The following is a 72,089-nucleotide window of genomic DNA, read 5'->3' as shown; positions in this document are numbered from 1 at the left end:
AAAAGTAAGAAGTTTTTAGGAATTTTTTATTCCCAGACATGACTTAGGAATCATATATAGTAAATTATACCACACAATATTACAAGCTACAAGCTCTTGAACCTTTGACCTGAGATGAGTTGAAAGCTACAAGCTCTTGAACAAATACTTGCACTGGAAACAAGTAACTCGAGCCAAAAATCTACAAGAGAAACTGACATTTACATACAACACATGATAAGTGTAAGACCCAGCCCACTGTCAGGCCCAAGCCTGTGGAAGCGTCTCCAGATTCACGTCACAAGGTTTCACATCCACCTTCCATTTTCATGCATGCCCGTTCACCCTTTTTCCTCTAGGTTTTATCTCCTTACTTTTTATAGCTTATATATATTTGTGTTAAGCATCATTGACCTAAATTCATTGCCTCTGCCATCTCTTCACGCTTCAGCCATCCAAACACTTTTGAACATCCACTCCCCTCTATGAACCTTAGTCCAAAACCACACCACCACGCAACCAGCCATCGTGTCTCCGTAAAACACCAAACTGAAGGGCTCAATTTGCACCAAGTAAACCGCCACCTCAAACCGTTCAGTCATCACTCTCCACAATGAAACTCAATCCAAACCTCACCACCATGCCCAGCCACACAGAGCTATCACCCAACGCCCGTAGCCTCTATTGCAAGCCCCGAAATACTCTATTTTAGTTGTCTAAAATAGAGCAGCGTCCAAGCCACTGCAGTCACCCTCCATCGAGAGCTCCACCCCGCTGTGCCCCCACAGAAACTGGCGGCGAGGACTTTCCATCACCCCAGTCCGCCGCACGCTACCTCAGTCCCCCGGTAAGCTCACACCATTTCTAGTTGGTTGGTTTTCTCTCTCGATCTTTCCCTCATTCTCTCACCATGTGCCTCTCTCGCTCGTCACTCTCTCTTTCTCTCATAGCCAGTGACCAAGCGCCACCCCCATCCGCCGTAGTCAACCACCAGCTCCACGCCATCGTGCCCCCATCTCTCCGTAAGTGCTGCAGCTGCACTGTTGTTGAGTTTTTCTGGTGTATACATATATATATAACTTACGTTAATCAAATAGTAGGAAGTATTATTACCTTTTTACCCCTTATAGTATTTCCTTCCAGATTTATTGTTTCGGGTGTGTAGTTTAATGAGTTTATATTATGTACCTTGGGTTTGAAATCATGAGTATATTACATGGGTTGTAGAGTATGTTTTTATTTGGACGTAGACGTATGGATTTATATTGTTAAGTTGGTTTATGTAAGGGACTAATATTTTAACGGAATATTTATTATGTAAATACTGGTGAATTTTTGAAGTGAGCAGTAAGTGTAAAATCTTATTTTGAATCCTTTTAAAAGAATATTTTTTTATTTAAACACAAGTATGATTTTCTACTTATGATGATTTCGATATAGTTATATTATTTAGTATTATAAATTATAGTAAGATCTCTATCGTAAATAAGTTAGAATTAAATGTTTTAGTCGAAGTTATTAAGTTGGATATTGATGAGTTTAGAAAGTGATGTTGGTATTTTAGGAACAATGAGAATTTTGGGTTCGAGAGAAATAAAAATGGATTATTTTAGAAGTTTTAGGCTTGAATATAGAAAATACGAGATTAATTAAAAATTTATGAAAATTTATGTGATTATCTTATAGGTGACGATTAATTTTGTTCGACATTGTTGAGAAAATTTTTGAAAAGCTAAAAAGTCTAGGTAAACAGGGTTCCTATGCTAGATTTGCATAAAAAGAAATGAACTGAGGTTGGTTTGTAAAAATGTGCATATTGTTTTAAAAGAAAAAGTGAAAAATAACCTCAGTATATGTTTTGCATTCACTCATGAGATACGTATGAAAGAGAAAAGAAATGTTTTTTACATGAAATGTGTAGACATGAGCAATATTTGACATGTTTCTGAAATGTACAAAAGAAGGAATATGATATCTATGAATTTTTGTACATATGATATGAAAATGATTTGGGTTTGTTTATAATCAAATGGAAATGATATGAATATGTTTCACACGAGTTTTGATATAATATGGATATGATAAACCTTTGGCATACTTATCTGTTCTGAATCTGATTCTAAATATGGTTCTGATATGATGATACTAGTTCACGTGAAATGGTTGGTACCAACATGATATGATATGATATGAGTGCACCTACTTTGGAAACAAAGTGGTCTTTTATGTGTTCTTTCCTGTGTGCACACTCAGGACTCCGAAATTGAAAAATTGGAAGTTTCATAACATGATACTGTCTGGTTTGGCCACCGGGGATAGCACAACCCTGCCACGGGAGTTAAATATGGTATATGACATAATATGATATTATATGACATGATAAGATGAAGATGTGATGTTATGTTATGCCAAAGTGGTTTTTGAATATGAAAATAGTTTATGAGTGTGAAAAGATTTAATAGTCACTCTGATTTTTCTGATAACACGTTTTGAGATATGCATATGAAAATGAAATGTTTTATTTCTGCATACCAAACTTTCTAAAAATAGCTCATGTTTACATACTAGTATATATTTTCTGTTTACGGAGTTGTGGATAACTCACCCCCTTATTTTCTTATATTTTCAGATGGCATTGATTGCCCAGCTGAGGGTCAGGATTAGAAATTGGAGCTTGTCTAGATATGGATAGAAAGTCGAGTTCCATTATTAGTAGAAGGGTATAACTTGAGTAATTGAAGTACTTTGAGTTGTTTGGATCCATTGAGATTTAAAGAAGTATCGTTCTGTTTTCGTTGAGATTATTGGAAAATTGTAAACCCCTTTGGTTTATGTTATTTTTGTAATGATGACTTATGGAGTTTGTATTGTGGTTATTTGGATAATATGAGATTGTGTACTATTTATGAAATCCTTGGGGTTTTAGGTGCTTGGAGAGACAGGTTGGTAAGTGACAGATAGTAATTCTCCGACCCTTTTGGGTATAGGGCATTACAACAAGACCTTTGTTACAAGAGAGCCTTGCTCTTTGAATATACATCATAAAATAAACACAATAATCAAACAATACCAGAAATAATAACATTAATAAAAGATCACTTTACTCAGGAATGAAACTAATTGGCTCTAGATGTTTCTTTTATATCATATTTGTGATATCCCATATGATAAGGATAAGGGTACGTAGGTGGTGTATGAGATCCCACATTATTTGAGAAGAAGAAGTTCTTGCCCTTCATAAAGTTTCAATAGGACTCCAGTTATATCATTGACTAATCTTTTTAAAATATAACTCATGTGGTTTGGGCCTTTCATTAAGGCGCTATAATATTAACGAGAACTCCAAGCTTTGATTCCGTAAAGACATGTATGATGATACTACCTGCAGCCATGGAATGACAAGAAGTCATGACACATTGCATTTAAGGCAATTTAACAGTAGAATGAATATAAAGAAAAACATTTAAATTGCAGTGTTAGTCATATATTCAATCACATTTTTAACCGGTAAAGCCTGGTCTGAATATTGAAAGCCTCATATTTCATCTTATTTTATCTCATCTTAACATTTAAATACCACGAATATAAATACTTTTAAATTTTTAATTTTTAATTCATCTAATCATTACTTAATTATTACAACTTTGTTAACCTTCCACACAAAACACAAAAAACAATTCAACTTTTTTAAATCTCAAAACTGAAATAATATTAAAAAGTTATATTCTAATAATATTTTTATTCAGCTTTTTCTCTCTCTTTTCCTATAATCTCATAATACATCTCAACTTAAATACTTCACTACTATTCACAAACTATTTTATTACTATTCATATATTATTTCATCTCATCTCACTATCCAAATCAAGCCTAAGAAATCATTTTTTTAAGACAATAAGGGCTCATTTGGGAAATGAGTTGAGATGAAAATTACGTAAATGGTGGTGAAATGGTTTTAGTTAAGATCTTGTATTGGGTTTTGGGAAATGAGAGAGAAAGAGTTGAATAAAAATATTATAAAATTAAAAAGTATTGTTAGAATGTAGTTTTTAATATAATTTTGTTTTTTTGTGTTTTGTTCGGGAGTTTGAGAAATTTATAATGATTAAATGAAAAATTTGAAGATTTGAAATTAAAAGGTTTTGTGTTTAAGTGATATTTGAAAAGAAAATTATGAAAAGTTTGGACGTGATATGATATGAGATGAGATTGTCTCACTTCTCGAACAAGCCCTAAATGAATCGCTTGAAGTCTCATTTATGGGCTAGTCTTGTTATAATATACCAAATTTGTTAATGATAAAAGTCTTGGTTGTTAGTATTAAAATAATATGTTGGCATGTTCTTATGATACAACTTAGTTCAATTGGGTTGTAAATATATTCGGTAGAGTCTAGGTTGCAAATGGAATAAAAAGTGCCGAGATTGCAAATTCAAAACCTTCCTGAGATCAATCTAGTTAGAGTAAATCAGTCATAGCTTTCGATTTCCATATCAGATTAACGTTATCTTAGTGACGTTGGAAAGCTAACTCATAGAAAAAATTTGTGTTTCAAAAGAATATTCAGATTCCAACAATTACTTGGTCAAAACAGTTCGACAATGTCATGACCGAAACACTAGACAAAAAATTCGTTCGATAGTTGACTCAACCTTTGTTAGTGCAAAATCCCAAGAATAGTTTTTTTTTTTTTTTTTTTTTTTTTTTTTTTTTTTTTTTTTGGTACTAAGGTTTGGACTCTCTAAATAGCGTAATCAAACCGTAAATATACATAAAATAATATGCACGATTTCTAAGGTGCAGAGAAAAGCCAAAACCGTCGTATTTATTGTATTATTGAGAGAAAACCTTGAGAAGATTCATTGAGCATTCAAGATTGATTCTCTCTTGATAAACAAACCTAGTCCATGATATTATGTTATGTTCACGTATTGTTAAGTCCATTTGTGTGAATTTTCATTTCTCTATAAAAATTGATATAATGGTTATATATCTCTATTTAATTGATTGATTGATTGATTGTTAATTTAAATAGTACTTTGGAAAACACCAATTCGCTCCTCCTCTAGGTGCATTTGGGATTTGAACCACTGATTTTTCAATATATAGTAAAATATGACATGATGCCTGAGATCATGACAAATTAAGAGAGAATTCACCTGCTAAGGAGCATATTCGTGTTAGAACCTCTAGTCAACGAGTTTGAGAAGAGAGGCCTGGGAACATGTAATTATATAAAGATTGAGAAATGTAACAAATAAATAAATATCAAATTAGATAGGGAATTGGTAAAATTGAGAAATTCACCTTCTACATTTCGAAATCCCCAGGAGATTCACCTGGCATGAAATGCATAAAACAAAACTCTAAATAATATATACTTGAAGAAAGAGCTTCGAAAGAGGGAAACTGAGGATAACTTTAAAATAAAATCTCGGTACGTACCGTCAGAATTTGATTCAGAGGACAATGAATAAGAGTTTTCATCCGAGTTCTGAAAACAACACAATCCATTGATTAATTAAAAGGGTAAAGAGAGATATAATTTGCAATAAGAGTTTCCTAACATTTACTCATGAGAAATTCCTATAGCAATAATAGTTTATAAACGGCCTTAACGTAATATTGAACTCATCATTGAATGCCTTGCAAGTGACAAAAAGTGACAATTGTTACCCAATCAGCAGGTTGACTTTCTAACGATCTTCCCTGAAGAAAATGAGAAACACATGAATTCTTAGTTATCGAAATCTAACATTCTCCCTTTTTGGAATGCTCGTTATAAAATCTAACATACCTCGCTTTTGATCATCATTTCTCGGATGGCGTCATTAAGGTCTCCAACCATGTATTGAAACTTCAACTCTCTGAGATCAGTATTTACTCTCACTAACTCAGGTGGCGTTTCCACTTTTCTTGGAACAAACATCTTTAACTTATCACATCCAACTACTTTTACTTTTGTTAGGGATGGCCACTTAAAAGCATTAGCTTCGACACAAAAGCACTCGAGTTTCCGTAAACGGACAAGTGAGAGGGTATGCACATTGGGAAATGTCACCTCGCTTTTCTCATTTTCTCTTGCTTCTGCGCCTAGAATTGCTTCCATTTCGTTGCAATCCTTAACTTCTATTTCTTCCAATTCCACAAGAAGTTTTGCAATGGATGGTGAGAACAAGTATTTCAAATTATGACATTCACTTACTACTAGCAGTCTCAACTCGTGGAAGCCTGTAATTTCTTGTGGACCATCCTTCCATATATGCTTCAGCTTTGGTAAAGTCCGTAACTTCAGTTCTCTCAAATTATTGCATGCAATGAAGGCAGAACTTTTCTCAAGATTTAGTCCTTCAAGCTCAAATATCGCTTCCAATGAATTACATTTCACAGCTTCAAGTAGTTGTAGATTTTGCATACTATTAATCAAACTTGATGGAATAAGAGACCGTATCTCTGTATGAATGTCTCTATCATTCCCATTTGGGTCCACCTATGCAAGTTAAAGCTAATGAAAAAATATCTTTCAAAAAAAAAAAAACTGAAAGCAAATTGCTAAATGTGAGAAAAACCCAACCACGTACCTCTTTGTTAACTGGAGGGTGCAGTATTTGCCCTTGAAATTCGGGTTCATTCCCTCCCAAGGAAGAGCTTCCTTGGAGTTTCTTGCGACGCAGGACACAGTCAAGGCATCTATCTAGAAAACCAGGGGCTTTCTTTACAGAGGAGGTCGTACCAGTGTGATCCTGGAGTTTCGAATCCAATCCCACGTTTATTTTCTTTGGCTTTGTTGTGCTTCTTCGAATTTCTGGACCAAATGTTATCAAGTTGGGACATTCGTACAGATAGATTTCATGCATGGACCTAAATTTGGGGAACACGATGATCTCTACTGCATCTTCTTCTTCTCCAACTTCAAGAATGTTTTCTATCTTGTTACAGGTTTGTATGGATACACTTTCAAGTCCCACGAGTAGTTTTGCAATAGAAAGAGAGAATAAATATAAATAGACAAGGACAACTCTTTATATCAATAAATCTTAGGTTTCGAAATCCTTGAAATCCTCGTGGGATATTCTTCCACACATGTCTTAACTCATGTAAATCTTCTAACTTCAAAGTTCTCAATTGAGAGTGTATGAATCCCTGACGGTTCTGCTCAACCATTAGTCCATCAAGATCAAATACGACTTGTAGTGATTTGCATAAACTCACGTGAAGTTCTTGTAGATTGGGTGCCCATAAAATGCTTATGGAAGAAAGTAATTTATGAGAGATGTGCTGCCCTTCAACCTGTTGATATGAGCGCACTAACAATTATTTTCTCAAACACCAAGTTTTCTTTCTCGAAAGAAAGTATGGCGATTCGTAGAGCAGTTAGTTAATGAAATCGTACCTCTTGATTCGAGGATCGTTTTTGCACCTTAACATTGCTAGATTCGAGAACCTCAGATACTGGATCGTTGCCTTTACAAAAAGCGATTAGGCTTGTTAGAAACTTCAGCTCCACATGGTACAACTTTGGAAACTCTATCATTTTTCCTACTTCTTTCTCATGTTTTTCTTCCTCAGAGAAGATCTCTTCCATAGCATAACAATGCTCTATTATCAACCGTTGGAGTTGAATCAAATCTCTCGCTATGGACAATGGAAAGGAATTTTTCAATGAGGTGCATCCATGTAGATTAAGATATCTTAAGTTGCCAAGCACACCCCTATTATGGCATATGTTCACTAGTTTATCCGTCCACCTGAGCACCAGCGACTCTAGTAGAGGGAAGGCATCATGTGGATCTGTCTGATCCGACGTGACATCGATTAGATATCTCATATTACATTTAGAAACCTCTAGAAACTTCAAGCGTGGAAAAGATTGAAAGCCTAATTCATACAGAATGTTTTTTAAGTCCTGTATTTCTATCAAGCACAAGATTTCAGCTTTCTGCAACATTAAACGAATACTTCGACTCTTTGCAATATCACTTGCTTTACATTCGAGAGCCAGAGTATTTTCAAACAGATACCTTGATTTCCAATGCATACTTGATTTAATGTATAATTCAAAAAGTCTATCCAATCTCTCGCTTGCATATATTCTAAAGTTTCTCAAGTATAAGCCTTTCTGCAAGAGCCTGATAGGTATACAAATGTCCAAAACCATTATATGCTGTGAAGAAAATAAATCAGCAGAGCTTGCATTGATTTTGTTTCCATTTTCTTCAGGAGATTCCCAACACGAAAAGCTTTGTCCCATGTACAACTCTTCCAGACGAGATAAACTCGAGAAAACACTTGGTGGAATTCGCTGAAGATCCAAACATTCTGACAGATCTAACAACCTTAACAAGCTCAAATTTTGTATTTCCCTCGGCAACTCCTTGATATAAGAACCACGAAAGCTAAGGATTTTTAGTTTCAGAAGTGATTCAATTGCCGACACATCTTTTAAGCTACAATTCTCAAGTTTCAACACTCGAAGGTTCTGAAGGACTCGGATCGATGATGGTAGTGACAGGGAGGAGATACAGTGAAAGGACAAAATCTTAAGTTCCTTCATCCCACTAAATAGATTGGTTGGGAAAGTCTGTGGACGTTCCAGTGATAATGACATATGCAAAAGCTCAAGTTTGGGACACTCCAACCCATCTAGATGCCTTTCCAATTCCTTAGATACAAGCGAAATTGCAGCATAATGTTCATATCTCTCATTCTGTGGCCATTCCTCCATTTTATAATCGCATCTTACCAGAAAACAATGTTCATCTTTAGACGCAATTGATATGGCAACATCTCGTACAACAACATGCATTTTGACATGTTCTTCATCCTCTCCGTCCAGCAATAGGTTTGATCTTCTCAGATTCCGAACCATTTGATGCACTTCTTCTCTTGTTTCTTTTATGGTATCAATATCTGCAAACAAGTTTCGCCCCACTCCATATCTGACCAAATCCTCGATAGGAATATTATGATCTTCTGGGAATAAACAACATAGTAAGAAGCACGACCTGGCTTCCGTACTTTTTAAATAATCGTAACTCGACTTAATGCTGGCATAGACCTTTGAATACACAGGAATATTTTCTAGGCCTGACCTTCGAAGTTGTTGAAGCACTGCAGTCCACTCCTCTTTGCTTTTGTTTGCTAGGGCATTACCAATGATAACAATAGCAACAGGTAAACCTCCACATTCCTTTAAAACATCTTTTGCTATTTGGAATAGACTGCCATTCTGAATACAATCACCGGCTGTTCTTTTAAAGAGATTCCATGCATCTACTTCAGATAGGGGTTTGATTGGAAAGATAATCTGAGTTTTCATTTGATTACAGGTTTCTTCACTTCGTGATGTAATCAAGATTTTGCAGCTCTTTTGTTTATCTCCATAAGGAATTCCTACTTTCTCTAGATCAAGTGGTTCCCAAATATCATCTAATATTACAAGGACATTCTCGGTCTTCGTTATTATTGAATTTAGTGCATTTGCTCTTCCAGCCAAACTCTCTTGATAGAATTTCAGACCTAGATTTTCTGCAATTTCCGATTGAATCACTCTCAAATTTGGACTTTGAGACACCTCTGCAATCACGACTTTATCAAATAAATGATCAACTTTCGCTCTTCTCCCTATCTCTGTGGCCATTTCTGTCTTTCCGACCCCAGCCATACCACATATTGCAATGATGTTGATCTTGTCATCCCTTAGAGCAATCAAAACTTCATTCAGAATTGATGTTCTCGATTTAAAATGCTTGACATCATCAGTGGATGATGATGATCCTGTTTCCGGTGGAGGAGCATCAATGTACACCCCACCATAGTTTCTACCTTCTTGTAGAAGCTCACCAATGTCTTGCGCTTTGTGTTTAGCTTTCCTACTTGAGGAATATCGTGCCTTCGGATTTGGACACCACCCATTCAAGCATTTCCTATTAGTTTTATCATTTTCCAGAGCACTAATGATATTTTCCACCTTTGTAAGCCAGCTTTTAACCTCAGGAGAGGTTACTTGTTGATTCAATTCAGCCGCATTGATGGATTGTTGTACCGCAACTCTCCTATCACGTAGTTTCTGCAAATGCTCTTTGAGTTTTTCCATGTTCCGTTTGTAGTAAATGAGATAACCCAGATGTTTTCCGATTAGAACCATCGAGTATTCTCCAACTTTTTCTATAGATGATGAAACAATATCCATTTTTCCTTCTTCCGGATTCTCACCCAGTACCTTTTTTTTTTTTTTTTTGTGCATACAAATATCGTATATATAAGATGTAGAACTACAGTCTACAAGTCTAGAACAAATGACTTTAAGCAGCAAAAGGAAAATAAAATAAAAGGATTGAGAAACTAACGTGCCAAGAAGACGTGAAAGGATCCGTTCGTTTTATCTTATATGGTTTTGGGATTTCTTTGTGACCCACAATTGAGAGTTGATTAATAAAATTGAGGTACAATCCTCTTCAAAAATATGAGCTCATGTTGGCTGAATTTGAGCAAGGATTGTTCTATTTGTGAATGTTTGTTGAAGATAATTGATTGCTATATACTAGATTATTTTCTCTAGTATACTTAGTTGTAGTTACTAAATGCTTCCACTACTACTTAAATTATATATAAAGATTAGATTTCGATTATTCTAAAACTTAATAGCATGAGAGAACTATAACCACAGGATCGACGTTTCACCGACCCAAATAGATAGGAACGGAAAGTTAGGGGCGTTACATTATCTCTAAGAAGGGCTTCGAATATTCTAATATGCACACCTGAGAGGAAATAGATTTTCACTTTTAAACCAACATGTAAAAATAGAAGGAATCAACGGCAACATGTGATGGATCTGGAACTGATGGGCCGATATCAATTTCTCTTTGGAGAGGTTTCCATAATAACCGGCCTATTGATGTTAATAATCCTAAATTGTTGTGTTCAGCTATTCGTTGATCAGTCATCGGATCAAGTTTTGTGCTATTTCATTGCAGTCAAAGACATGATGATGGGTAACAAGATGGATCTAGTCTTAAAGATCATTTGCAAGTTTCAGATGGGCCAATTATAATGTCAAGAGCCAAGAAGATCAAGGAAGCAATGTAAAGATTAGTGCAATCCACTTGGGACGAGCCTAGCAACAGCCTAAAATTCAAGATGGGCTTGAAGGATGAAGATCCAATTTTGATTTATTTGATACACAAGCTAAAAAAGAGAGCAACAATATGACTTAAAGGCTTTGGGCACTTGAAGGCTTTCAATTTGTTTAATTCATTTAAAGGACTTATTTTATTAGTTTAGAATAATTGAGTTTATTATGAGAAGGACTTAAGGGGGCCTATTCAAGGGCATATTGGAAAAGTTATTATTTTGTTGAACTAGGGTTTCAAGAAGGTACTGTAGCCGAGTACTGTAGCCTTACAGTAGACGTGACACTATTCACTCAAGGGCATTCTTGGAAGATGGGGATTTATTTTTGCTAGGTTTTAATCAGGTTTTGTTTTAAATACTCTTTGTAGCCTCATTTTAATTAGTTTATAAAATTTGATGAATTTATTCATTATGAGTTGAGTTTATCTCATCTTGTTCTTTAATAAACTTTTGAACTTATCAAAGATAAATCACAACCTTTGTAGCGTTCTTCCTTATAATTTAGGTTCTTGAGACAAGTTTTTCAACGGGTCTAGATTTTCATATAATTTAGGTTCTTGAAACGAGTTCCTCAACAGATCTAAATCATTGACTTGATTTTGGCTTTTTTAAGTGAGTTTTCAAATTGATTGTAGGTTTAAGGGATTCAATTCACACAGGTTCATATCACATGAGAAATTTGAAGCATCAATCTTGGTTTCAGAGGTTGAGTCAATGGCCTTACAAAGCTAAAAATAGCATGAATCTCGTGTTTATCATTAATTATGCATATTTTATCTCTATGCAAGTTGGTTGTTTAACTTACTGAAATTTCAAGTAAATCTCACCCTTATGAATTGTGATACCCCATATGATAAGGGTAGGTGGTGTATGGGATCCCACATTGGTTGGGAATGAGAAGTTCTTGCTCTTTATAAGGTTCCAATGGAGCTCCAATTGTATCATTGACTAGTCCTTTTGGATTATAGGTCATATGGTTTGAACCTTCCATTGGGGTGTTACATGGACCCACTTCCATTCCCCCCAGAATGGTAAAAGTTGTGTCAAGACCAGCATTTGACAAACAGGATGAACCGCTGGCTTCAGATGATTGTATCTAGAGAAGAGGTTGGACTTGATATTGACATTTATAACATTGACTCTATATACGATAGAGCATACGAGAGAATCGATCTAACTATTGAGACTCGGGTTTAAGTATCTTGTATTAAGAAAATGCTATCATTAAGTTTGAACTTATGGTTATTAATATTACTAGGATGTTAGTTCATTCTGACATAAATTTTTATAAGTCACACTATTTTCCGCTGTAATTATTGCTTACTGTTAATTGCATACTAGGATATATTGCATATTAACTGTTATGAACATGAGTATGTAACCTTGTATTGCATGTCCTGGCACTCCAAGTCTCCATTACATCACAAGCAGAGATTGAGGACGTAACATATAATCTCACCATGATAGTCCCACTACGGTGCCAATCATCAGACGAGTAGATTTTGCAAACGGTTTTAACGAGGGAGATGCTTATGGACGGGGGAGAACGATTATTTAAATCTCTGAATGATTTCATGAACATGTAATAATACAATGGTACCTATGGTTGTAATCGTGACATGTGGAGATGCTTATGAAACGGTATTATGAAGTTTAAAAATTTTCTCTAGTGCTAAATTTCTTAGACTAATTACTTATCCACTACAAACTATTCATATCCTTGCAACATTCATGGTGCATGCATATTACTATCATGAACGTATGGATGTTGTATGCAACATACTAATAAACACTCACATATATGTTCTTTCTATGAAATGAAGGAAAATGAAATGTTTTGTTACAAATGAAATTATGTTTTATAAAAAAATGCTAAGGTATTAATGTTTAAAAATATATGTATGTAATAACCTTGTGGCCATGGGTGGAATCCAAGTCCAAAAGACTGCTAATCCCAATACACGAGACGTAACAGTGTGTATCGGTTACTGGAAAGTCATAACAGTTAATTGAATGTATGAATGTATTAGTTTCTTTATGAATGAATGTACAAGGTGTGGAAATGATTTATGAGAAATGAAAATCTTTTCAAAGAAAAACCCACCTTGTAATGTTTTCAAAAAGATAAAAAATAAATACTTTATGTAATGTACAAGATGAATGATAAATGTATGAATGAAAACCTATGTTAGTATATTTTTATAATATGAAGTAATGTTTATTGAGGATTCGACTTATTTTATTTTTATGTATGCCCCTACCACTCCCACGAACAAAATGTGAACGAAGTGTCAAGACAAACATGGTCCAAGGGAAAGGTGACAGAAACTTAGGCACATTTTTGTGTTGTTTGCGTAGTCCATGATTTTTTTCAAGGTGTTGAATTGCCTCTTTTCTTATTGCGTCAACTCTTGTACTTATTCCAAAGCTTGAAAACACAGCATCCTTTGATAAGTTTAGGCTAATCAATTTATGCTCTGTGTTCTATAAAATGTGCTCCAAGATTCTTGTAGATTGTTTGGCTACTATTTTGCATTGTATTATATCTGGAACAAGGTGCTTTTATTAAAGGAATGAGTATATTTGAGAATATTAGTCTTACTCAGGAGATGGTTCATTGTATTAATAAACCTATGAGGGGTAGAAATGTTATCCTTAAAATTGATATGGCTAAAGCTTATGATAGTGTGGATTGGGAGTTTTTGTTCCATGTGTTGGCAGGTTTCGGTTTTTCTAAGGTGGTGTGTAAATTGCTTCAACAATGTGTTACAACACCTTGGTTTTCTGTTATGATGAATGGAGTATCCAAAGGTTTCTTTAAAGGGGGTTGTGGGTTGAGGCAAGTAGATCATCTTTCACCATATTTATTCATTTTGGTTGAAGAACTATTATCTCAATTGTTGAAGAAAGCGTTTGTGTATAATAAAATAAAGGCTTTTTTATCACCCTCGGAATACTCAACTTATTTCTCATTTACTCTATGCGAATGATATTGTCATTTTTTCTAGTGGTGGTAAATCTTCTCTTAAGTCCATTGTTGCTATTTTAAGAAAGTATGAGTTGTGGTCCGGACAATCTGTTAGCAAAGAAAAGTCTTTGATTACTTTTGCAAGACATATTCCTCCTGCTCGGCGACAAGTATTGTTGCAGATGATGGGCTTTGTGGAAGGATTTTTTCCGTTTAAATACCCTGTGGTTCCTATTATTTAGGACAGGTTAAAAGCTATTCATTTGGACAATTTGATTGGTAAAATAAAAAAGAGATTGGAAGGATGGAAAAACCAATTTCTATCTACTGGGCTCGGCTATTGTTGCTGAAACATGTGCTTTTGAATTTACCGATTCATTTCACGTCTATTGTGCAGGTGCCTTTAACATTTTTGAAGATTTTAAATCAATATTTCAGCAATTTTTTCTAGGGGATGATTGATGGTAAGCCAAAGAAACATTGGTTGGCATGGCAGATTTTATGTCAACCAATAGGAGAAAGAGGAGTGGGTTTGAGGAAGCTTCAAGATATTAGAAAATTCTTGCATATGAAATTTTCTTGGAAAATACTTGTGGATAATCCTTTGTGGAAGGAAGGAAATGTGTCTTTCTGGCGTGATAGGTGGCTTGTGGAGGAGGGGCCATTGATGCAGCTACAACCAATAAGTGAGAGACCAAATTTGGTAATAAAAGAGTGCAAACTGGATTCTAGTTGGGTTGTTGGTCTGCTTCAACGTATGGTTGGAGAGGATAGAATAGCTGAAATTATGAAGGTATTGAGTAAGTGTCGCACTGGGGTAGATTGTTTGGTATGGCAGGATAGTGTGGATGGTAAATTTTCTACCAAGAGTGCTTGTGATTGCATTCATATACGAACGCCAAAAAATAGATGGTCGGATTGGGTGGGCACTCTTATTTGCCAAAAAATATGTCAGTGACTATGTGGAAGGCTATGCTTAATGGTCTTAGTGTTGATGAGTAGATTAAATCTGTTGGGATTCCTCTAGCTTCAAATGTGATTGTTGTTTGAATGGGGACTATGAAACTCTGGAACATGCGCTAGCTAAGGGGGATCTTGCCAAAGAAATATGGAGAAGAAGCTATATGTTAGTGGGGTTGCTATTTTTGGAAGGGAGGAGTTGGAAAGATATGGTTGAAATCTGGTTCCATAGAGCATCTCGTACATCTCAAACAAGTCAGTTGATTGGCTTGTTACTGAAAAATTATTATTTGGTATCTTTGGATGAGGCGATGTAGAGCTCGTATGGAAGGTATAGTTGATAATGTTGCTATGGTTTGGAGGTGTGTACTGGGCTTCTCGAATTTGGGAGAAATTAAATGCAAGAAGGTGCCTATCTAAAAGAGATGAAGAAAACTTAATAGCCTTGAATGTTCCTATTAAACGGACCAAGAGAAGAGTGACAAAGTTGGTGTACAAGAAGAAGCTGGAGGCAAGTTGGTTAAAGCTCAATACAGATGGATGCAGTCGTGGGAATCCTGGTGCTACTGGTGAAGGTGGCGTGCTGAGAAGTCATGAGGGCAAGCTTTTATATGCTTTTGTAGTATCAGTGGGGTCTAGTTCGAACAATATCATAGAGATGATGGGTTTGTTGCATGGCCTTTTAGGCAAGTGAAAAGACTGGGAGCAACTCGTGTGGTGGTGGAGCTTCATTCTCTGCTTGTTGTTAATTGGATCATAGGAACATGTTGTAATCTCTGGTATTTGGAAGAACTATTGGAATGAAATTCTGGAATTGCTTCATCAGATTGATTTTCGAGTGCAGCATATTTACCGTCAAGGAAATAGTCCGGCAGATTACCTAGCACGTATGGGTGCGGATGGCATATCGAGTTCGTGGGATAGTTTAAAGGAGATGTCGAGGGAGGTGAGAGGTTTGTTTAGATTGGATTATTTGGGATTGCCATATCTGAGATTGTGAGGTTTTTTTGTATTGGGATATATTGGTGTTGTTGGTATGTTTTGGTTTGTTGAGTTTTTGTAAAGGTATTCATCCACCAAAAGTGAGGGTTTTTTAATAAAGAGGCAAGCTCTTTTAAAAAAAAAAAAAAAATTGTTAAAGGACTTTGCATTTTTTTTATTTAATGAATACTGTGAAAACTTTTTTTTAATTTACAAAGCAGGTTAAATTCTTAACCATGGAATCTTTTATATCTTGAGAAGGAAGGAAAAGTTTTAAAAAGTTCAGTAATTCTCGTCTCTTTTCTCAAACTATTTTCTAAAGTCACGCCACAAGGATAGGCATTACAAGTATCATGAACATATGGGGTGTGTAACCCAATGTTACATACCCCGACGTCTTGACAGCTCGTCTAAAACTTATTTAGTTTGAATTTTCTTTTCTGTTTTTTTTATAGTTTTTTTTTTTTTTTTCATCTTAGAAATGTCTTCAGTCAAGGACTAAACCTTATTTTCCAAAAAAAGAAATATTAGAAAAAAAATTTCATTCGTTCTATGAGTTTAATTAGGCCCTGGAAGTTTGTAGATGAGGAAAATCAATTATTTCATTTCTCAAGAGTGCATCAGTCTTTTTTATTGTCTCCGAAATTTGGAGAAATTGTAAAGTATGAAAAAAGGGATTTAATAAAGTAATGGTAAATGAAGCAAAAAAAATTTAAACTTACAATGATTGAGAAACCAATATGCTAAGAAACACAAATTTACACTACATTTAAAAATCAAAGAAGCATGTGATAGGAAAGATTCAGCAGCTAATAGGGCAAAAATATGTCAATGAAACACTATGAGAAAGGAAAAGTTTCTTAAACTTACCTCTGTATCCTGGTTAAAACAAAGTAATTGTACGATAGAAATTTGGCAGTAGGTTGAAGCAGATCTTGGCCGGATTGATGTTGGCAAGCACTAATAGATCACGAGTACTGAGCGATGTTGAGTAAGTGTAGTTATGATGGAATAACAAGGATATTGACAAAGAACAAGCAAGTAGATATCATTATATATGAGTTCGAGAAAATGATTGGAAAGAAAAAGGTTTGATTCTTTGTAGCATTCATTCTAATTACCTTCCTTGGAAATCAATCTCAAGCACAAATTCTTCTCTTCTTTTTTCTCTTTTTGTCTAGCTATGCAACCATAGACTCGCTTTCTTCACATACATTTAGGTTCGTTTCTTCACACATATGCGACGCCCCTAACCCCCGCTTGGAATTTGACGGTCACTGAATGCATCGGGACATGTTACACAAGCCTACATACCCTTCGTACATGACAATTAAGATACAATGAACCTAACATCTAGCAAAATGCAATAAAAATGGCAGCGAAAAAATTATTTTCTATCTACTTAAGCACGGTGGCAAAATAAATAAGACACAACGTACCAATAAGTGCAAATATCCCAAAAGCTCTTCATATAAGCATAAGCACTTCAGAATAAGAGTTTTTTTTTTTTTTTTTCAAACAGTGAGCAATCACCTGTCCAACAGTGACGCCCTCCTAAATTTATTAATAAATTAAAAAAAAAACCTTCCAAAAGACTTTATGTTTCCAAAAGACTTCAAAATAAGAGTTATGTTTCCAAAAGACGTCCAAAATATGTAGTGTATCATCAAGTTATTCCCAAAACACGGGACCTTTCAAAAATTGTCTAATCCTCAAAAAAATTCCATCTGAAGTCTTTAGGACTTTCCTGGCTTCGACCTCTTTTCTAGGAACTGGTCCTTGTCATAGTTCCTGAGTTGCTTAAACTCATTGTTCACAAAAAAATATATCTGCAAGTGTACAAAATCGTAACAAGTAGTAAAGTGTTTTAAAGAAAACGGTTATCGAACCCACAGGGAATAATTATGCTATTGAGTATTGAAATTGACTAAATTAATTACTGTTTGGAAAATCGAAATTTGAAGAATGGTTTATTTAAATTAAACTGAAGAAAAGAACATTAAAATTAAGATTTTAAAAATAATAAAAATAGATCTAGAGCATTTGACTTCACCTAGCAAATCTCACATAATTTATTCTTCCTTGTTATAGAATCTCAATTATCTCAAGTTGATGATAAAAATCGCTTAACTATTCAATATTTTCTCTCGACCAATACCAAAAATATCTCCAACTAATAACTCCATATCTCTATGTGAATTTAACTAATTGGAGACTCATTAAGTTCTTTGGATTCTTCTTGAAAATCACACTAGTCACAGTAAAGCATCTATACTTTCACTCAACTAATGGTGTTTAATCCTAGAGTTTTAATCACAAATCACATCTCGATCTCATTGCAATCCAAAAGATTGAACGGAAATAATAAAAATAAAATAGCTTGGAATATCAATTGTGTGTTCAATGCTAGGCTACATCAAAGCTCTAGAAATAAAATTAGTTCATAATGGAATTGAAAAGAAAAATAATAAAATTGGTGTTTTTCGTTGAAGTCGGTTGATGAAGAATGCGGCTCTCACCTCTGCCCTCCAGTTTCGCCTTCTCGAAAGAACACTTAAAGAAAAAATTCTGAAACTCTATACTCAGATTCAGACTCTAAAACATAAAAACTCTCAACTCCAATTCAGAACTTCCTTCTATTCATCCCACAAGTCGAGATTAAATAGATGTCAAAATTCAAATCTGGAAACAAGATAACTGCAGCTACAATCTAGCCTAAAGATCTGGAAAATAGTTTCTAAAGATAAATGTTAACATAGAAGAAATTATCCCAAAAATAACGGGATTATCTAAAATAGAAGATTCAGTGATATGTGGCTTGAATTGCGAAGTTCGGAAGGATTTGGTCACCAACAAATTGATCGTGAAACTCAAATTTGGTGGTCAACAGCAGATTGATCTCGGTCAGGATGAATTATCCTACCAAGTTGATGCCGTGTGCGCTAAATATAATTGGTGTGGAGGTCACAAATGAACGGACGTGGAGGTCACAAAGACCACACAACCCTCTCCTCGCCTACTGAGTGGAAAGACTCCTGATCGGGATGAAAGACTCCTCTCACCTTTTCTAGTTGTTGCCTACGATATCGTTTAAGTTGGTATTTTAAGTTGGTCATTTAGACTAGTCGCCCAATCTAACTACCTAGAGCCTTGTCGCCAAATCTTCATGCCTTCTGGTCGCACCTTCTGGTCGCGAGTTTTCTCGCCTACCGAAAGGTAATTCTCTCGCTTTCGGCTAGAGAAATATCTTTGCTACCCACGAGACAAGGCACCTCGCCCAAATCTCATCATTTCTTTTCGGATCTCGCTATCTTTCATCAGTCTGGATCTGTAGTCTCTTCTTTTGTACAAAAATGCTCTCATTTTGCACTAAATCTTCTCATTCCTTCAAATCCAAGAAAAAAAAATCAATAGTATTGAAGGGAAAATGACACTTTTCATAAATAAAAGAGTGATAAAAATCACATAAAAATAACATTTATCAAATACCCCTAAACTTAAGTTTTGCTCGCCCTCGATCAAAGAAGAAAGAAGAAAAGAAAAGACAATTAAAACAAGCGTTGGTTTGATTCATAAAATTTATTGCCTCAAAGATTGTCTAAATTCTATAATTCAAATAAATCATTCATGATCAATCAAGTCCAAAAATTAATTCAAAACTCAATTTCACCGCAGTATCCATCCCCACATTCATGCATACCCATCATTCTCACTCCATCATTAGCTCCCCAGATAGTTTTATACAAACAAGTAAATAAATAATGGATCTCTAAAAACTCCATAGACTTGTTTTTCAAATCACTCTCCACTAATGTAGAACAGAAACTGTCACCAAGAATCAATAGGTCTTTATTAAGCTTGTAATGTACGGCTAGGGTGAGTGCTACAAAGAAAATGCAGGATTCAAACAAAACAAGAGAACTTAAGTTTGAACATCAACAGAATAAATAGAGCATTCTCAATTCTAACACAAACATCTCTTCTCAATCATTGCAAATCTCTCAACATACCTCTATTTACGACACTTTCAACTATCTCTCTCTTGACCCCTCTATTTGGCAAATCGGATTTTTCTTCTTCTTATTTTTCTTTTTTTTTTTCTTTTTTGAAATATTCCATACTTTTTCAACTGCCTTTGTGGGTGACTCTCGTCGGCCTTTTCTTGTTGGCCACACAGTAGACAAGTTGACATTTCACACTCCCAAAGACATTTCACACTCCCAAACTAATGATGTTGATAATATTGTTATAATTACTTTACTTATAGACCTTCTACCTCTCTTGCCTTTCATGCTCTCTTGTAAGTCTGTGATTTTGTGTAAACTTAGTTCTCTTGAAAGGTAAGGATATCAATGTTTAAGCTTAAATAGGATAGGTAATATGAGGTTTACAAGAAAGAAAAATATAAGACCAAAATATATTTCAATAAAGCTCAAAGGGACAACAAGAGATAAAGAGAATAAACAGGTAAGATTGAAAGGCTCAATCGGTCCAAAGAATGCCTTAATCATTTTCCTAGTAATATTCTGTCTAGGATTTCGCCTTGAGTGTAATCAAACAAGTTGTAGAGTAAGTTGAGACCATACAAATTCACAAAATTCACATAAAATTTCTCTAGGTACTCAAAACACTTAATGATCATAAGAGGCATTTATTGAACATAGGAAATATCAAATTAAGTAGGATCAAGTAAAGAATTAACAACTAGACTTAAGCAAAGGGAATTTTTCCTAAAAATTATAATCAATTTCAATTATATTCTTATCATAGGCTTTGTTTTCTTCATCAAACCATATTGTTTTTATCATCATCATCATCATTATTATTATTAAATAAATAAATAAAATAATATCTTATATGAACCCGCGGGAATGGAATCCCTTGAACCCACAATAAATTTGAAAACTCACCCAAGAAAGCCAAAATCAAGCCAATGAAAAATTTAGACCTGTTGAGGAACTCGTTTCAAGAACCTAAATTATATGAAAATCTAAACCCATTGAAAAATCTAATTATAAGGAAGAACGCCACAAAGGTTATGATTTGCCTTTGATAATCAAAAGTTCATTCAAGAACAAGAGAACATAAACTCAACTCACAATGAATAAATTTATCAAATTTCATAAACTGATGAATAGTGTCACGGCTATAGTAACTTATATATCCCTTCCCCTAAACAAAATAACCCTAAGCCAAAATAAAGCCCCCTTGTTCCCAAAATACACTTGGGCGAAATCCAAAGGCCTTCCTAAAAGAAACCTTAGCTGAAAATTAAAACAATCCCTAAACTGTCCTTAAAAACTTCTCTTGAAACCCTAGTTCATAAAACATATGTGCATCAAGTATCTTCAAGCCCAATTATTCTAAACTAATAAGATAAATCATTTAAATGATTTAAACAAATTGAAAGCCTTCAATAACAATAGGCCCAAACAATAACTCTAAGTTATGTCTTCCACAACTTGTATCAAATGGATTAAAACTAATTCTTCTTCTTTAAAGCCCATCTTGTGTGTTAGGCTGTTACTAGCTTCATCCCAAGTGGATTATACCAATTCTTGCATTACTTCCTTGATCTTCTTAGCTCTTGATCTTATAATTGGTCTATCTAGAACTTGCAAAAGATCTTTAAGATTAGGTCCATGTTGGTGCTCATGGAGCAAGCTTATTTTTTTGCCCTCCTTTACAAAGCCATACATGTTCTTGAACTCATCATGAGTCACCCTCCTATCATACTACCACGACCTCTTTAACAAAATATGGCCAGCATGCATAGGCATAACATCACAAAGCACATCATCCTAATACTTCCCAATTGAAAAAGTAACTAACACTTGTCTATCTACCTTAACCTCCCCACAGTCATTCAACCACTGTAACTTGCATGGTCTAGAGTGTTTCAAGGTAGATAAATTCAATTTCTCAACTAAAGTAGTGCTAGCCACATTAGTACAACTTCCTCCATTAATGATCATACTACATACCTTGTTGTTGACGTGACATCTAGTATGAAAAATGTTCTCCCTCTGTTGCACTGCATCATCCATCTTAATGTGTGTATTGAGAGCACGCCTGGCAACGAGAGACTCACCTGTCACGGCCTATTCCACTCCATTATCATCACTAGCATCAACCAACTCAGGCATATCATCACTATCATCCTCACTCTTAGTCATCATCTCTCCATTGTCACGCATAATCATCACCCGCTTGTTTGACATTGAGATGTGATGTGCCCTAAACCCAAAAACTTAAAACATTTAATATCTCTATTCCTTGAAGGTTGGAATTCTACCTTGGGTTTGTCCTTGCTAGTTCCCTCATCTTTTCCCTTAGGTGGTTCAGTTTTTCTCTTTACTATAGCTTGATTATTCTTATCCCACTTTAATTTTCAAGGAGTGCTAGAAACCAAAGTGTACCTGTTGTCCCCTTTCTTTTTAACTACCTATATACCTTCATAGCCATGTGCACTATGTCCTCTATCTCCACATAATGCTACAATTCAACTATATTGACTATTTTCCTATTCAAACTATTTAAAAATTTAGCCATGGTGACCTCCCGATCCTCCTCTACATTAGCCCGACTCATTGCCACCTTCATCTCCTTATGGTAATCCTCCATACTCCTAGACTCCTGTGTAAGATTTTGTAATTTATGGTAAAGGACTCTATAGTAATAATGGCTAGGTACAAATCTCCGCTCATTAGAGCTTTCAACTCTCCCCATGTCTCTACAGGCCTCTCATAATTCCTCCTCCTATTGGTCACTAATTAATCCCATCAAATAATAGCATAATCAGTGAATTGAATTATTGCCAACTTCCATTTCTTCTCCTCTAAATAATTATGACAATCAAAGATCAACTCTATCTTTTTCTCTCACTCTAAATAAGCTTCAGGGTTTGTTCTACCTTGGAAAGATGGTATTTCATTTTGATTCTCCCAAGGTTCCTATCTACTTCTTCCCAACCCCCTGGGTTCCCCCTAAGTTATCTTTCACACCTAACTCCTCTATGTCTGCCCATTTCACCCATCCCAACTTCTGATGTTACATCTTCCTCATCATCACCATATTCTTCATTCTCATACCCATTTTCAACACAAGGCTCACGCCGCTTCCTATCTCTCATGCCCTGTAGATTTTTAATTACCGCTTCTTGATGATCCATCATATCCCTCACTTCACCCAACACCAAGTTCAACCACTCAAACTATTGTTGCATGGCTTACAACACAAATGATGAGTTATCTACCATCCCCTTTGGTGATGAGTCACTCCTATGAGACATCGTAATGTGCTGCACAAAAAGAATGTTAGAGGAAACCTCACACACTCCCTTACGTGTTTCCTCTCGAATAATGGCACTTCACTCGTATTTCACTCTTAATTGACTTTTTTTCGATAATAGTCTCACACTCTCTTGCATTTTACCTTAATAGTTTTCCCGCTCAAGTTCTTTAAGAACTAGTTGAACTAAATCAAGACAACATAACCTTGTATTATTCCAACCAGCAATAGATTCAAGAAATAAGAATAAGAAACAAGGAAGGAATAAAATGACACGAGACTCATGGAATTTATACAAGGGAAAGAGTAATTATAAAACAAGATACCAAATAGAAAGATGTATTCTACCCCTTTGATGATAAAGCTCAATCAATAAATATTTTTCTTTCTTTTTGTAGTAACTATGGTGCTACCTTTGAATATGCTACATTTTCTTTTCTTTTTCCTTTTCATTTTCGAATTTTCTTTTCTTTTCTTTTCTTTTCTTTTCCTTTCTCTAATTCAATCACAAACAGTAATATTCAATTGTGAAAATCAAGCAATTGAATTCAAACACACAAGAATTGACAATGAAGTATAAGAGAATCAATGGAATGGCATTCCAATCAATTGACAAACCTAGAGATACAAGAAACCCTAGAATTTTGAAACCCTAGGTGATGCAAATTTCAGTCAAACCAAAAACCTTAAGAATTTCAGCAGCCTACTGTTTCTTTCTTTTTTTTTTTTTTTTTTTTGGCAATCCTAGAACAATCAAGCCCTAGAATTAAATTTAAAGATGCAAGAATTAAAAGATAGAATCAGTCCTGATTGGAAACCTGGCTCTGGATACCAAATGATATGAACCCGTAGGAAATGAATCCTTTAAACCCCACAATCAATTTGAAAACTCACCCAAGAAAGTCAAAATCAAGCCAATGGAAAATTTAGACCCGTTGAGGAACTCGTTTCAGGAACCTACATTATATGTAAATCTAGACCCATTCAAGAATTTGTCTCAAAAACCTAAATTATAAGGAAGAACACCACAAAGGTTGTGATTTGCCTTTGATAAGTTCAAAAGTTCATTCAAGAACAAGAGGAGATAAACTCAACTCACAATGAAAAAATTCATCAAATTTCATAAAACTGATGAACAGTATCATGACTACAGTAACTTATATATCCCTTCTCCTAAACAAAATAAACCCTAGGCCAAAAGAAGGCCCCCTTGTTCCTAAAATACCCTTGGGCAAAATCCAAGGCCTTCCATAAAGAAACCCTAGCAGAAAATTAAAGCAATCCCTAAACTACCCTTAAAAACTTCTCTTGAAACCCTAGTTCATAAAACATAAAACATATGTGGGCCAAGCATCATCAAGCTCAATTATTCTAAACTAATAAAATAAAGTATTTAAATGATTTAAACAAATTGAAAGCCTTCAATAACAATAGGCCCAAGCAATAACTCTAAGTCATGTCTTCCACACCTTGTATCAAGTGGATTAAAACTGGTTCTTCTTCTTTAATGCCCATCTTGTGTGTTGGGCTCTTGCTAGCTTCATTCCAAGTGGATTGTACTAATCATTGCATTGCTTCCTTGATCTTCTTAGCTCTTGATCTTGTAATTGGCCTATCTGGAACTTGCAAATGATCTTTAAGACTAGGTCCATGTTGGTGCCCATCATACCCAAGGTCTCGAAATTTGTATATCTATTGGTGTGAGCTTCCGCGGTGCTCTTGGTTTCTGCCTCTAAATTATGCCCAAGCAATCGCAACCTTATAGCGTCATTCTATACTAACGGGTCGTGTGCAGGTTGCCACTCTTCATGCGGTAACACTTGTCGTAGAAAGATATTCCCTATATAATCCGCATCCACCACATGAGTGCAATGATGCTCAAGTTTCTCCATTTGCTTCCAATGGGCCGCCATCATTTGATCTCTTCTTCCCTGACGATTTCTGCAAGTACGCTCTCGCATTTCTCTAATTTTGGCTACCAAAAATGTGGACATACGTGCGGTTTTCCTAGTTCCTGCCATGCCCTATTATCATGGGTATGGTATGCAAATATGACGTCACTAACAAAGATTGAGAAAAAATCCACACAAGGTCTTTTTATTCAAACGTTCAAGAGTACATTTAGTCAAACATCGAGTTCCTAGCAAATAATTGGGTCTAAGATACAAACAAATGAAGGTATTTAGTCCTCATTGAATGCTCCCTTTCTAGGTTGCTTTTTGGAAGTCCAGATTATTCCAAAGTATTTTGACTAGAGGTATCCTTTGATTCTTCAATTCTTGTTCCTTACGATCTAGAATCTGCACAGGCCATTCTTCATACGATAGGTTAGGCTAGAGCTGAATACTACTACACTCCATAACAATTGGTCGTCTTTCTCCGAAACTCTTCTTCAGTGAAGATATGTGAAATATGTCATGTATACCTTGCATTTCCAGCAGCAAATCCAATCAACAGGCATTGATCGAATCCATTCTACGATTTCATAGGGTCCTACATATTGGGGACTCAACTTCACTCTTTTACTAAAACAAACCACTCCCTTCATTAGTGACACTTTAAAATATACTCAGTCTCCTACAGCAAACTCCAAGTTTCTCCTTTGATTTTCGGCATAACTTTTCTCCGATCAATGCTACTTGTTTCCGAACTATCTACATCCTTTCTCTGATCAACGCTACTTGTTTCCAAACTTCTTGCAAGTATTCGGGTCCAAGTATCAAATTTTCGCCAACTTCGTCCTACAATGGAGACCTACATTTTCTTCCCTACAGTGCCTTGTAAGGCGCCATTTGAATCATGGCCTGGAAACTGTTATTGTAAGAAAATTCTATTAAAGGTAGGTGTCCTTCCCAATCACCACTTAATTCCAGTATATGCCCGAAGCATATCTTCCAATGTCTATATCATATGTTCAGTCTGTTAAACCTCAAACTAGTGCCTTGGAACCTTCGCAAACCCTACCAGAAATGCGAAGTGAACTACGTAACCATGTCTGACAATATGGACATGGGAACTCCGTGCAATCGAACTATCTTCTTAACATATATCCTTGAGAGTTTATCCATAGAGTTTGTGTTGGCTATGGGCAAAAAGTGTGCATTCTTTGTCAATCTATCAACTACAACCCATATGGAGTTCTTCCCCATTAATGTCCTTGTCAAACCTATCACAAAATCCGTAGATATATCTGTCTACTTCTACTCTAGAATGGGTAACTGTTGCAACTCTCCTGCTGGCCTCTGGGTAATCAACCTTCACTAGTTGGCAAACCGGGCACTTTACCACAAATTCTACTACATCCTTCTTCATTTTGTCCCACTGGAAATGTCCTTTCAGATCTCGATTCATCTTTTTACTACCATGATGGGCAGTATAAGCGGTACAGTGTGCTTCCCTTAATATTTTCTCCTTTATCTCTAGAACTACAAGAATTGCCTTCCTTTCTTTATAACATAGCATCCCATCCTTACAAATGTTGAAGTGTTGCGGTCCTTCTGATTCCAAGACCTTCTACCTGAATCTATCAAGCTTATCATCTCTTTGTTGTCCTTCTAGGTTGTCCACATCGCTAAACGGTACAATCTCTTGTACTATTTCCAACATAATGTCTCTTGGTAGACTTTCGATTAATAAACTCCTCATGTTGATGTGGTGGGTCTTTTTTAGCTTTATGGCTATGGGCATCTACTACCACATCAGCCTTCTCGGGATGATACTTTATTTCACACTGATAGTCACTAGTCATCTCAACCCATCTTGATGGGCACCAACATGGACCTAATCTTAAAGATCCTTTACAAGTTCCAGATGGACCAATTACAAGGTCAAGAGCCAAGAAGATCAAGGAGGCAATGCAAGGATTGATGCAATCCACTCAAGACGAGTTTAGCAAGAGCCCAACATTCAAGATGGACTTGAAGGATGAAGATCCAGTTTTGATTTATTTGATAAGCTATGGAAGAGGGCAATAACATGACTTAAAGGCTTTGGGCACTTGAAGGCTTTCAACTTGTTTAATTCATTTAAAGGACTTATTTTATTAGTTTAGAATAATTGAATTTATTATGGGAAGGACATAAAGGGGGCCTATGTAAGGGCATGTTGGGAAAGTTATTATTTTATTGAACTAGGGTTTCTAGAGGTTTCTGTAGTGTTACTGTAGTCGTGACACTGTAGCTGCGGCACTATTCATCCAGAGGCATTTTGGGTAAAAGGGGCTTTATTTTAGCTAGAGTTTTAATTATGTTTAGGTTTAAATACTCTTTGTAGCCTCATTTTAAGAAGTTTATGAAATTCGATGAATTTATTCATTGTGAGTTGAGTTTTACTCCTCTTGTTCTTGATTGAACTTTTGAACTTATCAAAGGTAAATCACAACCTTTGTGGCGTTCCTCCCTTGTAATATGGGTTATTGAGACAGGTTCTTCAACGGATCTAGATTTTAATATAATCTAGGTTCTTGAAATGAGTTCTCATCGGGTCTAGATTCTCCATCCATTAACTTGATTTTGGCTTTCTTGGAAAGTTTTCAAATTGATTGTGAGTTCAAGAGATTTCATTCCCGCGGGTTCATATCAAACCCATCTTCTCTGCCTCATGTTCAAGTTCTTCTGACTAAACAAATACTTGAGACTCTTGTGATCAGTGAACACTTTGCACTTTTCTCTGTACAAATAGTGTCCCCAAATTTTTAGTGCGAAAACTACTGTGGCTAATTCCAGGTCATGGATGGGGTAGTTTTGCTGGTAATCCTTGAGTTGTCGTGAAGCATATGCTACGACTTGTCATTCCTGCATCAGCACACATCCTAATTCCATCTTGAACGCATCACTATAGACCACATAAGGTTTGTGAGGTTCGGGTAATGCTAACACTGGGGTTGTGGTCAATCTTTTCTTTAACTCTTGAAAACTTCTTTCACATTCCTCACTCCAAACATACTTAGTGTTTTTCTTAGTTAACGTTATAAGAGGATCGAAAAGTTTGGAAAATCCTTCCACAAACCTTCGGTAATATCCTGCCAAACCAAGAAAACTACGTATCTCATGGGCGTTAGTCGGCATCTATTATGGCTTCTATCTTGGCAAGGTCTACGGCTACTACCTTGCTAGATATTACATGTCTAGAAACTTCACATCTTGGAGCCAGAACTCACACCGAGTTTAGCATAGAGCTGGTGCTCCTGTAATGTTTCCAATGTCAGCCTCAAATGTTCCCTATGCTCTTCATCACTACAGGAATAAATCAAAATATCATCTATAAAGACCAACACGAAATTATCCAAGTACTGCTTGAAAATTCAATTCATCAAATCCATAAATGCTACCGGAGCATTAGTCAATCCAAAAGGCATCACCAAGAACTCGAAGTGCGCATAAGGAGATCAAAAAGCAGTTTTTGGGACATCATGTTCCCTAATCTTGAGCTAGTAATATCACAATCGTAAATCTATCCTAGAGAATATCAAAGTTACGTGTAACTGCTCCAATAGATCATCGATCCATGGTAGTGGGTATTTGTTCTTGATGGTTACTTTATTTAACTCCCGATAATTAATGCAGATTCTCATAAATTTGTCCTTCTTCTTCACAAACAGAAATGGCACACCCCAAAAGGATGAGCTAGGTCAAATAAATCCCTTATCCAAGAGTTCCTCAATTTGAACCTTCATTTCCTTTAGTTCCGCCGAGGCCATTCTATAAGGTGCCTTATGCACAAGGGCTGTTGCTGGTTCCAATTCTATAACAAACTCCGTCTCCCGATCCAGGGGTAATCCAGGCAACTCATCAGCAAATACTTTAGGGAAATCCTCTATCACAAGTATTCCCTATACTCCCCTTGGCTCCTCTGTCTTGTCCATCACAACCAAAAGATATGCGGTAGCACCTTCTAGCATGTTCTTCTTAATTTGGCAGGTCGTGGCTACCAACAAAGCTAACTTGATCACCTCCCCAACATAATAGATTTTATCTTTGGTGGGTGGGTCAAATACCACCTCCCTCCTTAGACAATCTATCTTGGCATAATGCCTAAACAGCCAATCCATTCCTAGGATCAAGTTGAGTTCCATCAAATAGAAAACGATCAGGTTGGCCTTCAATATTAGGCATGTGGCCTCCAAAGGACAATCCTTAACTATGCACATAATACCAACTATCTTTCCATCCGAAATAGTTACTAGAACCTTCTAGGGCAAAGGATCCACTAACTACTTCATCAAGGTAGGGTTCGAGATGATACCAGTAATTACTCCTGCGTCAGCTGCTTCGTCAAACTCTAGATCCACCTCTCCTAGAGTGATGGCATATACTTTTGGTCTTTACTGGGGTCCTTGGGTTGCCACCGGGTGATGCCCCTCCAAATATGCTATATGGACCATCTCAGATTAAGTGGCCAGTCTAACCACATCTAAAACATGCTCCGGTGATTAGGCAACATTCCCTGCTATGCCTTTGTCCACACCTTCAACAAGTTGGTGGGTAATGGGTGTCTGGTTCCCGACCATTACTCCTTTTCCTTTATCCATTGCAGCGGGATCTCTTTTCTTCTCCATACTCCCTCCAAGTGAGTAGGACATTCCCCCCCCCCCCCCCTCTTTCGCTTGGTTTTGACTTGTGTGATCAAGCTTCGTTGCTCCACCTCAACTATTGAAGCAACATTGACCAACTCTTGAAAGTTTTTAATCCTCAAACACGCAACCTGATTTTGAATCCATGGTTGCTGCTCTCCCTGAAACTTTTGGGCTTGCATCTTCTTAGTGTCAATTAGATGTGGGGCAAACCTCCTAACTCCATGAATAAAGCCCCATATTGTTCCACCGTTTGATTGCCTTGGGTCAGATTAGCAAACTCCAACACCTTCTATTGCTTAGTTTTTCTAGAAATAATCAATTATCAAACTCTCTTAAATATTTCCCAGGTAAGAGACACTATGTCTCCCAATTCTTAAACTAACAGTTGTTGTTTAGTGTCCCACCAAATGTCAGCCTCCCCTTGAAGCAAATGTCCAGCATACTAAACCTTCAGTTCTTCGGTACACCCATTAATATCAAAGGTCCTTTCCAAGTCAATAAGCCACTTATTGGCCCTCAGGGCTCCTTCCGTGCACATGAAGTTTGGGTACAAATATACTAAGAATCTCTCGAATGGGCATCTGTGATTCTCTCCACTAGGTGGTTCTTGCTTAACATTCTGTCCTTGCACAAGCTAGTGCCGCACAATCTCCGTCATTTGGTAGATTGCTTCTACGATAGCTTGTCCTCCTTTTAATGGAGGGTTCCTTCCCTCTTTATCCCTCGATCTGGGAGAGACTTCCTCACTTCTTCCACGTGCCATGAACTCCTTTCCTCCTGAAATGCATAAAGTCAATGCTTATCAATCCCATTCCAATGATAGGGCAAACCTTAACTTTGCTTCTTGACCCATAACACACGTCTTTCCACACTATATACTATGATAATTTAAGTCGATAGCTAGAGGATTCAAGCCTAGTATTTGGTACCATGTTTCCCTAGGACAATTGTAGGTTTACCTAGAAACGAAATTACTCTGATACCACCGTGTGTGAAGCCCCTAGCCATGGATGGTGATTGAAGCGTTGGGACATAACTCAAGACTACATACCCCCGTACACGACATTTAAGATGCGATGCACTTAAAGTATTTATAGCAATATGCAATAATTCAAAATTCATGGTACCATTTAAACTATAAAATTCTAAAAAGTCATAATTGTTCAAACTTCCAAAAATAAAAGATGTTTTTAAACTATAAACCTCAAAATCTCAAGTTCACCACCCTCGATACCACATAGAAAGACGCCATTCCCTCCAAGAGTTTCGTCTGTCGAATCCCCACATTTTGAGTGACCCTCTGGAATTCCAACGTGTACTCCCAAGCTTGTCTTATATAATCGGTTACATAACTTTGATTTTTGGGGAGAAGAGTTTAGAGAGCGTCGTTCGTGGGCTTGTACATATCGATAAATGGGGGATACCTTATACTAGGGGCCAATAATGTGGGTTTGTGTAGGTGGTTAGGGACGTTTGGAGCGTGGAGTTGGGGATTTATTCTTTGGTACTTGAGTTGTATTTTTTATTTGTTGGTGTTGGTGTCTTTCATTTGATTGTATTCGGTATTCATCCGCCATAAGTGAGGGTTTTAATAAAATTGGGGAGGAAGTCACTCCTGGACATATGACCTTCGACTATTTAAAATATATATATAATCGATTACATTGTCCATTCGGTCTCCTCTAGTGGAGGCCCCATCAAATTCGAGCGGTTCTTGCAATGTATGATCCTTATTCAAAATGTCTTGTATTTCCTTAAGGTAGCATGACTTAGACCTTAAACAAGTAAAAACAAAATGGTAACATGCCTCAAGTGTGAGCTCATCCACAGTGAGGTCAGGCAATTTGTCCATCTATACCGCAATCTTGATGTCCTATTACAACTTATACCATTCCAGATGTAACACCCCGTATTTTAGTGTATTTTTACTGAAGGATTATTTTTATTTATTCAAAAATTTATTCTCTTGTTTTAAAATTGCTGGATTTTTAGTTGGTTTATTTTTTATGATTTTTAATTTTGTGAAAATTATTTTGAAGTGCTTTCTTATTATTAATTATTGTTATACATTTAAATTTCTCTTTATTCTAAATTAATTTACTGTTGGATTTAATTATTTTATTTTCATTTTATCACTACGTTTAAATTATTTTATTTAACTTGCTGTTTTGAAATCATTTTCGTTGGATTATTTTTGTGACCCAAGATGTGAGGATTGGACCTCATTTCTTTTCCTTCACTTTTCTTTTTTTCCCTTTTTCCTTTCCTTTTTCTTTTCTTTTTCTCCATTTCTTTCTCTTTCCGTTTCTTTCCAGCACGCGACCTCCCTCTCTCTTCTTCCGTCCATTTTTTTTCTTCTCCAACCAGCGCCGCCGTGCGCCGCTCGTGAGCCGCACCGCACCGCCCCACCCTCTCACCTCCCTTTCGACCGGCAATCACCCCCTGTAATTTCAGCTCCTCCATCGCCGCTGTTAGCCCCCACGCCCAACACCAAGCCGCGGCACCTCTTGTGCTCGTACGCCGCCATCGCGCCACCACCGGCCACCATTTCTTCACCACTTCATCATTGACCTCCTAGCAACCCAATGGACCCAACCCCAGCTCCGATCCGTCACCGGTGAAGCACATCCAACCCCATTTCTGATTTGGGCATTTTTGGCCTAAAACTACCCTTTGCACCGCCACCCACGGCAAACTACCACCACCATTGGCTTCACCGACGTCTCTAAGCCCCTACCCTATCAATTTCGGGTCTTGGTTTGTCCCCGTTCAAAAGTGAGTTTTTGAGACCCACGGCCAGTGTGTTTTACACTATTACGTTGTTGTGTCGCCACCTTTTGCACCTCCGTGATCCTTCAAAAATCATTATATAGCACTATAAGTATTTTCTCAAAGAACTTTTGTGATTTAAATGTATTTTTGCACTAACTCATTTTATCTGTGAACTGGTTGGTTATGCCGGACTGAGTCCAAGGAGTTCGGGGGTCTGATGGATTGTGGATGGAGTTATTGTGTGTTTGGTTTGCATTGATGGTTATTGTTATGGCGTTGTTCATGTACATGGCATATTGCACGCATGATCATGTTTGTAAATGAAACTGGGTTTTCGTGTACATACATTCATGTTCATGTTGTAACTGAAAACTGGATTTTCATGTGTTTATTTGAAAATTAGATTTTCATGTGAAATGATTATGTGTGTGTTTGAAACGACTGGATTGACTGGTTTGAGAAAAAGGAAAAGAGACTGTAGGAATGGTGGTAAGCAGGGATGGTGGTAGAGTCCCGCTTGTGATTCCCGCCTACGGTGCACGCGATAGGGATGGTGGTAAGCAGGGATGGTGGTTGTGTCCCGCCTGTGATTCCCGCCTACAATGCTCTGATAAGTATTCATTGTGTGTGATAAGTATTTATTGTGTGGAAAGGAACTGTAGGGATGGTGGTAAGCAGGGATGGTGGTAGAGTCCCGCCTGTGATTCCCGCCTACGGTGCACGCGATAGGGATGGTGGTTGTGTCCTGTCTGTGATTCCCGCCTACGGTGCACGCGGTAGGGATGGTGGTATAGTCCCGCCTGCGATTCCCGCCTACAGTGTTCGATAAATGGTTGGATTTTGTGTATATCATTTTCTAGGAAAATGTTGGATTATATTTTTGGCCAAAATGGGATTTTTGGCGTGTGTTGGAAATAATCATTTTCGGAAAAAATGAGGTTTTGAGATCTGTTTGTTAGTTGCATTAATGCGTTTTTATCCCGAGAGTTGTTTGGTTTATACTTACATGTGGTACCATTTTATGGTATCGCAGATTTTGATACAGATGAGGATGACAAGCCTTAGCTTGGCTCCGTTGGTGGAGCGATCTGGGATTGCTCTCGTTATCGAGATTTATTTTCCTACTTGTTACATATTTGTCCTTTGTTATATTTTGGGATGACTGTATAACTTTTTAAGGATCATTTGTTTTGAATATTTGTATTTAAAATTCTGGTACTTAGTTGACTATTATAATATCCGCTGCGACTTTTATTGTGCACCTTTGCATGTTGCACACACTTGAGCACATTTCGTTGAGATACGCGACCGTGTTGTCATTATCCCGACGTCACGATTCTCGTATTTTTTTTTGTACGTGGGAGTCGAGGCGTCACACCAGATGGAGAATGGTAGTGGAAACTATTACAGTGAGATTTTGAAAAATCACAGTAAGTTAACACATAACATACAAGCAAATATATCAGCATATAAACGCAAACCATGAGACTATATGCATGGACATGTACTTGACCCGAAAACTTGACTTATGCATATATGTTACAGAAATTGGGGACAGAAAATCACATTTGACCTTTTTTCCTTTCCAGAAAAAATATTTATCTTCTTTTCATAACACATATTACTCATAACCATATAATCCTTGTAATATATAGGTGGACACCTCACGGCTACCCTACGAACCTTGGGTTTCTTACTAGTCACCACATCACTTTCCAGCCCACTTGACCGGTGGTGACTATGTCAAAGTTCTTATCATTATGCGGAATTTCGCACTTCGCCTTCATCGCATCCATCTTATGTCACCCACTAGCATTTGGTGCTACCGCACTCAGAAGTCCTTTAAAAAGAACCCATTAGAGGTCCGCCAACTGTGCTTTGTCGACCAAGGGATTACCACTTCCAATTTATGTGCTCCACAGTTGATAGATGAGTTCCACTAGGGTATTCCCTCATCCTAGCATTTGGGATCATAACAAAACGTGTTACAAACTTTTCTTTTGACAACTATGCACAACCCGAAATGCATGTGACGTGTACTTGAGACTCTTTTTCTTTCATGCATAACTTGAACATGTAGATGCCTGTTAAGGCTTGAAAGCATTATAACATGCAATTTACTTGTCACAAAGCATGGGCAATAACAATCAGTACTATCATGGCAAGAGATAATTTCCTAATCGTGGAAACTGTACCTGGCCGAAATATTACAAGCATGTAGACATGGAAAGAATCACGTGAAACTAAATACAAAGCATGTTATACTAAATTTATTTGATTTTACAAACAATGCAAAGTTCACACGATACTAACAAATAATGTAAAGTTCACACGTCACATACAAATATTATCTGAGAGTAGGTTAAGAGTCAACTTACAAAAATTTGAAGAGTCAACAGTAAGCAAGCTGAAAATATATTAAACAATGTTAGACAACAAAACCCTAACTTGAGAGTGGGTGTGTGTTTTGTTTTATAGCTTCCCATGTGTTCGGCATTAAGGGGTTGCCTTAGACCGATTGCCCTTTCCTGTTCACTATGGCTTGGTCCTAGTGGTGTGCTGGTGTGTGTGCATGTGTGGTACATGCCATGCATGGTACTCATCATTCCCTTAGCTGAAACTCTCACTAAAGCAAAATCTTAATTCAAAACCCTAATAGTGGCCGAAATTCTCTCACCCCTTATGAGGTCTTCTCCTCTCCCATATGTGCTAGTGAAGATTCGATTTCTCCCCTTGAGGATAAACCCTAGCTCTCTAAACAATACTTGTGTGAGTCAAAACATGAATTGATTCGTGTTCCCCTCTCCATGTCACGGCAAGTCTTGGACCCGAGTCCTCCATCACCCTCCATTTCACATGGTTGTGTGTGTGTGTGTCTGTGTGTGTGTGTGTGTGTGAAATGGTTGAAGTAAAAGTTCAGGTGATTGTGAGAGCTCCTCTCCCTTGGATGGATGATAAGTGTGATTTTTATGTGATTTGTTTTACTCTTTTATTTATGAAAAATGTCATTTTTCTTTTAATACTATTGATTTTATTTTATTTCTATATATTTTTCTTTATTTTCTTGGATTTGAAGGAATGAGAAGATATAGTATGAAAGGAGAGCATTTTGGTACAAAAGAAGAGACTACGGATCCAGACCAATGAGAGGCAGCAAAATCTGAAGAGAGCTGAGGAGATTTAGGCAAGGAGACTCGCGACCAGAAGGCATGACCAGAATTCGCGACAAGAGTTAGGCGATAAGCGAGATATTTTACCTTCTGGGCGAGAAGACCTGGTGGAAGGCTCTAGGCGACTAAATTGGGTGACCAGTCTAAACGACCAACTTAAGTGACCAACCTAAACGACATCGTAGGCAACAACTAGAAAAGGCGAGTAGCTTTACCACTCGGTAGGTTGGCGAGAGGGTTCTATCAACGCACACGGCATCTACCTAATGGGACCCTTCCGAGTTCCGCAATCAATTTGCTGACCACCAAATCCTCCCGAACTCCATAAATCAAGCCATTTATTACTAATCTTCCATTTTAGATAATTCCGTTATTCTGGTAATAATTTCATTTATGTTAACATTTATCTTTAGAAACTATTTTCCAGATTTTTAGTCTAGATTGTAGCCGCAATTATCTTGTTTCCAAATTTGAGTTTTGACATCTATTTAATCCCCGTCTTGTGAGATGAATATAGAATTAGTTTTTAGGAGAGTCTGAGTTTTAGAGTAAAAATATTCTAGAGTTATTATTTCAATTTCTTTCAAAGAGGCAAATCTGGAAAAGCAGAAGCGAGAGCCGCATGCTTCATCAACTGACTCCAACGAAGAACACTAGTTTTATTGTTTTTGTTTTCAATTTCATTATGACCTAATTTTATTTTCTAGAGTTTTGATGTAGTCTAGCATTGAACACACAATTTATATTATAAGTTATTTCATTTCAATATTTTCATGATTGAGTGTTTATTCCTTGTTCTTAATGCTTGCAATTTTCTACCTAATTATTGTTCGATCTATTGAATCACAATGAGACCGAGAGATGATTTGTGATTAAAGCTCTAAGATTAAGCACCATTAGTTGAGCAAAAGTAGATATACTTTACCATGATTAGTGTGATTTTCAAGAAAAATCCAAAAAACCTAATGAGTCTCCAATTAGTTAAATTCACATAGAGATATGGAGTTATTAATTGGACATATTTTTCGTATTGTTCGAGAGAAAATATTGAATAGTTAAAAGATTTTTATCATCAACTTGGGATAATTGGAATTCTATAATAAGGAAAAATAAATTGTGTAGGATTTGCTAGGTAAAATCAAACGCTCTAGATCTTTTCTTATTATTTTTAAAATCTTAATTTTAGTGCTATTTTCTTCAATTTAATTTAGATAATCTATTCTTCAAATTTTGGTTTTCTAAATAGTAATTAATTTAGTAAATTTCAGTACTCAATAACATAATTATTCCCTATGGGTTCGACATCCATTTTCTTTAGAACACTTTACTACTTATTACGATTATGTGCACTTGCAGATAATTTTCAGCACAACAATGGACTCTCGGCCTCCTCCTTTCACTGATTTGGTTGGTTAGATGGAGATGGGTGATGATGGGAACCAAAGTGGGCCTAGACTTAAAGATCTTTTGGAAGTTCCAAATAAGCTAATTACAAGGTCAAGAGCCAAGAAGATCAAGGAGGCAATACAAGGATTGATGCAATCCACTTGGGAAGAGTTTAGCAAGAGCCCAACAATCAAGATGGTCTTGAAGGATGAAGATCCAATTTTGATTCATTTGATAAGCTATGGAAGAGGGCAACGACAAGACTTAAAGGCTTTGGGCTCTTGAAGGGTTTCAACTTGTTTAATTCATTTAAATGACTTATTTTATTAGTTTAGAATTATTGGGTTTAATTATGAGAAGGACTTAAGGGGGGGTCTATTCAAGGGCATGTTGGGAAATTTATTACTTTGTTGAACTAGGTTTTAAGAAGTATTGTAGCGAACTAGGGTTTCAAAAGTACTGTAGCCGAGTTACTGTAGCGTGTACTGTAGCCACAGTACTATTCACTCAGGGGTATTTTTGGAAGTTGGGGCTTTATTTTGGCTAGTATTTTAATTAGATTTTGGTTTAAATACTCCTTGTTGCCTCATTTTAATAAGTTTATGAAATTTGAAGAATTTATTCATTGTGAGTTGAGTTTTACTCCTCTTGTTTTTTATTGAACTTTTGAACTTATCAAAGTAAATCACAGCTTTTGTGGTGTTCCTCATTATAATCTGGGTTCTTGAGACTTGTTCTTCAACGGGTCTAGATTTTAATATAATCTAGGTTCTTGAAACTAGTTCTCATCGGGTCTAGATTCTCCATCCATTGACTTGATTTTGGCTTTCTTGGGAAGTTTTCAAATTGATTGTGGGTTTAAGAGATTTCATTCCCGCGGGTTCGTATCATTTGCCATTCATTGACGTGTTGCATGAATATTTATGGAAGTATCATTTGTCATTGATTAACGTGTTGCATGAACGTTTATGGGAGTATTACTTGCCATTCATTGAGTTTGCATATAACTGGAGTGATCATTTTGGGGTAACAAAAGCTTTAGGTGTGTTTCACGAACATCTGTGGAAGTATCATTTGCCATTCATTGAATTGTTATATGGATGTTTGCGGGAGTATCATTTGCCCTTATTAGAGTGTGCGTATGATAAAACATTGCATACTACTATTTCTTATTCTCTGTTTGACATTGTTTATAGTTTTAATCCACTTACTCTTTTAGGTTTGAAGCTTTTGCTTTTTTATAACAGGAATAGCTTGGATGAACATTTTCAAATACTAGAGAAAATTAAAGAAATTGCATATATTATGGATCTTCCAGGTAAGTATCATGTTTCCACTATTTTCAATGTTACTAACTTTTTTCCCTTTGATCTAGGTGAAGATTCGAGGTCGAATCCTTTTGAGGAGAGGGGGAATGATGGGAACCAAAGTGAGCCTAAACTTAAAGATCTTTTGGAAGTTCCAGATAAGCTAATTACAAGGTCAAGAGCCAAGAAGATCAAGGAGACAATGCAAGGATTGATGCAATCCACTTGGGAGGAGTTTAGTAAGAGCCCAACAATCAAGATGGGTTTGAAGGATGAAGATCCAATTTTGATTCATTTGATAAGTTATGGAAGAGGGCAACGACAAGACTTAAAGGTTTTGGATTCTTGAAGGGTTTCAACTTGTTTAATTCATTTAAATGACTTATTTTATTATTTTATAATTATTGGGTTTAATTATGAGAATGACTTAAGGGGGGTCTGTTCAAGGGCATGTTGGGAAATTTATTACTTTGTTGAACTAGGGTTTTAAGAAGTACTGTAGCGAACTAGGGTTTCAAAAGTATTGTAGCCGAGTTACTGTAGTGACGTCTTGTAGCCGCGGTACTATTCACTCAGGAGTATTTTTGAAAGTTGGGGCTTTATTTTGGCTAGGGTTTTAATTAGGTTTTGGTTTAAATACTCTTTGTTGCCTCATTTTAATAAGTTTATGAAATTTGAAGAATTTATTTATTGTGAGTTGAGTTTTACTCCTCTTGTTCTTGATTAAACTTTTAAACTTATCAAAGGTAAATTACAACATTTGTGGCGTTCCTCTTTGTAATCTAGGCTCTTGAGACATATTCTTCAACGGGTCTAGATTTTAATATAATCTAGGATCTTGAAACTAATTCTCATCGGGTCTAGATTCTCCATCCATTGACTTGATTTTGGCTTTCTTGAAAAGTTTTCAAATTGATTGTGGGTTTAATAGATTTCATTCCTGCAGGTTCATATCGGATGAGACATACATGGTGTTTGGTTGGTGAGAAAAGGCAAGAAAATGAGGAGGTGGGCTTCCTCCTAGGGTGGACATGAGAGAGAGAGAGAGAGAGAGAGAGAGAGAGAGAGACAATTGATCTGAAAATGAAAAGTGGCAGAGTGACCCATTGGTGTGCCCCTTGGGCGTTGGCCCCTTAAGCATCCCTTCATATAGTTCCTCGATTTCTCATGCTAGCCCCTCTTTCCTATGTTATAGAGAATCTCAAAGATTTGAATGCATGAGTGACAAATGTCACAAATCCTCTCTAACATTGGCCGAAACCCCTTCCTCTTCTTCTTCATGATTGCCTTTTCTTGAGAAGTCCAAGTGACCCTCACACATGAGTAACATGTGGCTTTGTCATCTTGCTAAAAATCTTAAACCCTAAACGCCCTTAGGGCATGCTTTACTTTGTGGTCCAAGTTCATTGAACCTTTGGGGCATATATGTCTTAATGAAATCCTAAAAAGATGAAACCCCTCTTTTTAGCTATTGCCCATTATTTTACATTACTTTCAATTATTTATTTGTCAAATCATCAGTTTTATGCTTTCTCTTTATGGGTCATTTGTCTCCTACTTCTTTGGGCCATGTACTTATTTTATCCTCAGAAGTCCCTATATGTAAGCATTTGAATGATCAAAATCTATTAGAACGTGTTTTCTTCTCATTATTTTAGTGCCGAAACTTGAGTTCCAACCCCTAAAAGTGTCAAAAAAAAAAAAAAAAACCTTCTTAACAAATTTCGCCCCTCTCAAACCTGTAGTGAGGGGACTCAAAATGAGTCGCAAGTGGCTTTGCAGCAGTCAACCAGACTGGGTGTCATGATATTTTCATGTCGATATTCTCTTCCAAATTTGGTACTCACCTGTTCTTGTGAATGCAAAATTGAAATGGACCAAATCATAAGGTTGCCACCTGAGAAGCATGATACGGTAGGTTAGGAGGCCGAAACAACATTGCTTTGATGTTCACAATTAAATGATGGCCTGGAATGATTAGTTGATGAGAAAAATCACACTGAGTATAGCTCATGCTAAAATACCCATGAGATATGCATGTTTTTGTAATATTTTAAACCCTTCTACCGAGGGATGATGTTCTTTGGAAAAAATAGAGTTTACGAAAAATGGAGAATTCTAGGAAATTTGTTTTGTGCTCGATGTTGATTATGATGGGTATTGTTTTTGCAGAGAGCAGAAACACTGTTCTTCACAGGGTTGGAGGTGGGAGAAACACTTGGGCACCTAATATCAACTTTACTGAGTGGTCGAGTCACGAGCAGTTCTACGTGGGTGATTGGCTATGTAAGTTGCCTCCATTCCCATGCACGAGTATGAACTTTTTCATTTTCATTTCTTTCTTTCAATCTCTAAAAGCTCACCCCGAAATTCATATATAATCATACTGATTTCTCACCCTATATGACATTTTCTTCCAATTTAAGATTTTGGGTTTGATAAGCAACTCTACAATGTTCTGGAAGTGAACAAGACGAGCTACGACAATTGCATTGACAAAGACTTCATAACGAACATTACTAGGGGTGGTCGAGACGTGTTTAATCTCACTGAGGCAAAGCCATTTTATTTCCTCAGTAGCAGAGGCTATTGCTCTAAGGGAATGAAAGTTGCAGTCTATGTTTATGATTTTGAGCCTCCATTTGCAGCCCCACTCCTGGTCTATAATGGTTACCCGAGGATTATCTGCAGTCGGACGATCCAACATGTGCTGCTTGCTGCAGCTTTTAGTGTATTCCACTCTTTTCAAATACAACTGAATTAGATGGATTTCAGAGCACACTATATATCGCCCTTTTTCTTCAAAGTTTTTGCAAGGATGTGTACATTTATGATTTAACGTAATAAAGACTCGCAGATAATCCAGTCGTATGCACTGCACATCCAATCGCTTCCGCGGGGGGGGGGGGTTGATTGCTCCCCTTGTACCAAGTTAAATTACAATAAAACCCCTACTAACGTTCCCTATTGGAGGGAGGAAGCCAAATCCCTTTATTTTACATGCTCTGATGGATGTGAGAGATTAATCAAGCGAAAGAATAAGTGGATGTGAGAGAGATTCAGCGACAATTTGATACATTAACAGGAACATAATCTAAGTGCATCCCACCCTAAAATCCGCTCGTAACTCGAACAAAACCACAAGTGACTGAATATCAGAGCATGTAGTAAATACATGCAACCAAACCGACCACAAAACAGGCAGCATACAAGAACTGAAGGTAAGACGTAGCTACCAAAAAGGTTCAAGTTACTGCTTGGTCTGAGATCTTTCAAAAGTTTAGGCTATATACAGAGACAAGGCGTCCAAAATAGTCATTTTACATATTCAGAGACAGGCCTCAACAAAAGAACATGGAGTTGCAGACATTCTCCTGTAATCTGGGCAGTTGCGGGACAGGAACAGCTCCAGCAGATGTCAATCCGCCATGGCTTGAAGATGTCTCAGACATGTCTTCAAATTTCACGAACTGCCCAATCTGGGTGGCTGCCAGGTGTGCATAGCATATTGGAGCAACTGCACAGATGGGGAGCAAAATTTACAGGACAAAAGAGAGAAAAAAAAGCTGTAAAGTTTTACATTTTTAATATATTAAAAGGGTCAGAGGCAGGTTTGAGCAATGAAGTAGAACATTATCCTGCGTAAGATAAATTGGTTAAATCTACAAAAATAAGTAAATGCATCATCATAATAATCTCTGAATTACCTACAGAAATGGCAGTGGTGCTTCTTTGATACCTGCATTAATACAATTCAATATGACTTTAATAGCAAACCATAGCTCAAAACAAATTATTCAAGCAGCCTTCAAGGCCAAATATTTACTTACACGTATGATAGAGAATGCACAAGCTCCTGCAGATCGTCGGATGAAAATCCAACCTCATCCAAGAGGACGTGATAATGAGTGGGCCTTGTGGTCCCCTGCAAAAAGAAGATTGAAACGAGCATAGTGAAAACCAGCATATCTATTTATTCATATCAACAAATAAATATTTTTCCAGGACAGTTGAAATATCTAACAGATTAGGACCAACAAACCAAAACTCACAATCATTCCAGCATGTGCACATAGATAGAAATCGTTGTTTCTCGGATGACAAACTTTGTTATCTATAATAGTTCCTGCCAAGAGAAAAGGAAACGGGGGGAAAAAGCAAAGTTTAAAATGCTTGACCAAAGCCATAAACATGTAACAACAAAACTTTGGGCACCCTTACCAGGGGGAACGTTGTCAGGAGAGCCAGGCTGGAAGAATTTAGTATGGTGGTTTTTCTGTGCAACAATAACAACAAACTTGGGGGACCACTTGTCATCAAGAAATTTGCAGGCCTAGAAATATAAACAAGCATGAAGTCATCTCCAAACTAAGCAAAGTCGCAGGCTTTACATATATAATTGAAGAGTTTTGATTAGGCTAAAGAACCTCAATTATTTGATCCAGTTCAATGTTCAAAACTTGGTTGAATTGAGACTCACTGACTCCATCCCTATATCAAAGAAATTCAATTAAGTGGGAAATTACAGAACCATACAGTATTTTAAATGAAAATCAACCTTGATATGACCAACATAGACATGCTCACATAATCTATTTGGACATGAATTATATCTGTAGTCACCAAACAAAAATAAAATGCTAAGATTTGGACATACTAACATAATAATACTGTAGTCACCAAACTAACTATAATGCACCCTTTCACCAACATTTTAGGAAACAGTAGGTCATAATAAGATAAACAGAAGCATATAAACTCAAGTACAAAATAATACACCCCGCCCCCCCCAAAAAAAAAGGCACCACAAAGGAAAAGAAATATTTACATCCGCACCCATTCACTGCAGACAACATAATTGAACAATCACTACATTCAACAAGTATGATGATCCTTTACTGCATGAGGTAAGTTGGTTCTATTTTATAATGACCTGAGATGAAGAGCAGAACTAGAACTCACAACAAAGTCAATAATTATCAGAGCAAAGAAAAAAAAAACACCATTGATCAGATCTTGCAAGGAAAAAATGCTAGAACCAAAGAAAAGTTCTTGTGTTGGCCATTATGCAAAAACAATAAAAGACCCTCATTTACTCTCCTCTGATATTGCATATGAAATCCACTTGACAATTTAAAGAAGCATTCAGAAATTATATGCAAGGTATTATAACAGGTTTGTCCACAAAAATATACCTCAAATGCCCATAAATTCGGAGCATTGAGTTTTGGTATGCTAAAAATTGAAACTTAGTGCCTAAGCCTGGATGCAGAGAAGAATCTTGCGGAGGATTTATAGAAAAAACCAAAAAATCTATACCCCAAAAAGCAATAGTAAAACAAACAAACTCATGGGTAGAAACTTGAAGGTCGTCCACAATAAAAACATACAAGGATATGATCTTACAAGCCAATAAAAATACAAGGCTACTAGGTTCTAGTTGGAAGAATCTCAGATGCCACCAATTTTAACAAAGGAAATGACAAACTTTAGAACAAGACTTGCAGAGACGAACACAGATTTGTTTTAACAAAAACAAGAAACAATTAATTCATAGGTTATGATCCATTTGTCACCTGCAGTTGTAGACATGAATTATCTCAGAAATATTGGGTCTAAATTGCATCAGCTTACCGATCTTAATTCCCAGTAAATCCTAATTCTGAAAACATGTGAATGACAATGACAACAGCATATGTAAACAATATAAATTCCAGGGTTTTTTAATATATCTTTTATGTTTTGACTTCAAACCAATTTATGATTCTTGGTTTCCATCGGGTCTCCATTAAGACTAGCACCAGAATAGGTTCCAAAACAAAAGGTTTTAAATGTGAATACCTTTTTTCACAAAGACCGAAAGCAAATAAAAATTGGCAATTCACACACAGACAGTTTCATCAAAGAGAGACAGAAGTTAATAAGTTTTAAAACCTAATTTGCATTTGTATCAGTATATTTTTTTCAAAGCTCTTGCTTTAGTTCTCGTCACTTGAGTTGTCTGCATACTCTTGTACGCAAATGGGCGGATAAACAAAATTTCAAAATCATCCAACTTCACATGCTTCACTTTGTCCATAATATACCTGACATTTCCAGATTTCTACTGTTTTCTGAAATAAAAATTCTTTGCAACTGAAGAGAAATAAAACCTTAATATGACCAATTGTGAGTACTTTCAAATTACATTTGAGGATAGATAACATTGTGAACAGAATACGTTCAAGTAACTTTTACATTGGCATCATAAAAGAAACACAAACCTGAATATTATGATCTGATCAGGCTTCCGTTTCCCTGAACTTGTATAGAAATCTAGGAGAAGCTCCCTGAAATGTGAAACTGTATAATTTGAGTCTAGAAGCATAAGATTTAGTCATAGGAGTAAAACAGAGACACAGGAAAAATGAAGGTGTCTATGAGAGTCTCTCAACCTTTTTAAATGAGAAATCACCAGGAACTTTTTCTTACATTTATTTCATTTTATAATTTTCTCCAATTATTCAATTGCGTATCATTGATTCTATTTGCTTTTCTCTATTTGGCTCATTAATATTTGAACCTAATACCAATTACATACGCCCAATACCAATCTCAACCCCATCCTTTAGCACTTGAGTCAAAGCCCAAGGACAGAACAGATCTGCCTATTAATAAGGGTACAAATTAATCTCTCTCCCAACCTGCCTCCCCACCAAAAAATCAAAAAAACTGATAGAAAAGAGAATAAACTTAAAACATTACTGCACAATCAAAAGCATGAAGGTAGGAAACCTACCTAAATATGCCTTCATCTTCAGTTTCAGACACTCGCTTGAACAAAGAATCTATCATTTCAACCTTTGGGGACTGTGTCCGAACAGAAGCCCTATATTTAGAAATCAATGGCCATTGCCTTGAGCTGACAACCTACGAGTTTCATTAAAAGATCCACAAAAAAATATTAGTAGGATCTTTTTTTCAATGAAGTTATAACTTAACAGAGTAAACAATTGTTCAATGGATTTCCTAATCAAATTGATGAAACAAAGATGGCATGTTACCGCAGCAATTGATGGTAGGTCAGACTGCCCAGGAGAACCATGTGACACATCCATCCCAACTATGATGGTGGGAGCCTTGGAAACCATGGGGATAGTAGGAGAGTGTTCAACCGCTAGTACTGAGTTCAAACCACCCAGCTGTAATTAAGATTTAAGGAAAAAGAAAAGAAACAAGGATGATGAAACAGGTGGACCAAAATCTTTTTAACCCAACAAATAATTTGGATCTGGAAGCAGAACAATGGGGGGAAAGATAAGAGTGCAGTTAAAAAGCTAAAACCCACGCAGCAGCTCACCTTTGCATTGATCTTTAAGAGGACATTGGTAAGATATTGGTCATTAACCCTTGTAGGAGCAATACACTGGGTGACTATTCCAAACTCAGCGAGGTTTTTTCTTTTCCATGGCCCTTTTAAGAGACAATAAATTCCATGTTATAGACACTTGGTAGGGTAATTAACAGTCTCAATAGAGAAATTGACCAAATCTTGGTAGAGTAATTAACAATCATAATAGAGAGATTGACCAAATTATCATACCATAGAGATCAGAATTTTTCCTCTCAGGAAGCAGGCAAAGAAGAAACTGTGGAGCACCAGGAAGTTTTGACTGTATCTCCTCAAACATCTTCTCCACTCTAACCACAGGAGGAGCTCGTCTACTCTGGGGATTCTCTTGAAACACATTGAATGGAGGATCTATAAGCTATACACCAAACAGAGGAAAATGAACTGTCAGTTACTAGATAATACATTGATGTATTCATATCAGGAATAAACTTACAATTCCTTTTAGTTCTCCACATTTAATCAGATCCCGTACAAGACCCTGCATATCACATCGTGCTGAGAAGTTAACGACTGCCCACTTTCCTATCTTCGTTGGCTGCACTAATTTCTACATAAAAATATGAAAATACAGTGAGAATACCAGAATGAAAATCATAACAAGTAGAAAACACAACAAATACCTTATTGTTGAAGTTCCATCTTCCATTCCTAGGAAAGAAATCCTCCCCATTTCCCACTTTCAACTGTTTAGAAAACAAAAGAGATTATTCTACATGCAACTTGACCACTCAATTGTAGAACTATAGAAAAAAAATTCGATAAAGAGGAAACAAAAATCATTATATTAAAAAAACCAGAGATCTACCCTTGGAACTGGCAGAACGCGACCTTCCACTTGAGTGAAGCTGGTACTAATTGAAATGCCACATGATTGTAGCATAGGTTCAGAGTCATAATTACTGCTTCTCAAAGCCTGCAGCAGAACTTAAGGACTTCAAATTTGAAAGAAAAATAAAACAATTTTAATATCGTCATTCAAAAGTAGAGCAAAGACACCTACTTCAGACAAAACCTTCATTCTCTCATTTGGCTTTTGTCTTGATTTTTCCACTAGAGAAGATCTTTGAAGCGTGGATAGAGATTTCGTGTAGCGTTGCAAGGAAACCAATGAACAGAGCTAAAGAAAGTGCAATATAGACCACCATAAATACAACCCATTCATCATTTCAACAGTATTAGTTACATAACTATATCCCATCAATTCACCTCAACAGGGAAATAAGTAGGACGCTTTGGCTTCCCAACATTGATACATGGTAAGTCTCCAGAATAACGCAATTCTATACCACGATGATTAACAAAATAATCATAAACAGTCACGTCAATTGTACTGTCGCCATCCACATCCTTGCCATTCCTCTGCTTCAGTGTAAACCTTAAAACAGAAAGCATAAAAATTATTCCAAAAACAGTGTTATAATAAGGACCATCAAAATTAGGTGCAATAACTATGATCAATTTCGACGCAATCGAAGAAAAAGAAAACAGGTTGAAACACAACAGGAAGTATACATTTGCTCTTTGCATGGTTTCTCACTCAATCCAGTTATCTTGTACTCTGTATTGGAAGGATTTGTTTTCATTCTAAGATTTTTGAGCATTCGTTTAGCCTGTCAATAGAAGCAACAGAGAGCGACAAGTCAGAAAAAGAAACCAAGTGGCAAAATAAAAGACAGATGCAGAGATGTTAGTATAATTACCTTAGACCAATCAAGGGAATAGGGATCCCTCACATTCTGGTTGGCAATTAAAAAATCTACCACAGGTCCAGGCTGTATAATCATGGTAGTTGATACATCTGGACAGAGGCAAAAAAAAAAAACAAGTGATGAAAATAATAGGTGCAGAGATAGATTAAGATATAACATGCTATAACTGGGTTACCAATATTCAGGGATAAGCCACCCTGGGAGGTCCTAAAACTTGAATGAAATCCTCTGCAGCCAAGAACGCCACCTCCTACATCTGCAAAATTTCTGGGATTATTGTGAAAGAACGATTGGCGAACAAGGAGGCAGCCCCTGCAATAGTTGGAAATGATTTTATCTTAAGTAAAATTAAGCTAAAATCGCCCAGACAATGCACAGATAACTGTGAAAAATCAAATAAATATAATTCCCTCACTGTTTAGCAGCATGCTGCCTCAAAATAATATCAAGCACTCTAAGGGCTTCTTGGGAGTTCTCTGACTCCTGACCTCGTAGTGCATTCGCAATCGCCTGCATAGGGATTTTGGAAGCAAAACTAATCTCCACTCGGAATGTCTTGGACCGGTACGGACGCCGCATTCTCTTTCTGTCACTCTCATTTGGACTTCCACGGCCATCAGGGCTAGAGTTTCCATTATTTCTACACATAAGTTTTCTCAAAATTAAAGCCAAACCAACAACAACAAAGAAATCCAAGAACCAAAATCAACCATAAACCATGCATACCTGTTTGATAGGATATCCTCAAGTACAACAGTAAACTCAAGTTTGTTGCGGGGCAGTGGGCCAACAGTAAACAAACTCTTTTCCCCATCATAGGCAAAGTACTTTCCAGATAACTCAGTATCATAAGTTTCCTGCACCCTATCAATCACCCTTCTTCCAATACCTTTGCCATCTACAGGACGCCCCTCTTCATATGTCACAGAAACCTGTATGAAAGATAGCAGTTCAAATATACATGAATAAGTTGGAAAACTGAAATTTTCTTGAAAACCCAAAATGAGAGTGGTGTATGAGAGAAATATACACAGTAGTGGAAGAAATGGCCATCAATATTGCTGACCATAACTTTGAAGTTATTAGTAAGCAAAGGTATTTTTTGCCCTTTGTTTCCAAGGCCACGCCTAGCTATAGGAACTCGGACAACTTTTTTCTTAACAGGTTCAGGAGGCTGTTCAGGTTCAGGAGCTTGTTCATGTTCAGCACGCAACGGAACAATATCTGGTGGGATAACAGGGGGAGGAGGTGGCAATGCTTCCTGTCCACTGTCTCCATTTTTTGTCTTATTATCATCTGGCTCAAATGAATCCATAACCAAACCGAGAATAGAGACGCTGCGAATCCTATGAACAATCATGACAGGATACAAATCAAGTTTTACGAAACCATTACTCCTACAAGAACATGAGACCTCTTAGAATTGAGCTGTAAATAAACTAAACTACTTGAGAAACCACTCCACGTCTACTCGGCAAAACCATTAAAACTTACAACTCGTAAAAATCTGCTCGACTCATATAAGTTCGAATAAAATCGAATAACTCGATATTTAATAGTCTCTATGGTATTAGTTTTAAAATTTGCACTTACAATAACACGAATATATAAAAAGATAATAGAAAATAAAGTTCATAATACAATACATGTTACTTGAGTTCTTATCAATAGAATCATTGATGCATATATACAAAAAACATATAAACATGTTTAAAAGAAACCAAAATTTGCCTGTTAAAATTAAGTAGCATGTGAACAGGCTTGAATTCGATCAAAAAATAAATGAGTTGTACACTAAGATAGAATGTAACTACTTGATAAGTTCAAACTCAATGCACATTTGAATAAAAATTAAACAAACAAATTAACTATCCACTACTCACTCAAACTCAACATGTTTACAACCCTATGTTCAAAACTTCACTAAAAGGTACTGAGTGTAACAGGAATCATATATTCTATAGCTTTAAATTACATGATAAAAATTCATATATGAATAAAGCATTCAAACGATGTACTTACCATGAAGGCAATAGAGAAAAGATCAACATATAAAGGCAACAATAATAACAAAATATGTAAAAGAAACACAGATCTTAATACCGAATTGGTTCTCAAGCTCTCTTACTTTTATAACTTTAAACCTTAACATAAATGATCAGAAATCTCGAATAAATTATTATTATTATTTTTTTCTTTTTTTTTTTTTTCTTTTTTTATGGTCGGGGAACCTCTCCAAGGCAGGGCCCTTTGAACAAAACAAAAGGGCATGTAATCTCCAACCAAGTAGGCATACTTTTTATAGACTAAAAGCACAAAGGAAAAAAAAAATGACAAAAAGCTAGACAACTATGCAAATGCTTTTTATTGCTGATCCTTAACCATAAGAACCAAAGTCAAAACACAACTATTGAAGACAAATTTCAAGGGAAATGAACAGCAGCATATTTGGAGGGCGCAAATTTATGGAAGGAAACATTCCCAGGAAAACATTTTCCTGCATAGTAATAAGCAATAGAATCTGGAACGAGCCTCAGAAAAAGTACTAAGCCGTAGTAGTTTAAAAAAAATCTCTGGCAAACCATAAAATTGCGGAACACTCTTGAAATTCACAAACACCGGAATAAAAATAAAATATGCACGAAACCGCAGTTCAGAACATAATAGAAAATTTCACAAAAAAAAAAAAAAAGTTCACATTAAAGAGCAATGAAACTTTATTATACCCAAATGGCTAGAGTCTGATGTGTAAAAAATGTCATGTCAAACTAGGAGAAACCAGAAATCACAACCTACTCAGTCACAAATGTCCCCACTTTCGTTAACCAGAGCCAGGCATGTAAGGAGCAGTTTTTAGAGACACATTAACCCAAACCAGACATGCAAGGAGCAGTTTCGGGAGACACATTAAGCCAAACAAGACATGCAAGCAAGAATAAGATATATTCACAGAGCGTAATACCTAAAAGTTCAACAAAACGCTGCTGAAAGAGTAAGCCCCGGAATTCCAGTAACGCTGCAAGCAAAAAAGGGCAAAATAAGTGCAGATCGACATTTTGAACGTTATATACCCAAATAAACTGTCCTAGAGAGAATAAAAACAAAAACACTGCAGGAACCAAGTTTAAAAGACAGGATAAAAAACACAACAAAATTTCCTAAACAAACAGTTAAGGAAAAAAAAAAAAAAATTAGTGACCGAATCTTATCATAAAGCCTCTAAAATTTTTAAAAATAACAAAAACAAAAAACAAATCGATTATAGTTAAAGCCTCAAAGCAGGGAGATTTCTGTAACCCCAGAAGCAGAAACAGAGACAACAGTCGCAGATCGAGCTCACACACATGCAACACCTAAAAAGCACTCAACAAAGCATAAACAAGAGCAGCAACCAGAATGAAGGAACACAAAAAGAAACACTCTCTGGAAACAACAGTAAACACTTTCCCAGACAGCAAAATCTGCAGTAGACAAAAGAACACGGAGAGCCTTAAAAACTGGGGGCTAGGCCAAACTTACAGTTATCTATGAGAGTTGAAGAAGGCAGTGAAACGCTCAAAATGAATGACTGACTGGTGACTTGAATTTCTAAAATGGGGGTTCAGAAAGAGAGAGAGCCTCCTCTGTGTGCATGTCAACGCTCTCTCAAAAAGAGCGTGATATCAGCAGAAGGCCAACATTTACGCCCGAAACCCCATGTCATGTTTGCAGCGCGGATTACGTCGCTGTGTCATGGTCACTTGACGGCTCAGATTTTTGGGCTTCTTGCATTCACGGTGGATGATCGGTTCGTTACACTGTACCGGCCAGCTTTTCTTAAATGACGGTCACCGTACTTCACGCCCTCTCGTATGGAGGTTATGTCATGTCAAACTCTGCTAGTGCTGCCGCGTGTTCTCCAAAATCCTGTAATATTCTTTTCTGTTTTGACGGTTTCAGTTGGGTATAAACTAGGAGACCAAACAGGCAAAAATTCGAAAATGTTATATTAGTTTAAGGATATATTTGTTAAGTGAGATAAGATATAAAATTTTCATTTAATTTTATTATTATATTTTTTAAAATTTTTTTACAAAATATAAAAAATAATTGAATAAATTTTAAAATAATAATAATATTAAAAAATAATATTTTAAAATTTTATCTAAAACCAAAAATTATCATCTCACTATCCATATTCTAATGAGAAAAACTCAAGTCGGTCGGGTAAAAATGTGATTTTTACACCAACCAATAAACACTGGCCACGTAGGAGGTGCAGCTCCCAACACCTACACCCACATGCAAGAATCAGAACCTCCTTCCCTTCAGAACCCTTCCTCTCCCCTTCCCCGTCTCTCTCACGTATAGGCGCACATCCAATCGATAGATCCAGTGTCAAACCAAACAAATAGCTAGCAATGCTTCGATCAAAAGCAATTACCTAGTCCTACCGAACTAAATTTTTCATCCTAGAGACTTCAGCCAAGAAAAGGGTACGCTTTTTTGTGCATGTTCATTTATTTACTTTCTTCGTCATTTTTTGTGAGTTTCTTTATTTCTTATCCTTATAAATTATGTAGTGTTTATTAATTGGTTCTTCAGCATCTCTTCTTTTTATGAAATGTATGTTTATGCTTTGAATGTACTCATATGAAAGGATGAGAGAATTTTCGTTCCAATTGGATATGGAGCAGACCCAAGCGGGGTACAAGACAGCAGTGATGCCATATTGCAGGCCTTGGGAGATGCCGTCCAAATGCAAAGTGGGCTGGAGTTGCTTCTTGGCATTAGCGACTTCGGAGGTGTGACAATTCATTTGCAAGGTGGAGACTACAAAATCAGCAAACCGATAAGGTTCCCTTCATTTGGCGATGGCAATTTTTCTGGGAGCGAGATCAGATGGCCGATTTAATTTTCTGGGGGCAAGATCTGGATGTGTTCGATGCAGGGACGTCGATTTATTGCAGATGGGGGGAGGGAGAGGGAGAGAAACAAATTGCTTTCATTACCTGTATGCGGGTGCAACACCCACTTTGTTGAGACGCCTATGTGGCAGCACCTGATTGGCGGGGAGTACTACTCTATCCTAAAACTTCGTTCCGGTTATGCTCCAGTTATAATAGAGATGGATTCTGAATTTTTAAAATTTTTTAATCGGAGCCAAAGTTGTAGATGTGGTTGGATCAACTCCAACTAGGATTCTATTTTACAATTCAATTCCATTTTTAGTAGTGTACATATGCATAAACTAAATTCAATACTATATTAGTATGAGTTTATTCTTATAAAATAATATACTTATACTATAATATTAATATACTAATACTAGTTTACTATATTTAAATATCATAGTATTACTATTATACATAATCAAATGTAGAAATAAATTAGGGACTAGTATTTAAATAAATCTAATATAATAAGTTAATAACACATATATTAATTTACTAAAATATAATAACATGTAATCAGATACTAGAAAGTCTAGTATATAATTAAGTTAGACATTATTATATTAACATGTAATATTAATGTATAATAATATGTAATTAGACATTATAGTATAAGTCTTGTATAGGAATAAATTAAACATTAGTATAGAAATAAATTAAACATTAGTATATAAATAACTAAAAATCTAGTATAATAAATTAATAACACATAATACTAAAATTTTAAAGTATAATAACGTATAATTAGACACTAGAAATGAATTTAGTGTAGAAATAAGTTAGACACTAGTATAATATAATAACATGTAATTAGATACTAAAAATAATATGTAATATTATAGTACGATAACATATAATTAGATACTATAGTATAAGTCTAATATAAAAATAAGTTAGATATTTGTATAGAATTAAATTAGCAATAAATTATTTAGTTTTAGTTTTTAATTTTTTAGAAAATTTGAAATTTAAAAGCCCATAAAAAATTCTTTTTTTAAAATGGGAAAGTCTAAATCCTACTCCGCTTCAACAAGTCAAAGTCGAAATTGGATCAGAGACTACAAAAATAGAATTCGAAGTCAGAGTTCAAATTTGAACTCTAACAAAATAAGGATCAAAATCAGATTTAGGAAAATTTAACTTCAACTAAATCGGTACTCACTCCTAGTATAAACCCAGAAAAAAAAATGATAAAACAACAATCCTTTTACAATTTTTCTACAATTTTCAAATAAAATAATATTTTTTGAAACATTTATTTTAATTTGATTTGTTTGAATTTTAAAAAAAATATTATTTTATTAATAAGTGTAAATAAAATTATGTTGGGCTGTAAATCTATCATTGCTCATATCCATCTATTTCAAAAGTTGATCTCTCCCTCTCTCATTCCAGAACCCTCTCTCTCACTCAAAAAAAAAAAAATACCCTTTAAATTTGATTTTTGCCGGAGAAGGCCTCCTCCTACTTCTCCCTCTCCTTCTCTCATTTCTCCTTTCTCATCCTCCTTCTCCCTCTCATTCTCTCATTTTTTTAGTTTATTTTTCATTATTCATGATCGAAAAAGTCAAATCTATAGTTTTCCAACAACTCTTGAGAGACATGCGCAGCACAAGAAATATATTATGTATGGTGACGGAATGTATTTGTTTATTTATATATTTTTTAGAGGGGACTCGAAGGAGGAGAGGGTCAAACATGGAAATTCGTAAACTTTGGAAGGGTACAGAGCTTATGGGCCAACGTTGATTAAAATCTCGTCTTGTTAGAGCATCCTTGATGGGCACTAAGATGAACCTAGTCTTAAAGATTTTTTGCAAGTTCCAGGTGGGTCAATTATAAGGTCAAGAGCCAAGAAGATCAATGAGGCAATGCAAGGATTGGTACAATCTACTTGGGATGAAGCTAGCAAGACTCCAACACTCAAAATGGACTTGAAGGATGAAGATCAAGTTTTGACTCATTTGATAAGCTATGAAAGAGGGCAACGACAAGACATAAAAGCTTTGGACTCTTGAAGGATTTCAACTTGTTTAATTCATTTAAATGACTTATTTTATTAGTTAGAATTATTGGGTCTAATTATGAGAAGGACTTATGGGAGGGTCTATTCAAGGGTATGTTGAAAAATTTATTATTTTGTTTAACTAGGGTTTTAAGAAGTATTGTAGCCGAGTTACTATAACGTCATATTGTAGCCGCGACACTATTCACTTAGGGGTATTTTTAAAAGTTAGGACTTTATTTTGGTTAGAGTTTTAATTAGGTTTTGGTTTAAATACTCTTTGTTACCTCATGTTAAGAGTTTTATGAAATTTGTTGAATTTATTCATTGTGAGTTGAATTTATCTCCTCTTGTTCTTGAATGAACTTTTAAACTTATCAAAGGTAAATCATAACCTTTGTAGCATTCTTCCTTGTAATCTGAATTTTTTAGACAAGTTCTTCAACGGATCTAAATTTTAATTGAAACGAGTTCTCTTCGTGTCTAGATTCTTCATCCATTGACTTGATTTTGACTTTCTTAGGTGACTTTTCAATCTTCATTAAATTAGCTAAAGTTTTAGTCAAAGTTTGGCTAATATACCACCTTTTATCTTTTTGCTAATCACTCAAAATTTAAACTCCACATTGGATTAATCATCTCACTCTCTATAATAATAAAATATTATTATTTTGTATCTACTTTTTTAATGCATTTTTTTATTACTCTTTTATTTTCATTTTCATAATCTCCAACAATCTATACATCAACATATATGTAAAATCCGTCTATCAACCTAAATAACTTCATTCTCAAGCTCATAACATTAAAATATATACAAATTCAACTTCATGGTCATATCCAACAACGTAGAAATCAAAATAATACAAGGTTAATTTATAGCTGGCTTGTATACCATAAAGAGAGAGGACCAAACTTAACCATAAAGCTTGACTTGCAAACCAGAGGCAACCCAAGTCTTCAAGGCTAAACAAACTCTGTATCAGAAATTTTACAACATAAAAACTCTGTATTAGAAATTCTACAATATCAAACACACCACTCTGTATCATAGTCCTAAAACTTAAAAACAAGTAACATAAATGGCATTTGGAAATACAACCTTTATGGAGAGAAACGATTCTTTTAATCTCTATAGAACAAATAAAACAGTTACAATTTTCCTCAATCAATATATTTCAGCATCAAAACAAAACTATGGCATTTCATTAGAACATCCACTGTATTTGTTGTTTCTGCATGTAAAAATAATTAAGCAAAAAGATCAGACACGAAGTCCCCACTCATAAGTTAAGTGAAGTGTCCAAAATTAGATATTACATATCTCCAATATTACATCGTAAGAGCATTGAATACAACCACTTGTCTCGATTGTGCCTGAAAATTGAGATTGAATTTGATGTTAAAAATACCAACCCCATACTCCCCACGAGGGGACTTGCCACCCAGTAACAATTATATGCACCAAGTAAGCAAGAAGTACAAACGAATTAAAAAAAGCGAAATTTCAACATAAACCATAAAATGATCAGCATCAAGGCACCAATTATTTCCCCAGCACTTGTAGGATAACCCAGAAATGATGAAATAGGATTGAATTGAGTTGAATAGCATCCCAAATAACTCGAAAATATATATCAATAGATATTGTTGATAATCATATACAACAAGCGAGCAAACCTGGAATTATCCAGAAATCAAATAGAGCAACTAACCAGCAATGATAGGAAAAAAGACAAATTCTTCAACAAATTAACAATACAAACATGGACGAAGTAAAGCTCGGTGTCTATCAAGCTTGAAGAATTTGGTGTGGAAATCCGAACCCTAGGATTTGGAAGAGTGTGGAGGTCGACAAGTACGCCTAATGTTCGGCCCCGCAAGAAGCACAGAGAGAGAGAGAGAGAGAGAGAGTTCCTGGGTGCAGTCGAGTTTTGCCGATGTTCCAAAAGGAGAAGCTGTCGCACGGACCAGAGGTGCCCTTGTTGCTGTCACACGAACGAACGCTCAATTCGTGTTAGCGGATGGCGTTGGTCTCGTGTCAAGATATTCATGTTATATTAATATAGGTAAACTCTAATTCGATCTGTTAAATTTATTATGTCAAAATTTCAAACCTTAATACGATCATTTAATATAACATATCGTGTCGTGTCAATTTATTTTATATAAACGGGTTGAACATGCTCAAAATTAACTCATTTGACCTAGTTAAATTTAATATAATTTTATATAAATTTTAAAATCACAATATTTATAAAAAATATAAAACTAAATACAAGTCAAAAATTACAATCTAAATAATAAAAATATCGAAATTAAAATCTCAACAATTTTATTTTTAGGTATAAGGATATAATTGTAACTTTAACTTTCATAACGGAACCTAATGGGTGAAAACGGATTGACCCATTATCAACCTGTTAAGTAATTATGTCTTAACGGGTCAATTCGTTTTAATCCGAAATCGTTAATACTAAATCCTAATCTACTTTTATCGTATTGTATTTGTGTTGAATTAATAGATCGTATCACATATTGCTAACCTTACGTGTGGGTGGGTGAGACTTTCGCAGATGGGAGGAGTTTTCCGGAGAGAGAAAATAAGAAAAAATAAAGGATGAAAGTTGTTGTAGATCCCTATATTTGGTGAGTCACTGTTGGCTGTAGCTGATCATCAAAATGAAATGACTATGCCTAATCCAATGCAAGAAGATTTTCAGTGACTGGTTAAATTTTATCTAATAGAATTTGGCTAAACCAACGAAGATGCTCTAATAAGATTAGATAACATGAAATTTGTAAATAATAATAAAATAATTTATAAATAGTATTGAAATAGTTTAAATTAAAATATTTTATGAAAATTTAAAAAATAGAGAGAAAAAAGTTGAATAAAAATATTATAAATTAAAAAATTATTATAATTAATTTTTTAATATTATTCTTATTTTGAGATTTGAAAAAGTTGAATTATTTTTTGTGTTTTGTTTGAAATTTTAAAAAAATTATAATGATTAGATGATGATTAAATAAAAAAATTTAAAATTTAAAATTTAAAAGTATTTGAATTTAATTGACGTTTGGGTATTGAGAGAAGATAACATGTGTATCATCTTAACATCCAAATGGGGACTAACTCAAAATTCAAATTATAGATACCCTTAATAAAGATAAATAAGGACATTGCATTAGTTTATATAAAAATTTAATTAAATTAATGGAGTTATTTTTTTAAATTTGTATAATCTATATTTAATACTTTCCGCATTGAACAAACTATTTTTTTAATATTATTTATGTATCTTATTATTATGATTTTTTTAAAAAAAGAAGAAGAGGGCAATCAAAGGAATACTAATTTAGTTGTGCTGCATTACAAATTGAGAACTGCTACATACACAAAAATATTATACAAAATTAAACCTACAAACTGATGTTGTGATACCCCATATTTTAGTTTTTTTTTTTTAATTGAATGATTATTTTAATTATTTTAAATATTGGTTCTCTTGTTTGAAATTTATTGGATTTTCGTTGGATTTATTTTATGATTTTTAAGTTGTGAAATTTATTATGATGTGGTTTCTTGGTATTAATTATTGTTTTGCATTTAAATTATTTTTTAATTTAAATTAGTTTAATGTTGGACTTTAAAATTATTTTATTGTTAGATTTTATTATTATTTTATTTTAACTAGTCTCTGCATTTAAATTATTTTATTCAACTTACAGTTTTGAAATTATTTTCGTTGGATCATTTTTAGGATTGGACCTCATTTCTTTCCCTCACTTTTTTTCTTTTTTCCCTTTTTCTTTTTCTCTCTTTTTTCTTTTCTTTCTTCTCTTTCTTTTTCTCCTCTTTTTTTCCTCCACTTCTTCCTCTCATGCGCGCGAGCTCCCTCCCCTCTCCCGTCCATTTGCTTCATCAGCCCCAAGCGTTGCCGTGCGCCGTTCGTGGTCGTTACTGCCCATCCCATTTTCTTCTCCTCCGGCCGGTAACCACCCCCTCTGTTTCTAGCTCCTCCCTCGCCACCGTTAGCCTCCACGCACGGCTTCAAGCCAACCAATTTTTGTGCTCTAGCGCCGCCGTCGTGCCGTCGTCGGCCACCATATTTTCACCACAGTACCGGTAGCCTCCCAACTACCTAACCCACCCTTCTTCAGCCCTGATCCACCATCAATGAAGCCCATCCATCTCTATTTTCAATTTGAGCTTTTTGGCCTCCAACCGCCGCCCACGCCGCCACCCATGGCCAACTACCGCCACCATTAGTTTCACCAACACCTCTAAGCCATTCCCTAGTAATCTCAAGTTTTCGTTTGTCCCCGTTCAAAATCTAACATTTTGAGACCCACGGCCATAGTGCATTTTGCACTGTTGCGTGACTGTGCCGCCACTTGTAACACCTCCGTGATCCTTCAAAAATTATATTATAGCGTTGTAAGTACTTTTTCAAAGAACTTTTGAGATTTAAATGTATTTTTGCGCTAACTCATATTTACTGTGAATTGATTGGTTGTGCCAGACTGAGTCCGAGGAGTAAGGGGGTCAGTTGGATTGGATGATGGAGTTGTTTATGTGATTGGTTTATGCTGGGATTTGTTGGCTATTTCAGGTTTAAATATTAGTGCTTTGGGTTTGACGTTGATTATGGTGGATGTTTGAGTTACCATTGGAATTAATATATGGTCATTTGGGTGGATAATATGATTATTTAGACTGTATGGTGTGGCGATTTTGTAATTATTAGGTGTTACAATTTGAGTTAATGTTGATTGTTGGGCTTGTGTTATAGAGGGTCGTGTTGGGTTGCGACGATTGTGGACTGTCAATGTCGTAATGAGTTATGAAAGTGAGCTGATTGGTTGGACATGACGTGTTGGGTTGATGTTTTGGAGGTTGTGTGTGAGTATGCTTATACCATGTATTGAAACTGAAGCAAAATGATGTCATCTGTGGGTTGAATAGAATCACAGAATTTAGTTAGTTTTATTGAATTCGCATTTATATGGAGTATTAACATGTTAGTGAATAATTTCCTGTTTAGGTCATGACATTGATAAAGCTCAAGTTCAAGACTCTAGTAACTTTTTGCAAGACTCAGGAAAGCGGGGTTGCTATGCTAGATTTTGCATAAAAATAAAATGAATTGAGATCAATTTTGAAAAATATGCACGTTTTGTTATGAAAAGAAATTTGAAACGACCTCAATTATTTATTCTGCATTGCTCATGAAATTCTGTATAAGAATAAGATATTTTCTAGCATGACTAGTGTAGACATGAGCTTATTTTTGGCATTCTGTTTCTGAACTGAGAAAAATGAGCGAATATGAAAATTTGATAAATTTGCATGTGACGTGAAGATGTTCTGAATCTATTTTGGAAAATGTGAAATGATCTGAATTTCAGTACTCTGTTTTGATATGATTTGGCATCTGAAAAACCTTTGGCATGACTTTCTGATTCTGTTCTAACTCTGATTCTGATTCTGATATGATAATTCTGATTGTGTTTTGCTCTGATATGTGGCCCTGTCACGGGATATAATAGTGACATCTGGCCCTGTTACGGGATACAATAATGACCACTGGCCTTGTCACGGGATACAATAGTGACATCTGGCCTTGCCATGGGATATAATAGTGGTTTTCTGTTCGGAGTGCAATCGCTTTGATAATCATGGTGATTTATGTTCTGCTTGGCTTTCCGCAGAATGCACAACCCTACCACGGGGGTTAAATATGAAATTCTGTTCTGATATGATGTTTCGGTTACGCTATGCCAATGAAATTTTAAATAAGAATATTTTTGAGCTTTCGCTCTGATATTTTTGATAACATGTCTTGACTCTGTATTCTGAAAATAAAAAGTGTTTTGTTCTGCATTTTGAACTCTACAAATGCTCATGTTTACATACTAGTATATGTTCTCTGCTTACTGAGTTGTTGATAACTCACCTCTTTATCTCCAATATTTTCAGATGATTTTGGATATTTCAACTGAGGATCAAGACTATGAAGTTTGGGTGAGATGTCTTGAGAATAGTGGATTAATATCAGAAAGTTTCGATGAGTATATGGGGAACGACTATAGATCCCATCGCATTCCAGAGGCCTTTCGTCCCGCGTCTTCTTCTCTCTTGGCGTTGACCTCTCCCTTGAAACATCAATGATCGCAGCCCCTGTCCATCGGCAAATTTTGGAAGTTTTGATTTTGGTTTCTTCAAAATTTTGTAACTTTGATTTTGCAACACTAAATTTCGCAGCCCCTCTCCTTCATTTTCGAATTTTTTTTTTCTACAAATCATACCTCTCTCCTTATCTGTTTCTCTCTTCCCCTTTTTCTTCCTCCTGAGGCCATGATCAAGGTAAGTATGCGATGAAGAGCCTACAATTTGGTGCTCTGCGTAGGTGATCTCTTTACTATTTGGCTGTCGAGAATGTTTCTTTGCTTTCAGATTGGTTCAAATTTTTTTTTTTTTGTCACTCTCATTTAGTCATTCTCATTTTGGGCTTTGTTTGAGGAAACCGGTTCTCATTTTGACCTTGCCTTGCCATTGATTTGTCTGTATTTTGGTTGGATGTGTTGAGTGTTTGGCTGCTGAGAAAGGATGATGTTTCGTAGATGTTTTTTTTTAAAATTACTCTGTATAGATATTTTTTCTTTCACTTTCTATGAGATGTGACTTTCAGACTTATGTAGTTGTGAAATTTGTTTTGTGTTGCGGTCGAATATGATATTTTCAATTTTGCTCTCATTTTTCTCACCGTTGTTTGGTTGCTGCGAAAATCTAGTTAGATTTATTGAATTAAAATTGTGTTTTATGTTGTACTTGTGTGGGATCGTTTTGATTTTGCTCTCATTTTTATTCATGGGCTGTTTGCTTACTGTGGAAATCTCCAGTTGCAAAAAGAAGAAGAAACTGAATAGCTGATGTATTTTTTTCCCTTTTGCTTTATGATGATTTTCCTTTTCCTTTATGTATTGGTTTCTAAAGCTTTATATCATACAATATATGCCTATTGGTTTGCTTGAAACTTAAAATATATACTCTTTTTGTGTACCATATGCTTGGCTGCTATGTAAATTAGGAGAAAGAAAAGGAAATTTGGGTCTTGACATTGTATGTGCTTTTGAATGTGTTAAAAATGAGAATCCTTCATCATTAAATGAAATATTTAATTAAGCTCAGGTTTATGGAGTATGTGACCTATTGTTTTATTTTTCTCAGTTTTGGAATTAATTTTTTAATGTGTGATTCAACTTGTGGTTTATCTTCTTTCAACATGTACTATGTAATTATTTATGGTGTTTGATTTCATGGGAGGGGAACTATTGAAAGTAATTGAACGATGTTGGCCAATTTGTTAAGCAATGGGTTTTTGGTATTTGTAAGTTTATGCAGTATTGCTCTTGTATAGCATTGCTATAGAGGCAGCAACACTATCTCAAAAACTTCTAGCAGATAATGTAGTTTTCATTTTATCATTGCAATGCAAATCAGGCTTCAAAGTGTTTTGAGCTTTACTACTTATATATGGTAGCAAGTTGTAAGGAGTGGCAGTAAGGTCCTTTATTCTGAAAACTTGTTATTTATTCAAAAGGGCATGGGAAGATCTTGCTTCGGGAAACCAATCCTTTTGTGTATCTGCGTTCCCTCATTTTATCACGCTTTTTTTTTTCTAGTAGCCAATATAGTTTATATGTGATTGAGTTCATTTTCTTTTTTGTATTGCATCATAGTCCATAACTATTTGGAGGGTAATGTAGTGCTCGTAATCTTTTTTTGAGTTTAGAATTCTTATTACACTTTGTGCTTTGGAAGTTATTATATAGTATGTGTGTGTGTGTATGTGTCTATAGTAGTTATGTGTCCAGAACTTAATATTTATATATATATATATATATCTGTGTGTGTGTGTCCAGAACTATATATATTTATAGTATGTGTGTGTGTGTGTCCATAGCAATTATAGGTCATGAATGAATTACAAATAGTATTAATTTTTTCTCTTCAACTGAGAACTTAATATTTCCTGATCAAAATCATGATTGTGGAGAATGGAAAAGAATAAGAAATGATGGGTAAATTTCATGGGTTCCTTAAACCAATTATATGACTTTCATGATATCCTAAAAAAATGTAATTTTAGGGTTTTTAAACCAATTATGTTTCATTGCTCTTTCCATTGGTAATTTGTTTTATGTTGTTGGGTTTCTTTGCAGTGTTTCATATCTTTCAAGGGAGGGGCGCTGTTATTAGGTTGTGATGATAGTGTTATAGTGAGAGTTAATTCACAAGTGTTAATAGAGCCCTATCGATATGAAAGGGTAATCCTCACCCAGATTGCCATATTGCAGTTTGTGGTACTTTCCAAAAAAGGAAATAGATGTTCGGGTGGGGTTTTGCAACCATTCGATGTGAGTGGCTCCTTGCTTACGCATGCTGTCAATATTTTCACCATTCTGAACCCCATTTATTTCTTTATTTTTAGAATTTTATAGGGAATCCAATGAGTATACTCTTATTTAGCATTATTGTGATTTGCACGATGTTTGGTTGTTGTTTTGTGTGAATATGTGAATTGGTCAATTCTATGCAGTTGCTTTTTGTTGCGTCATTGTTTTGTGTTATTTTGTTATAGAAAAGTAATGTGTCAATTAAACCTCATCGGCTGTGATGATGACATAGCGTGGTGGGGATATAGGAAATTTATGGTCATTTCCTCAATGGCTAAGTAACCCGGACGGCCAACAAGTAGTCACAACCAGTTGTTTAGCCATGAGAGGATGGCCAAATTTCGTAGATGTCACCATTCGGTTCCTGAGCTAGTGATGGAAAAATCTAAAATTTCATAGTTACGTGTCTAACATTTCAATGCATTTTTAGATATGGATTACAAGACCCTGGCCATATGTACTTTCACTAACCTCCTAACTCAAGATCTTTAACTAGACCCCACTTAGGTGGGCAAAGTGAAAACTCTCCTATGAATGTTGATGACTCTCCACCCCTACCCCATAACGATTCTATCGAAGTTAGGAAATCAGTCAGGGGTGCGAACTTCACTCCAGAAGAAGACAAGTTACTTGTCTCCGCATGGCTTAATTGTAGACTTGATGTCATTCAGGGAACAGACCAAAAACACTCCCAACTTTGAGAAATTTTTTTTAAATACTTCGAGTAATTTAAAGAAACCACAAATGACCGGACAATAAAGTCTTTAATACATCGGTGGTTAGTTATTCAAAAGGCGACAAACAAATTTTGTGCGATACTAGCCCAGGTTAAAGGGTTGAATCAAAGTGGTATGACCGAGCAAAATGAGGTAAATATCCATACTCATACTTGAGTTACGAATAATTAGTTTTTTTTTTTCACATTGGTTTAACACGTCGTTATTTTGTTTACATGCTAGTATAATAAGGTCAAGGTTATGTACCAATCGCTAGAGAAATGCTCATTCCAGTTTGAAAATTGTTGGCACCTGTTAAAGGACCAACCTAAATGGATTTGACTTTCCACAAAGGAGGATCCAAAACGAAGGAAGACGATGTCCCTGTCCCCAACCCCGACTCGATGTTCGGGCGCTGAGACGGTAGATTTAGTATTTGATCTCGGGCTGGATAATGTGATGGATAATGACGTGATTGAATTGGACCGACCAATGGGAATGAAAGCTGAGAAAGGAAAAACAAAAGGCCAAAGGCATGGCAGGCGAGGAGATTGTTGTGCTTAGCAGGCTGAAGTATACGCTTTTGGAGGAGTCACGTGCTCAGGAGAAAGAGTTTTATTACCTCAAGGTTGAGAAGATGGAATATGACAAGGAAAAATAGGTAAATAAAATCTGTCAAAAGGATGAAAGACTGAGGTTGGAGGCTGAGAAGATAGAAATTGACAAGGAAAAAGAGCTAAAAATCCGTCAAATAGGACGAAAGACTGAGGTTGGAGGCTGAGAAAGTAGAGCTCGCCAAGAAGGAAGTGGATCATCGCATTATGATGATGGACGTTAGTGCCATGCCAGCATTGCAACATACATATTTCGAGGAACTGCAAAGGGAAATTATGGCGAGATGCAATGATCTTGCACATTTGGATTGATAAAAAAAAGAATTTTTCCCCAGTTTATTTCTTTATTTTCTGTTTCAAACAAAGATGTATGACAATATTATTGATACTAAGACAGTTTAATTTTTATTTGGATTGTCTAAATTTAAATGTTCAAACAAGGAAATTGGTCATTACAATTTCAGAAACTATTACAGATGCACGCTCAAATATAGCCAAATATTATGCAGAAATATAGCCAAATATCATGCGGAAATACGAAACTACCGTGATTAACTCAAATATTATCACTACTAAAATGGCGGAAAAAATAAATCAAAGATTATGCGTCTACTGTTGGGAAAATAATAACCATTGATGTTCAATTAGATCTACTTGGAGCTGATGATGTGCTGAGCTGTCTCTAATATGATGATGACATTGGATGAAGTCTGTAAGCTCAGTTGTATGATTGCGCGACAGTTCCGGAACTTCATCATCAAGTTGATCATACTCAATGTCATGACCCTCACTATCATCACGCTCGTCTTCAATGATCATATTATGTAGAATAACACATACTTTTATTATATTTCTTAGTTCCTTGACTTTGAACATTTGAGAAGGTCTACAAATGATTGCAAATCGTTGTTGAAGTACCTCGAATGCACGCACGATATTTTTTCTTGCGGATTCTTATGCTTTCACAAAATTTTTCTTCTTATTCCCTTGTAGTGATGGAATCGTCTTCACAAAAGTTTACTACTTGAGATAAATACCATCTGCAAGGTAATATCCCATAGTGTAGTCTTTGCCATTGATTATGTAATTGACTGGGGGAGTACGCCCTTGGGCAAGTTTCGTAAAAATAGAAGATCTCTCTAGCACATTAATGTCGTTAAGTGAACCGGGCATACCAAAAAATGCATGCCATATCCAGAGATCATATGAAGCAACTGCTTCTAAAATAATAGTTGGTTCACGAATGTGGCCGAAGTACAAACATTTCCAGGTTGCGGGATAATTTTTCCACTTCTAATGTATGCAATCAATGCTTTCCAGCATTCTTGGGAATCTCCATTGTTCACCAACTGCAAGCAATTGAGTAATATCATTGGCATTTGGTGACCGCAAGTGTGATTCTGAAAAAATACTTACTATTGTCTTAGAGAATTTTTTAAGGCTCTCCATTGTGGTGCTTTCATCAATACGTATGTATTCATCCATAAAATCTCCACTAACCCCATATGCTAGCATTCTAAGTGATGCGGTTATCTTTTGCATAGAAGATAAACTAAGTCTTCTAGCACTATCTATTCTTTGGACGAAGTACGACTCGTAAGACTCTACCTGATTCAGATTACAGAGAAATAAGAGATAGCTCATCCGAAATCTCATTCAAAATAGATTCGAGGGATATACTGGATTTTCTATAAAATAATCGCAAAATAGGTCCTCATGCCCTTGAATATGATCACGCTGAATGAACTTACGGCATTGACGATTGCCACGATGCCTCGATGACTGTCCATCGGCCTTGTCATTAAGAGCAACATCCAACTCATCTTCAGATGATAAGTATGTGAGCAATTTGCGAAAGAAGGTACGGGCCATTTGATGAAGGGAGTGAGATATCAGGAGAGACTGTTGAATTTCGATTCTTTAGATTAAATGAAACTTGAGTTTGTGAGAATGTGAATGCAAGTATAATACATATTTATAGAGAAACAATTTACCGTTACATATAGGACAAAAAATGTTACGCTTTGAGAGAAGACAAAAAAAGTTCCCGTTGGAGAAAAGACAAAAAATATTACCGTTGGAGGCAGGAGTTCAAAATGTTACCGTTGGAGTTAGGAGTTCAAAATGTTACCGTTAAAAAATGTACATATTAAAATAAAATTACTATTTTTATAATATGGATTTCGATTTGAAAAATAATACTGTATTCATAGTCAAAATCGTATAAGTATTTAGTAGAATATGATATTTGAAAATAAGATAATAAGACAAAAGAGTTAGTCGTTAAGATTGTAAATGGAAGTGAGAGAAAAAAATAAGAAAGAAAGAAATATTATTTAATAGAATAGAGATAGGGATGGGGAATGTGATGTAGAAGGTTTTTGAAAGATGAGTAAAATTTAGGAAAAATTATAGGGAATGTACTTTTTAGTTAAATTATAGGAAATTTTATGGAGAATCCAATGAAGATGCTCTAAGCCCACCTAATAAACTTTATTTTTGCCCATCAATCCAATTCTATTTATAGAATTTGAGATTTGCAGTTTGTGCTTCTCCCATTGGCATTTACTTCTTGGTATAATATTGCATTTTCAAGCAATTTTAGATTTGAATCCCATCATTAGTTGTTCTTTGACTTTTAGAGAGAACGAAGCTCCAACTTCTCTCTAAAACCTTCCTCACTCCGAAACTAGCTTGAGGGGGGTGGGAGCTTTGGCTCCTCCCACCTCACTTCCTTGTTGCCCTTATTTTCAGTCGTATTTTGTTTTGTTTGTGTTTATGTGTTTTTTTTCAGGTCTTATAAAGGAGGAACACTCTCCGGGTGCCCCCAGTCTCAACAATTTCTTCCTCTTTGTTTTCCTTCTAGTCTCAACACACAACCACAACAACCCCACAACCTTTGCTCGCGATTCGTTGAGGAAACTTGAAACCCATGATTTTCGTTGAGGATCGCGATCCCTAAGCCGGTGATGAGCTGCGGTGGAGGAAGCTGGAGGTGGCTAATGCTTGTGCGAAGGTGGAGGGGAAACTCGAAACCTATGTGGAGGTGGCCATGCTCGTGGGTGAAGGGCGAGAGGGATGATGGTGGGAGAAGCTGGGTGAGAGGGAGAAGTTGGGTGAAAGGGACGGTGGAGGACCAAGAATCTGGTGTGATTTATTGGCCGATGGTGGGAGAAGCTGGGCGAGAGGGACGGTGGAGGACCGATGCTCGTGCGGCTATGGAAATGGGCGGCGGATGTGGAAGAGGAAGGAGGAAGGAAACACGGGTGAAGGAGGAAGGAAAAAAAAAAGGAAAAAAGAAAAAAGGGTGGGGGCGGTGGCGGTGGCGGTGGCTGAAGTAAGAGATGAAACCAAGGGCTGCCCTCCCACTTGCAAATAGGCAGGATTTTTTTGTTTAGGCTGGGCCCATGTGTTCTTCTTCCGTTCATGTGTTGTTTTATTTGGAGTTGGTGTGGTTTGTTTCCTTCTCCTCCTATTGGAGGATGAGGGTTTTTGTAATTTTGTAATGTTGGTAATTTTTTTTATTAATAAAAAAATAAGCTATTAGACTTATGTCCATGGCAGGGAAACCCCTCCTCTTTTGGAGGATGGGGTGGTTTGGATACACCTCCTCTTTTGGAAGATGGGATGGTTGGATATCCCTCCTCTTTTGAAGGATGGGGTGGTTGGATACCTCATCTCTTTTGGAGGTAGGGGATGGTTTCTTTATCTCTGTTTTTTACAGAGAGTGCTAGAAGTTAAGACAATGTCCGTCGCAAAGAAATTTATGTGCTGGGAGGCGTACAACAGATGTGTAGTTTGGCTTGTATTTAGATTTTTTTTCTCTGTATTGACTAATCATAGCTGTAACTTCATTCATAGATGAAATGAAATCTATTTCCTATAAAAAAAACAAAAAAAAAAACAAAAATGATACCAACTGCTAGTTAATAATTTGTTTACAACTGTGGATTAAAACAACATATTTTTTAAAATTTTAGTTTGACTTTTATTTTGATTTGATGTGTTTAAAATGAGTAATGATAGACTTACAAACCATTTACCACCATTTTACTATTCTTAGTGTATTTGTTTTTTTTTTTTTTTGGCTTTTAAGTTTTTTCTTAATATCTTTAATCATTAAGAAAAAATTTATACAATTTCACTAATAATCACTTTCTTAACCATTAAATAAAAGAAAAATTAAAAAGTAAAAATTAAAAAGAGTAGTAGAAGTGTAGTTGAAGAGTGGTAAGACTATCATTATTCGTTTAAAATATTTAAGAAATAATATCTTATTAAGAATTGTAGATGAAGTGTGAGTGGATCACAAGCCTATCACTGCTCACATAAAAATGGGTAGTCCTACTGGCACCTAGAGAAGTTATCAATAGCAATGATCGACTAATGGTATGAGAACCCGAGACCTTAACTCAACGTAACCAGGCTTTTCTCCAAGTCTAAAGTGTCCCTATTTTTAGTGCTCAAAAATCTCTGTGTCTATCTAGCTAGGGGTGTAGAATTGGGCTGATTTTTTGTTTGGTCCGATTCAAAACCCGGAATCCAGGTGCATCCAGGCGGTTGGTTATTCGCCCGGATTACACCTTGGCGGGTGAGGTAAACCTGGATCCGGATTGAATCTAGTTTTTCGCCCGGATTGTTTTTGGATTAATCTGGGAGGATAACTGCTCGGTTTTTAAAATCTGGATTTGGATCCGGTTATGGCCGGATATCTGGATCCGGTTGCCCACGCCTATATCTAGCAGAAATTGGAATACGAGATTTCCACTCCTCGAGTCTCTCTTGCTCTATTGAGAGAGAGAGAGAGAGAGAGAGAGAGAGAAAAGAATTGACTAGGGGGACAGCCTAGAAATTTTGACAGGCTCAGGACTCTTTGACTTTTCTTTTTATTTTCTTTTTTATTAGAGAAGTTCAGGGCCAAAGCACAAAGAGCATTCAAGGAAAAGATCTAGAAGTTGAACTGGTCCTCTTTAGACTTGTATACTAGGCTTCTCTAATAAACATCAAGGCACAAATAAAAACATGAAACTCATATAACAGTGTCAAAAAGTGAGAAGCTGATACCGACAGTGGGAGGCAGGGAGGTGAGCGACGAGTGATGTTTTGTAAGGTTAGGCTTTCAAATGAGGAAAAAATCAGAGGCCGAGTTCCATTTCGATTTTTTTTTTCTTTTTAATACTGGCGACGTGTGGCATGCCACGTCGGATCGATCTTAGGGGGTGGTAAGAATTCTCGGGCTATGTAGCATTTTCTTATAAAGATTGCGTAAATAATAAAATATTTAAAAATAAATGTTAACCAACACACAATTGAACCAAAATATTAATACAATGCCATATTTCTTGATTAAGGGGATGCTTGGAGAATGAGATAAAATAAAAAATCTGTGAATAGTAGTGAAATGGTTTGAGTTATAATATTTTATTGGGATCTTAGGAAATGAGAGAGAAAATATTGAATAAAAATATTATAAAATTAAAATATTATTAGTGTTAATGCCAAAAAATGCACAACAGGCCAAAACAGGAGAAAGAGTCATTCCTGGCCCATTGATGTGGCCCGAGTCTCGATAAAGCGGTCTGAAGCCCATGGTGGTGGTTCAAGGCTTTGATATTGTGTCTATACGTACATCCATAATGGTATATAGAAAATGAATACTAAAAATGTAAATATAGATGCAGACGCAAAACTTTACGTAGTTGGCATAGGGCCTACATCCACGGGTCGTATAGAGGGCAAAACCACTATAATATGAGTATTTTACAGTCTCTCTTGGTCTCTCGTTTCTTTCTATACAATGGAGGTCGAAGACCCTTATGCTTGGAGAAGATAGTATCTATGAAGCTCTTCTCGCGAGGCTGAAGATGATGATCCCCGGTTTGATCCGATCAGATCTTCTTTTAGTGAGGTCTCCCGAGTGGTTGGTCAGAATTTCAGTTTTATATCATTTTTATCATTGAGTGTCATACTTACTTTCCTCTCATTTCTCATTTTTCCCGTCAAATCTCTCTTTTTCTCTAATACCCTGCTCTTTCTTTTTGTCTTGTCCTCTTCTTTCATCTCCCACTTGCCTCCTGATGATGGTTCTTTGATGGTCTGGGCCTGACATATCTTGGGCCTGGTATTTTTACCCCCAACAGTTGCGCGTAAATCTTAAGGTTGGTTTGCTCAACAAGAAGGCGTTGAGAATCTTCAAACCAAAGCGCGACAAAGATAGAAAGTAGGAAAATAAATTTTGGGAACTGGTCCTTGGTTCTTGTTTGTTTGTGCTAAGCAATGAAGATCTCTGAGTTTGGAGTTCGGCTTAGAGAGCTAGGCAGTAGATGGACTCGACCGCGTTAGTGGTGAGCGTGGAGCTCGGTTGGAGGGTTAGGCAGGAGACAGACTCGACCGTGTTGGGTGTGAACGTAGAGCTCAGTTTGGAGAGTTGGGCAGGAGATGGACTTAATCGCGCTAGTTGCGAGCACAGAGCTCGACTTGGAGAGGTAGGCGAGAGATGTGCTCAACCACACTAGTTGCAAGCACAGAGCTCGGCTTGGAGTTTTTTTGTATGAAGGTTTGCCTGATAGGTTGCATGAGACTATTTATCATTAGCAAAAAGTGTATATTCTTCTGATCATTCTTGTTTTTGATGGCGTTAGCGGATTTTCCGCCCCTTAATATGAATTATTGTTTGATATTTTCATTTTGGTGTTGACGTTAGAGCCAGTTTGTAATAATCTGTGCTAAGTGGTCAGGGAGCCCGTCGCCTCCTAGGTCCATCTCAGACAATTGTTGAGCCCTTCGAATCATTTCTAAAGATGACCCGTGCGAGGTGGTTGTGGAGCTCCGAAGCTTGTTCATGAAAGGAACTTGAGCGTGAGGGTTGGGCAGTCAAGGGACCGTCACCACCCATTGTTCGTGGTGAGTCAAAGGACTCGGCTTTGTGTGCGAGGGCCAAACAGTCAAGGGAATGTCACCGCTAGTTGTTTGCGCCTGGTCAAGAGACTCGGCTTTGTGTGCAAGGTCCAGCTAGTCAAGGGACTTTCACCTCCTATGGCAGGAGACAGATCTCCTGCCATAGGAGCTTTGTCTCCTGCTAGTCAAGGGACTGTGGCAGGAGACAGAGCTTGACCATGCTATTGTGGTGGGAAGTCGAGCTCGACCGTATTGTTGTGGCGGGAAGCAAAGCTCGATCACTCTATGGTGGCGGGAGGTGGTGCCTGACTGAGCTGCAGTTGCGGGAGGCAAAGCTCAACTGTGCTACTATTGAAGGAGTAGGGACCCATCCGCGCTACTGTTGTGGTAGAAGGCGGAGCTCGACCGTACTGCATTGGTGGGAGGCGGGGCCCACGAGTGCCTACAATATCGAGCAGTTTATTCTAATGGAAACAAATTTAAGATGTTTGAGTGATACCTAAGAGGGGCTTTGTAGCCAGTGTTTTGTGCCGCGTTGGTGATTTCTAGTGGAGTCTATTCTCGGCACATAGCCATTGGGATTCTCATGAGACATTGGGGAGTTTTGTGGGAGAAACCTCCAAAAACTAAACTGGTTAGTGTAAACAGAATTTAAATAGTGGGTTTGAGAAAAACAAACTAGGGCCAATTTTTGCTTGATTGAGGTTGTCCGCTGCTAATTGGTTTTTGCATGGTAGAAGTTACCTGTCCTTGATTATGTTTGGTTGTGATTTAATTGCACACCCTCTTTGCTTTATTTGCATGAATTGAGACTCTTCATGACTGACTGTTG

General features: G+C 36.2%; 3 protein-coding genes across 6 annotated transcripts; 1 reads left to right on the top strand and 2 right to left on the bottom strand.

The window, feature by feature from the left end:
* Positions 1 to 5,134: 5,134 nt before the first annotated feature.
* LOC121240840 (probable disease resistance protein At4g27220) lies at positions 5,135 to 10,131 on the bottom strand. Its single transcript, XM_041138365.1, has 7 exons — positions 7,373 to 10,131; positions 6,561 to 6,908; positions 5,777 to 6,469; positions 5,656 to 5,688; positions 5,421 to 5,473; positions 5,287 to 5,318; positions 5,135 to 5,195 (listed from the first exon to the last, which is right to left on the bottom strand). Exons 1-6 carry the CDS (start codon positions 10,124 to 10,126, stop codon positions 5,315 to 5,317), a joined length of 3,885 nt encoding a protein of 1,294 aa, XP_040994299.1. The 5' UTR covers positions 10,127 to 10,131; the 3' UTR covers positions 5,135 to 5,195; positions 5,287 to 5,314.
* A 30,433-nt stretch (positions 10,132 to 40,564) lies between these two features.
* LOC121241668 (lamin-like protein) lies at positions 40,565 to 41,306 on the top strand. Its single transcript, XM_041139538.1, has 2 exons — positions 40,565 to 40,809; positions 40,950 to 41,306. Exons 1-2 carry the CDS (start codon positions 40,632 to 40,634, stop codon positions 41,285 to 41,287), a joined length of 516 nt encoding a protein of 171 aa, XP_040995472.1. The 5' UTR covers positions 40,565 to 40,631; the 3' UTR covers positions 41,288 to 41,306.
* Positions 41,307 to 41,575: 269 nt separating this feature from the next.
* On the bottom strand, positions 41,576 to 51,527 carry LOC121241342 (protein argonaute 4A-like). Of its 4 annotated transcripts, none has more exons than XM_041139078.1 (24): positions 51,069 to 51,527; positions 50,588 to 50,641; positions 48,656 to 48,971; positions 48,352 to 48,557; positions 48,041 to 48,265; positions 47,801 to 47,937; positions 47,617 to 47,714; positions 47,429 to 47,526; positions 47,123 to 47,291; positions 46,917 to 47,033; positions 46,722 to 46,829; positions 46,537 to 46,599; positions 46,350 to 46,463; positions 46,106 to 46,271; positions 45,863 to 45,975; positions 45,567 to 45,704; positions 45,302 to 45,432; positions 44,787 to 44,852; positions 42,951 to 43,014; positions 42,745 to 42,856; positions 42,576 to 42,649; positions 42,354 to 42,448; positions 42,231 to 42,262; positions 41,576 to 42,040 (listed from the first exon to the last, which is right to left on the bottom strand). In XM_041139078.1, the coding sequence occupies exons 3-24, from the start codon at positions 48,938 to 48,940 to the stop codon at positions 41,865 to 41,867; spliced, it is 2,787 nt and encodes a 928-aa protein (XP_040995012.1). In that variant the 5' UTR covers positions 48,941 to 48,971; positions 50,588 to 50,641; positions 51,069 to 51,527; the 3' UTR covers positions 41,576 to 41,864. The 4 variants fall into 4 exon arrangements, with proteins under 4 accessions (XP_040995012.1, XP_040995011.1, XP_040995010.1 ...); XM_041139077.1 differs by having other exon boundaries at positions 48,656 to 48,962; XM_041139076.1 differs by having other exon boundaries at positions 51,145 to 51,527.
* Positions 51,528 to 72,089: the final 20,562 nt, after the last annotated feature.

Source organism: Juglans microcarpa x Juglans regia, chromosome 7S (assembly GCF_004785595.1).
Source record: "Juglans microcarpa x Juglans regia isolate MS1-56 chromosome 7S, Jm3101_v1.0, whole genome shotgun sequence".
NCBI classification, from domain to species: domain Eukaryota; kingdom Viridiplantae; phylum Streptophyta; class Magnoliopsida; order Fagales; family Juglandaceae; genus Juglans; species Juglans microcarpa x Juglans regia.
Note: the sequence above shows the minus strand (reverse complement) of the source record. Positions and strands in the feature narration are given on the sequence as shown.

Coding starts and splice junctions, on each gene's coding strand:
- LOC121240840 (XM_041138365.1), bottom strand. CDS start 10,126: ATGGTTCTAATCGGAAAACATCTGGGTTATCTCATTTACTACAAACGG. Junction 6,470..6,560: donor ACCCTCCAGTTAACAAAGAG/GTACGTGGTTGG, acceptor TAACTTGCATAG/GTGGACCCAAATGGGAATGA. Junction 5,689..5,776: donor AAATGATGATCAAAAGCGAG/GTATGTTAGATT, acceptor CATTTTCTTCAG/GGAAGATCGTTAGAAAGTCA.
- LOC121241668 (XM_041139538.1), top strand. CDS start 40,632: ATGGAGAATTCTAGGAAATTTGTTTTGTGCTCGATGTTGATTATGATG. Junction 40,810..40,949: donor CTACGTGGGTGATTGGCTAT/GTAAGTTGCCTC, acceptor TTCCAATTTAAG/ATTTTGGGTTTGATAAGCAA.
- LOC121241342 (XM_041139078.1), bottom strand. CDS start 48,940: ATGGATTCATTTGAGCCAGATGATAATAAGACAAAAAATGGAGACAGT. Junction 47,938..48,040: donor AGGCAGCATGCTGCTAAACA/GTGAGGGAATTA, acceptor CAACTATTGCAG/GGGCTGCCTCCTTGTTCGCC. Junction 45,976..46,105: donor GAAAAATTCTGATCTCTATG/GTATGATAATTT, acceptor GTCTCTTAAAAG/GGCCATGGAAAAGAAAAAAC.